This window comes from Carassius auratus, unplaced genomic scaffold, assembly GCF_003368295.1.
Source record: "Carassius auratus strain Wakin unplaced genomic scaffold, ASM336829v1 scaf_tig00215135, whole genome shotgun sequence".
Classification (NCBI taxonomy): domain Eukaryota; kingdom Metazoa; phylum Chordata; class Actinopteri; order Cypriniformes; family Cyprinidae; genus Carassius; species Carassius auratus.
The window spans coordinates 167,946-240,034 of record NW_020527948.1 but is presented as its reverse complement, the minus strand read 5'-3'; the positions used below and the strand labels follow the sequence as shown (position 1 = coordinate 240,034).

Below are 72,089 nucleotides of genomic sequence, written 5' to 3'. Positions count from 1 at the left end.
CTTCAACCACTGTCAGTACCTTCAAGACCCTGGTCCCACATCCCACTTGATTTTTATTACCGCCCTCTCAGGGCAAGACGGTCGTTTTGACCGTCGTGGACCAGGCCTCTAAGGCAGCTCATTTTATTCCCTTAGAAATTCCCTTCCCTATAGCCTATGAGATTCTTCTCCAGGTGGGGGCGCGCACCAAGCTCAGGCTGATCACCACTGGTCAAAGCCTCCCGTATACGTTGTGTGTAAAAAAGAGTGGTTTTCTACTAGGAACATTCCTCTCCGATCCGTATCTAACAAATTGGCTCCTAAATGTATTGGCCCCATCACTGTCACCAAGATCATTAGTCCAGTGGCAGTCCAACTCAAACTTCCTCCTGCGTACAGGAGAATTCATCCCGCCTTCCATGTGTCTAAAATAAAACCTGTGTTTCATGCACGCATTAACCCGCCGGTCCCGGTTAGAACCAACATGTTCGGTTAACCGTATTCTGAATTCGAGAAGGAGGGGATGCGGATTCCAATACTTGGTGGACTGAGAGGGTTACGGTCCGGAGGAGAGAAGTTGGGTTCCTGCTAGGGACATTCTGGATCACTCTCTGATCGGTGATTACAATCGACAGGTAAGTCCGTCGAGGAACGCATGGAGGTGTTCCTAGGGGTGGGAGTACTGTCACAGTTAATGAATCCACTGTCTCTCTCTCTCATCATGCGTATTGTGTCTGTGGGCGTGGTCTATGATCACTGCTGATCAGCAGCTCCAGCAGTTACCAATTTTTTGTGCCTTTGTCATGTTGTCAGGCACCCGTCACAAGGGATACAGCACTGGATCACGAGGACCATCACTGGTTTTCCACCAAGGTACTGCGTCACCCACCATCTGAGTTTTTGACCGTCTGACCTATCATCTGACTGTGTTTGCCTGAATGGCACTGTTATACACCTTCTTAATAAAGTGCTATCTTGCTATTGCATCCTGCTCATGTCTCTGTCACAATAAGCTCCATAAAAGTGTTGTTTCCACCTCTGAAGGAGTAATCATAAGAGTAGAGAAATGTGCCATATGCTTTTGGACAAGATTGATTTTAGTATGTTTAGATATATGAATGTTTGTAACTCTTCATTTGTTAAGACCAAGGCCAATTTTGTAAATGTTTTGTTACAATATGACATTGCTATGCTACAAGCTAACAAATCCATCATACAATGTCACAGCATGGATGCACATAAACATGTTTCACTAGTGCTTAGAGATAATGGCCAGTAGGAAAACAACCATGTCTGTACCAGTCATGATGATTTAATATGGAACAATTTTCAGCCTCACCGAGTGTTTATGTGACCACAGACAGTTAAAGAGCCACACAGATGGGAAATCAAAAATTACCTGTATTACAGTGTATGATGTAGCTGTCCATCAGTGTAAACATTGTGCAAAGTAATTAAACCAAAAAGTACACGATTTATAAAGTTATTGGCTTCTAAAGTAAGAAGTCGACTCTGAATCGCTGAAACGAGTCGTTATAGATTTCAAATCTTTTGCCCATCTCTATGTACGTCACTAGGAACAGTTTGCATAATAATCTCCGCCTACCGTCTTGGGAGAAACGGAACTCTGACCTGCCCCACCCCCCCACACAGACGCTCTGTTTGGTGTGATAGCATCATGTCGAGGACACAGTGTGTTTTCAAGTGTAAAGGCAAGTTTGTTTTATTTTCACTGCCAAAGAATGAAGATCAGAAGAACCAATGGCTAAAATTCATTTTCACCACAATACCAGAGCAGTACAACAAATCCATTTTGTTGTGTTCACAACAGTTCACTGATGACTGCTTTTCTAATTTCGGTGAGTACAGCGGGATTTTCAAAGCATTTGGCCATAAAAGATGGTTCATTACAAACTTTATTTAGAACAACGAGCATCTCCGAATCACAACGCGAAGTATGATTATGAAGTTATGTGTCTTTTTTTCTCCCGAGCGTCTTATCAGTATGTGTGCTGTCTGTAGCCTGATCTTCATTTACAACACGTGTAACTGACGTGAATACTCAACGAAGAGACATGAGAGAGATATCTATAAAAAGCTTGACATGTCTACTTTAAATCTAAACAAGTGCTGCCGAAAACAGATATTCTGTGATAAAGTAATCCATATGAAAACAACGCGATGTCTGTTTTTCATGTCTCCCTTCGTTATCTAATGTGACCAAGCCCCCGCGCTGAACGCGCTATTCAGATTCAAACTGAAGCACGCGGCTTGAATATGCACACAGAAGAAAAAGCAGCGAGACTGTTCAAGTTTTTTATTTTACTGTTTGCTTCGCGGTGAGAGGAATAAGACATAATTCACCCCAAACAGATGCTAACGCATAGTTTACCGTGGAGGTGTGTGCGGAACAACCAATCAAACCTGACTATGTTAGTTGACCAATCAGAACACAGTATGCTACTGAAAGGTGGGGTTTAATGAAACTGAATCTTTTGAACAGCTTCGCGCGAACAGTTTGGGGATCTCTGAGAATTGAGGTAATTTTAAAATGATATTTTGACAAAATGACAATGTTTTTTAACCTTGGATGGATTTAAACCTAATGTACAGGACTTATAAACAGTGATAGGAAGCTTAGAATTGTCATCTCACTGGCTCTTTAAGGGCTGTGCCATAGTGTGACCTCGCACCTATACACTGCAAAAAGAGATATTAAAAATGACATGTTGTGCAGAGTTGTATAACGTGTTGAGTGTACTCAGGGACAACACGTTGTGTCAAATTTGGCAAATTTAGATTTCCTTTGCTCTCACACAAAACTGCACGCTCAGATACACAATGTTCTTGCCCGGAGAGAGTGTGCACACTTAAAATGTATCCTCTCATTCAAACTGTGTCCTGTCTCTCTATGCCTATGTGCTATATATATATATATATATATATATATAAATCACACCTGAATTAAACGTTGTCAAAGGTTATCATTATGCACTTTTAAAAAGTAGTCTCAAAACAGATTTGTGCAGGGCATTTTCTTTTTTTTTTTTTGTTGTTGTATTTTTGCTTTAACAAACTAGTTATTGTAGCTATTGTGTTTCACACACACACATATATATATATGTGTGTCCAGTGTGTGTGTGTGTGTGTGTGTGTGTGTGTGTGTGTTTGTGTTCACTGCTCTGTGTGTGTGCATTTCGGATGGGTTAAATGCAGAGCACAAATTCTGAGTATGGGTCACCATACTTGGCTGAATGTCACTTCACAATTTTTTTTTTTTTTTTTTTTTTTTTTTTCACTATATCTGTATGTTTGTATTTTGATCTTTTCTGCAAATGCACATATGCATCTCTGTAAAGTAGGCTACTTTGTAAACATTGTTTTAAAAGGTAAATAAAGCTTTAACCATCAGACCTCCATAATTGACCATTGAAAATACTACATGAAATATGATTGGCTGAGTGAACTTAGCCTAGAATTGTTTTGACAATCAAAGATGGATCTTTAATTTCTTTTCAGTTTAATAATATTTTGCAACATTAATGAAATGTAGCCTATAGAAATGGCCAGGAATTAGGTGGATGATTTGTACATAACCTCTCTCTCAGACCGCCCTCTGTTCGTTGTTTTGGATGGCTGAGCTGGGAGCTGCTTTGCTTTATCACACTGAGTACAGAAGCGAACTGAGAGAGAGACTGACACACAGTGGTCAGCTGTCTTAACCGTCCGTGGTTTGTGTACTGCAAATATATACGAGCTCATTACTATGTCTGTCACGCGACTCTGTTCCCCTTTCAGGCTTACTGATGGTAAACTTAAGGACATTATTAAGTGTCTTTACATTTATTTTGAAAGATGAAGCTCGCAATTAAGGAAAGGGTCGTTACATTTTCAATGAGTACTTGCCGTGTTCGGCCAATCACAATGCAATGGGTCAATTGGCCAATTAGAGCAGAATGTGCTTGAGAGGCCGGGCATAGAGGACCTACAGTAATGTAGTAGTTATTATTATATGTTTTTTGAACATTAAAGCATGTCAACATATTCTGTTACACCAATTCACAAAATAATAAAGCATCATATGACCCCTTTAAGTGCGCGCACTCACTCCGGGTGAGAGTAGCCTGTATCTAAGTGTGTGTCCAGTTTTGTGTAAGAGCAAAAGAAATTTGCGCGAGTGAAGAGATCAGCAGTCGTGCATTGTATCAAATTAAAAATCTAAAAATCTATAGTATAAACCATTACAAATTATGTGATGCTTTACAAAAAAAATTTCATCAGATGATTTAAATGTATTATTGTATGAACTAAAATACTTGAAGTTTACATAAAAAGAACAGAATGCAAATTGTATACAAAAATGAAAAAATAAACCTGGAATATAGAAACCTGAAACAACAGAATTATTCAATTTGAGTATTAATTTGTCTCTTTTATGTTTGTGTGTCATTTCATACTTATCACCTTATAGGCTACTTCATTTACTCTTTTTTTTTCTAACTTAATAGCTCTCAAATGCAGCCCGTTGTAGAATCACTGCTGTCTCTTTATGAATCAATGGGATAATCATGCCAGAAACTGCAGAGTGATCAAAGAAACTCAAGAACTCAAAGAAAGAGGAGAAAACAGTTAGAAAAACATGCAGTTTTGCAAATCAGTTTTTCTGATTCAAAGACATTTTGTTCAGTTCATATTTTCAAAAGCTTCTTGAAAAAAAAATACAAGTAATTCTATATATATCCTCTGCTCAGCTTTTATTTGTTAGATATGCTGGAGAAAACAAGTCTGACCCCCAGAGGTCGCTAATGCGCACTGTGTTAAAAGCTTCGAGTATTTAACTTTTTTTTTTTTTTTTTGCACAATTTGATGAAAGCCTCAAACGGGCTCTAAATGAGACAGTACCTTTTTCTTATTGTAAAGAAGGGGCAAAGAAGGTACAGAAGTGTCCCTTTGAGAGTATTGCCCCACAGTGGCAAGCTGTTGTACCTCTAAAGATATTTTTTTTTGCTTTTTTCTCTTTTCATTTTTCCTCCATCAGCTCATATGCATATTAAGGGTGTGCCAGAGTGAGTAACTTCTCATATACCTGTTTTGTTTGTTTGTTTGGTTCATGTGTAAATGGTTTTGTTCTTAGTCTTTTGTTCAAGCACATTTTTTTCTGTCCATTCTAAACTTTTTTTCTCTCTCATTGTTGATATTTGAGCTGTTTTGTTTCACCATGAAAAGCCAGTAACCCCGGTTTATTTTTTTAATTCAAATCACACATTTTTATTAATTGCTTTTGTTTTTTATCTAATGAGCTCAAAATCACAAACAAGTATTCACGAGTTTCACATTTTACATACTAAAATATCAACGCCCAGTCTCATTGGAAATACATCTGCCTTCATTTTTGCAAAACCTGAAATACGTTAACTCGAGGCATGGTTCCCTGCACTTTTCAGGTAAAACGTCCAGTAGAGGTGCTAAGTTGCATAAATTTTTCTCCGTAGCAGATGCGTGTTTATTAATGGTTATAAAGGTGGAAATATCAGTAAATGAGGGTTCAATCTTTTTAGTCTAAACTCATTTTAATATAAATAATTAAAAACTATGCTTTTAAGGTGCCAAGAATGTGTGTCCAAGGATAAACGTCCGATCGATGACCATATTTTCAGGGTGGATTGTACTTCGCCAAGGTAAGTTAGATTGTTTAACGTTACTGAATTAGTAAGTTAGGTTATTGCTTTCCAAACAGAACAATTAATTATAAAAAAGAGTTTGTTTTAGCTTTATGTGTTTAACCTCTGTGCACTTTTTGTTTATTCAACTTTAGACCTATAACAAATGTTGAATTTGCAAAACCTACAATCAGATCTGAGATTTCTCAACGGCAATCGGGTGAAAGGGACAAATTTAGCCATCTAAAATTCGGTACAATAGGTCTTAATAGGGAGTGGGAAGGCTCTCCGTAGACGGGCTCTAGTTGCTTGGTACCAAGAATTTTGGGAAGAAGATGACTTGCCGGTGATGACTTGCCGCCTGTTGCTCTGTGTCTGTTTGTTTTGATTAATTTTCCATCTCCGAATTGTCATGCACTGCTGACCTATGATCGTCAAACCTTGCTGGATATTCATACCTCATGTCTGGCAAGCAAGAATGTTGGTGCTAAACAGTTTATTTTTTAAATGTGTGGATCCCTGCCATCGGATATATTAGGCTATATATGCCGTTGGCCTTTCACACCAACACAAAGGAAACACAGGAGGAAGCGCGGCAGACGCGCTGGGATCTCATCCAGATGGAAATCTCACTTACGGGATAGTTGCAAATCCAGCTTGATGCCCCTGGTCTGGAAGCCGGTGTTGTGCCCAATTTCGACCCCCTGCCAAATTCTTACCCCCCTAATATTGGTAGGTTTAGGAGTAGGTGTGGGGGAGGGGTTATGATTAGGCAATCAGGTAGCGACTTGAACAAGGGGGGTAATAATTTGGCAGGGGGTCGAAATTGGGCACAGCAGGTTCACCACTCCACTGTTGTCTGGTCCTCGTTGGATTTTTCCCTCACACTGGCTTCTCCCCATCTTTCCTGACTGCTCACCTGACCTTCGTCTCGCATCTCTTCACATCAGTTTCAGCACGCAGCAAACCGGGGCAAATCTTGGAAATCTCAGATCTCTGTGCAGAGTCAAGGCCACTTCCAGCGACATTAATCCACCGAAATTGGCTCTGATAAATGCTCGTTCGATGGCAAATAAGACCTCCTGCTGAACGATTTTTTCTCCTCTCATAAGTTAGATTTTATGTACATCACTGAATCTTGGACAGATGTAGGATATTTGAGTCCTTTTTCTGAACTGGTTCCAAATTATTTTTTAACTCTAAATGGTAGAGGGGGCTGCCTAGTGACTGTTTTAAATGCTTTTTTTATCTCGCTGTCAGAGAATTGTTGCAAAAGTTTTCTCTAGTTTTGAAGCTCAGCTATTAAGTTTTGAGTGGAACTGTCCTATTCTGTTAGTTGTGTTGTATCGTTGCATATCTTTACATTTGGGTAAAGATTGTATTATGGATCTTACAGAGTTAATGGGGTATATTACTACAAATTATGACCGTTTTATATTAATTGGTGATTTTAATATTCATGTTTGTTGCCCATCCAGTTCCCTTTCTAAGGAGCTTTTAAGTATTACTGAATCTTTTAACCTCACTCAGTGGATAAATGAGCCCACTCATATACAAGGGCACACTTTGGACCTAGTGCTCACTTATAGGCTTTCTGTCTCTGGACTTGAGCTTTCTGATGCAGTGATCTCTGACCACAAGCCTATTTTATTCTCTTTGTCACTGCCAAATCTACCTACTCCGTGTGATGTTGTCTCGGTCTTATTCTTCTTGGTTTCACCTGGATTTTAACATGCTTTTTAATTAACTGAGCTCACAATTGTCCTTGGACAATTCACCTGCTGATCTGAATGTCGACCAACATTTCGACATGCTAAATAATGTATGGAAATTTTAAATGAGACTGCTCCTCTCAAAGTTTTAAACCAAAACCTAAATCTGAAAGGTGGCTAACTCCCGAAATTCGTTATTTAAAACAGATGTGCAAGAACTAGACCGAAAAGGGGAAAAGGATAGATTTAAATCTTCACACAAGGTATTTAAGTCTGCTCTTTGGTCATTCCAGACTGCTGCCAAGGCTGCAAAAGCAGCATATTTCTCTAGTCTGATTCTAAACAATAATATTAACCAAAAGTTTTGTTTTCAGTCATAAAAGCTCTCTTAAATCCATCTGTCAATTGTATACCAAATTCTTCAAATGAATTATGTGAAAGATTCTTGAGTTTCTTTTCTGAAAAGATTGTTAAATTAAGATCCCAGGTGGTAACCATTTACATTGTTCCTGTTTCTGATGAGATTTTCCAGTCATCGTCTGTATGGGAGTCCTTTGATCCCATTTCTTTACAATTTCTCTCTGAAATTATTAACTCCCTCAAAACATCTCGGTTACGTATGCAACCATGGCTCCCTGAATAGGGAACGAGATGCTGCAGTGACGTCACCTGCTATTTGAACACCCCTCGGTGTGATGAATGTCTGAAGCCCTATACCATCCCGCCAATCCTATTGGCCAAATAGCGCATGGCACCACCTTTACGCATGCGCACGCATCATATACCTGGGTGTTGCGCGCCATTTCGCTCAGATTCATGACTGAAGAAGAAGAATGTTATCAAGATATGGCACGGCCAGGACTGCAGCATCTCGTTCCCTATTCAGGGAACCATGGTTACATACGTATCCGAGATGTTCCCTTTCATAGGACACTTCGATGCTGCGGTGACGTCACCTACTATGGGAATGCTATACCATAACGCCTGACCAGTGTTTGGAAAAATGATGTTTAAAAGAACGGCATTATGTAACGACGTTATTTTGTCAGTAACGGGGTAATCTAACTAATTACTTTTCCCGTCGTTACAACGTCGTTACCATTACTGAAAGTTAAATGCGGTGCGTTACTATGCATTGATTTAATAAACTATGCAATCGGAACGCACCCCTGGCTCACACACAGCGAGTGTGGAGGTGGGTTAAAAACGAGATATGCGATTATGATTGGCTAAGGCAGAGTCATGTGTTATATGGTAGCCAATCAGAGCCAGTGTTTTTACACGCATGCCGGCACACACGCCAGCGGGGCCAAACACACACACACACAAACAGCTACACAGATATTCGCATCAGCAGCAGAAATTGCGAGTCAATAAGGAGCAATCCGATGAAGGGTTGGCATTTTCAAGGTGGAGATATAAGCGCCACTTCAAATTCATTGTGGTCAAAGGCAAGAACGTGCATGCATGTAATGTGTGACACATGCATCTACAAAGCTAGTGGCCCAAAACACTTTTCTTACAAAGATAATACTTGAATTGCAGGATAAAACTCTTGCTGTCTTTTGACGTGCAATAAATATAGAAAGTTATGTACGAACACCTGTCTGTTCTACTCATTTCAACTGACTTGTGAAAACTGCTAAAAAAATAATAATAATTCTTTGGACATACAGCAACTTTTTTTTTTTTTTACAGTAACGCAAATCGTTACTTTCCCTGGTAACGAGTTACTTTTATTATAGAGTAATTTAGTTACTAACTCAGTTACTTTTTGGAACAATTAGTGAGTAACTATATCTAATTACTTTTTTAAAGTAACGTTCCGAGGGATCCGAGGAAGCATCTGCTCAAGCGGAGAGAACCCGGGAGCCAGGAGCCATCCTCACATCCAGACTGTAAGACTTGATAAAAGTGCTCGGTGAGGACCATCCTGCCGTAGCACAGATATCATCCATAGAAGATCCACTGAGAAAAGCTTGAGAAGAAGCCACAGCTCTCATGGAATGAGCTTTAACTCCTAAAGGCGAAGCGAGTCCGCGCGCCTCATAGGCTAAAGATATTGCCTCCACCAGCCAATGGGACATGCGCTGTTGTAACCGCATGGCCTTTATTCTTATGTCCAAAACAGACAAACAGCTGGTCAGACTCAAGCCATGGGGCTGTACGATCCATATAAGTTGTAGCCGCTCAGTCTAATACTGACAGCTGGGGTAGTTTCGCCCGGCTATGCCTGGCTGACGCGCTGTGTCCTTGTTGTTCTGTTACCTTACGGATTTGGTCTTGAGAATATATAGGCTTTGTTGTGTTGCTGATTATTCTTTTATTTGCTTTATCGTGCAGAGGTAAATATCCATTTATCCAGTTTCAACAGTAAATCATATCGGTATACATATACACACAGTCAACAATCAGTTTTCTAGCGCCTATGCGCCACAAGCGGTCAAAACCTTTTTGCCCTTCCGGGTCAAACCCCCCTGCCCTTTGGCAGTTTGATACTTCCTTTATAACTTTGACCTCAGGTAACATTAGAGTGACACCCGCTGTACAAACAAGAAACAACACCCAATATCTAAATACACTGACACCACATTTGGCTTCTATATAAGTCTTTAAAGCTCTCACAAGGCAAAGACCTAGATCTCCTGACCCCGCCTCAGCAGGGCGTAAAGCCTCCAGGACCACTTGCTGAAAGCGAAAGGGATTAGATGCAACCTTAGGAACATAATTAGGCCTCGGTGGCAACAGCACCTTCACAGAGCCCGGTGCAAATTCCATGCACGAGGGTGAGACAGAGAGAGCCTATAAATCCCCAACTCTCTTGAGGGAGGATAAAGCCATAAGAAGAAGTGTCTTCAGAGTCAGGATTTTATCCGGTACAGTTTCCAAGGGCTCAAACGGATGCCCTGATAAACCCTGCAACACAATGGATAAATCCCATGAAGGAACTCGCACGGGGCGGCAAGGCATTCTGTATGAAACGAGAAACCAGTGGAGGACGGCCCACTGAAGTACCATCTATATATGTGACCAATCACGGAAAGTAGGGACACAAGTCGGTTCTGGGGCATTTTGAGTTATTCAAAGATTCTGAAAGTGTAGTTTCCAAGCTTTCCAAAAATGTGTAACACATGGAAATCTGATAATATTTGGAGAAGTTGTGGCCGTTTGAAGGTAGTTACTCAAAAAAGCTCAAAAAGCAGAAAATAGCCTCTAAAGATTGTGCAGTTCTCACCTGTTCTCACTGCTGGGAGTGACAATAGGGCTCATTTACATCTAATTACATCTCATTTACATAAGCCATACCCCCTGTAAAGCTCCCCCCTGTAAAGCTGCATGTTTGCATAGCAAAGACAGACACAGTGGGAAAAATTTGACCGCATATTATTAATAATAATGGATAATGTGCATTGTAAATGTCAGTAATTTATCTTTTTTGACTTTTATAAAAATTATTTAGAGGCTCAAATATATAAGTTTAACATTTTTATAAAAACCTTTTTTGTCAAAACTCTATTTGAACTTGTGCATTGTAAATAACGTTGCAAGACACTCCTTTAAAATCTGGCCATCATTTTAAATCACATTTACATTACATTTACATTTAATCATTTAGCAGATGCTTTTATCCAAAGCGACTTACAAATGAGAACAATAGAAGCAGTCAGGTCAACAAGAGAACAACAACAGAATACAAGTGCCATGACAAGTCTCAGTCTAGTATAGAAAGCATAGCCAGGTGTATAATTTTTTTTTTTTTTTTTATTAAATGAAAAAGACAAGAAAAGGAAAAGTGCTGGTGTTAGTAGGTTAAGTGCAGGCGAAAAAGATGAGTCTTTAGATGTTTCTTGAAAATGAGTAAAGACTCAGCTGTACGAATTGAGATTGGGAGGTCATTCCACCAGCTGGGCACAGTCCAGGAAAAGGTCTGTGAGAGTGATTTTGAATTTCTTTGGGATGGCACCACAAGGCGTTGTTCACTTGCAGAGCGCAAACTTCTGGAGGGCACATAGGATTTAACCAGTGAGTTTAGGTAAGTTGGTGCCGTGCCAGTGGTCGTCTTGTAGGCAAGCATCAGTACCTTGAATTTGATGCGAGCGGCTACTGGTAGCCAGTGTAACCTGATGAGGAGAGGAGTAACATGAGCTTTTTTTGGCTCATTGAAGACAACCCTTGCTGCTGCATTCTGGATCATTTGCAGAGGCTTGACAGTACATGCAGGAAGGCCTGCCAGGAGAGCATTACAATAGTCCAGTCTGTAGAGAACAAGAGCTTGGACAAGAAGTTGGGTTGCTTGCTCTGACAGGAAGGGTCTAATCTTCCTAATGTTGTATAAGGCAAACCTGCAGGACCGGGTCGTTGTAGCAATGTGGTCAGTGAAGCTTAATTGATGATCCATCACAACTCCTAGGTTTCTGGCTGTCCTCGAAGGAGTTATGGTTGACGATTAATCAATGGGTTAGCTGGAATCACCAGTAGTTCAGTCTTTGTAAGGTTAAGCTGAAGGTGATGGTCATTCATCCAGCTAGAAATGTCACTCAGACAGGCTGAAATGCGAGCAGCTACCGTCGGGTCATCAGGCTGGAATGAGAAGTAGAGTTGGGTGTCATCAGCATAGCAGTGATAAGAAAAGCCATGCTTCTGAATGACAGATTCTAAAGATGTCATGTAGATGGAGAAGAGAAGTGGTCCAAGTACTGAGCCTTGAGGAACCCCAGTAGCAAGGTGGTGTGACTTAGAAACATCACCCCTCCAAGACACACTGAAGGATCTGTCAGAGAGGTAGGACTTAACCCACCCAATGTTATTATTTGAATGTTTACGTAAACAAAAAGTACATATTGATTCTAATTTTATTTGTTATTTGCTGGTTTTTACATTTTTTTTGGCATTTTTTTTTGGCCATATGACAGAGGTTTGATATTCTATTCATCATATTTCTGTTTTGCATAAAACTGAAGAATATTCGGTACATCCTATACTGCATTCTAAAATGATCAATCATTAACTTTTGCATGGATTTTATTGAAAAGAGCTTACAACAAAAAATTACCTCACGCAGTAAACACTTAACGTAACACGTAAATGCAAGTAACTAACGTAAGGTCTAAACATGGTCTAAACATGATATAATGTGTATGTGTTCTTAGAATGAACACAAAACGACAAACTTTGATGTTTATGGAAACTTGCAGATCTCGTTGCCTTCAATGAAATAAGTAACCATCTCCAAAGTTTGCACTGTGCGTCTGTTTGCCTCTAAATGTCCAATAATTTTCATGTCCTGCCACTCTTTTTCCGCAGCTAAAGAATCCAGCCATATGTTGTACATAATGTCTGGAAAAGCTTCTGGCTACCTTTCTCCTCGTTTAGCATTTACTGTCAAAGTCACTGATTTTCCCCATTTCTCTGTCTTTATCCCCATCAAATGTTGCTATCGATATAGCCTCTGATATCTTACGGTCCAACTTGTCTGACACCAGTCTGATACATTCTTCCTCGTCTTCATCTTCGTTCAGTTGTAGTTTAGGGATATTATACAGTCTTATTATGCCGCTTTCATCGTCGCTCAGATCGTCTTCAGAATCAGTGAGTTCTTGTTCGCTAGAGCCGGCCAGAGCGCTGCATAGTAAGTAGCCACGCTTCCCTCAGAGGACGGGGGCAATAACAAAAGAAACAAAAGCCGACTTATCTAGTATGGAAATACACACACGCCCCTACTGCGTGCTAGAATCTCCTAAAAACTGGCCGATTTCAACCTCAAAATGTACGCTTTTAAATATACAAATGCTGCTATCTCAAACATGGAGAGGCTTCTTCATGATCTCAACTAATAGATTCTGCAAAAAAACTAAAATCACCAATTTTGAAAAAAAAAACCCCGCTTCTTTCTCATTTTGCTCGAAAGTTGTGCTGCCGACTTGTATCACTGGTTTCCGTGACGGGTCACATATTTGTGGTAAGCTAAAAATGGCTGCCACGTAAACCTTTAGAGTGGCTGGTATCACTCCATCAGAAAAACGGTCCTGAAGGAACTCCAGCACTGAAGCCACTGGGCAGTAAACTGGATCCACATTACGATTTTCACACCAGGTTGTAAACAGTCTTCACTTGAAAGCATATAAGCGTCTCGTAGAAGCTGCTCTAGAATTCAGTATAGTCTCAGTGTTTTCAACCGAAAGACCGGGACATATTAATGCACTCCGCTCAGAGGCCACGCCCACAGTTTCCATAGATCTGGCCTCGGGTGCCACATCAATACCTGTGCTTGTGATAATAAATCCTGTCTGAGGGGAATCTCCCATGGAGAGCCCGCTAACAGACTGATCAGGTCCGCAAACCTCGGCTGCGTGTGCCACCGCGGAGCCACGAGCAGCAGCTGTTCCACTCTGTCCAGCCGTATTCTGGATAATACCGCTGGGATCAAATGAATTGGGGGAAAAGCATACAAACTGGTCCTGGGCCAACTGTGAGCTGACACATCAAAGCCCAGGGGCGATGGGGGGCATAGGGAGAACCGTAGCGGGCAATGCGTAGTCATGTTCGACGCAAATAAATCCACTCTCGCTTCTCAGAAAATCTGCCATAAGAGATTCACCGTTTGGGGGTGTAATTTCCATTCCCCTTGTTCCAGAACCTGCCTAGATAGCAAATCCGCTCCGAAGTTCAAACGTCCGGGGACATGAACAGCTTGGATCAACAGAAATATGTTCTGAGACCAAAGAAGAACATGTCTCGCCAGCCTGCACAGGTGGCGAGAGTTTAATCCTCCCTTATGATTCAGGTTTGACACAACCGCTGTGTTGTCTGATCTGAGCAGCACATGACGGCCGATCAGCAGATTCGAGACAGTGGAGAGCCAGAAAAATTGCCAGTAATTCAAACCTGTTTATGTGCCAGCTGCGTTGTGCCGCTGTCCACAGTCCGTGGGCTGGGCGCCCTTGACAAACAGCTCCCCAACCGGTCAAAGACGCATCCGTCGTGACAGTCTCTCAGAAATCCCCAGTCTCACAGATCCCCAGCCGAACCCCGGTCAGGAGAAATTCAGTTGACATCCATAGTTTTAACGACATCACACACCGCCGTGTCACCGAAATCGTCCGATGCGGAAGACAACGGGGTGAAATATTTCGTCTTTTCATCCACCACTGAAAAGGGCGCATGTGAAGTAATCCCAGACGAATTACGGGGAATGCCGCTGCCTAAAAGTCTGAGGCACAATCTCGCTGTCACTGTGCGACCCACTTTGAAGTGCCGCACGCATGACGCAATCGACTGAGCATGCGGGAGAGAAAGCTTCGCTGTCATCGCGCGAGAATCCAATTCTATTCCCAGAAAGGTTATCCGTTGAGAGGGGATTAAAACACTTTTCTGGAAATTCGTGCGTAAGCCCAGGCTGTTTAAATGATTCAGCACAAGATCCCGATGAGAGTGTGCTTGAGTTGCGATTGCGCTAACACCAGCCAATCGTCTAAGTAGTTTAAAACACGAACACCCTGGAGCCAAAACGGGGACAGAGCTGCGTCCATGCATTTTGAGAAAGTACAGGGAGCTAGAGCCAAACCAAAGGGAAGAACGTGGTACTGTGTCTCTTGATGATCTGAATATGAAAATATGCATCCTTCAGATCGATCATGACAAACTAATCGTTTGGTTGAATCTGAGAGAAAACAGACTTTACCGTCAACATCCTGAATTTTCTCGGCCTGAGTGCAAGATTCAGACGGCGTAAATCCAGAATGGGTCATAATCCGCTGTCTTTTTTTGGTACCACAAAGGGTTGCAGCACCGCTATTTCCATCGGTTTCACCACCGTGGAAAGAATTCCGCGGAAAGGAGGCAGGCCTTTTCGAAACTGAATGGTGTATCCGAGACAAATTGTGCATAACACCCATTGAGAAATGTCGGGCAAGCGTTCCCACGCTGCCTGAAACAATACAGAATGGGTCATGATCCGCTGTCTTTTTTTGGTACCACAAAGGGTTGCAGCACTGCTATTTCCATCGGTTTCACCACCGTGGAAAGAATTCCGCGGAAAGGAGGCAGGCCTTTTTCGAAACTGAATGGTGTATCCGTGACAAATTGTGCGTAACACCCATTGAGAAATGTCGGGCAAGTGTTCCCACGCTGCCTGAAACAATACTAGCGGTCTCAAAATTTCCGCTTCCTGCAACGCTGTCATACACGTTAAAACGTCCGGGCACGAAAATGCGGCATTTGTGCACAGGGGAAGTGTATGCATAAGAGCTGTTGCGTCCCGTTGTGTATAATACTGAAACGTGTCCACGGCAGGAATTAGGCCAACAGATTGAACATCGGGCTCTGCCGATTTTGTGCTGGTAGTAGGCTAGTGCTGGCACCTTGATAAATAATGATTACAATAAAACCGCCAGTAGGTGACAGCAAATCCATGGCTTAAGTATTTATTGAATTGTTCCAATCTAACTTTTCGTTCAAAACGGCTGATTCCATCCCCCCGTACCCCCCTCCCCACTCTTACCCCCATAAAACAATTATATATATATATATATATATATATATATATATATATATATATACCTTTATATATGAGGGACCTTCCTACACTCAGTTTAAAAGCCATCTGAAAACATATTTTTTATGAAAGCGTTCGATCAAGATAAGTGTGGAGGGTGCTAGTGTCATTTATATCCTTTTTATAATATATGTTTTTTGACTGTTTTATGATGTTTATACTACCTATTTATTACTACTTATACTACCTATTTATTACTACTTATTACTATTTCTGTGAGAATGCATGTGAGAGAATGTGTTTGTGATAGTGTGTGAGTGTGAGGATGCTTGTGTGAGTCTCTCTGTGTGAGGATGTGTGTGTGACAATGTGTAAGTGAGAATGTGCGAGTGTGATTGTGTGTGTGTGACTGTGTGTATGTAACTTCCTAGGGGCCATACTGTACAAGACATAATACATAATGGGAGGCCATCTGAGACGAAACCCATTGAAACACTTGCAAAAAGATATTGAAAACTTGTTATGCACATACTTTTGTACCTGCACAAAGACTGCACTTTCAAACATTCTCCCGTGTGAGAGAGCATATAAACAGGCTACTTTCAATGTGTCCGGAAGTCATTTCATTGCAAACAGAAGTTTAGTTCATTTGGAAACAGAAGCGCGGTTTATGCAAAGAGTTTCTATGTAACCACATGTCTTTCATTGCACAAATAGGTGCAATAGTTCAAAGAAAGGAAGTCACTCTCAGACCTGGAAATTAATGTGCAAGACTTGTTCAGCTCTTCCTCACAATTTTACAGTTATGCTATTCAAAGTCATCCTGTTCTCTTTTCAAGTACATGTTTTAAGTTTTTAACTTTAACATATAATTATGTAACCTACATGTTCTACAGATATGTGTACAAGTGTTAAGACACTAACTCGATTTCAGTTAAGGATGTACTGATCAGGAATGTATCAGGATCCCCATACTCATTGCCAATTTTTTTTTCTTTTTTTTACATTCATTAAAATTTTCATTTTGCCCTGTTACTGGCCAAACTAACCTTGAACAGAAAAACAAACAAACAAAAATACATGCAACATGAAGCAAGTGCACAAAACAAAAACATCAGATGGGCTGAATGTATATTTTATTATTACTATTTATTATTATCAGTTTTATTACCTTAATTATATGTATGTCTGCACAATTCTTGCACTTTGTGTACTGGAAGCTCCTGACATCAAGACAAAATTTGTAAAATTTGTAGCGATTTATCTTTGGCAAAGTTGTGTGCGTGACTAAAAAGTCAGTAACAGTCTGCTCATCCATTGCTTTCTATATTCTTTGTGAATGTTGAACAGCTTTGAGTGTTTATAAATTAATGCATGCGATTGACAAAGACGAACTAACTGGTAAAGATGTTCCTGCGTATTTACATACTAGTTATCTCACATATATTACCGCTATGTTTAAAGGACATAATCTGTGTGCTATTTAATCATTATATGGTTTATTTAATATATATTTAATATGTATCGCTCATTTCTAAGAGTTAAAGAACTCTTTTGGTGCATGTGCACTAATGTTCTAGACAGAGCGGCTCCATCTCTGTCCTCAGCGCTGAGAGGTGTCAGATTTCAACTGTGCATTATTAGTCATTTCTAACAGCGCATCTTCCCATATAACAGCACATGTTTCTTATTTGACTGTTAAATCACTGTATTTAATATACTCTCTGTGTAGATACTGTGTTGTTATTATACTTATTGTGACCACTGTTGTTATTTGTATTTATATATATATTTTTATTTTTATTTGTAGAAAACCACACATACACATGCAATTTCTGTGGTGACAATAAATGGGTTAATCCCGTATAAGTCTCTAACTGGACGCTCCATTGTGGATCTGTTGCCAACCGGCAAATACACTTTAAAAGAGAAGAGCTACATGTAGCCACTCAGTTTTACATGGTCCTTCGAGCCGGATTCCCAGATTTACTACGGAGAGATGTCAAATGCAGCAGCTACAGATTCAAATGGAGCAGCGACAGCCTGCAGAACAGTTTTCTCCACCTGTCACTCCTACGCGACCTGTACCTGCACCACGCCGTTTGTTGAGAACCCGACAGAGTGATAAGAGCTTTGCACCAGTGTCAGCCCCACGATTCAGGTCTGGTGAGTCAGATCAGCCTGAGCACAGTTTTGAGACATTCTTAGCTCCAACCGCTGTCCCCAGCGCTAAGCCTACCGTGCCTTACCATACATCACATTCTGAAAATGTTAAGTGGGATGAATCAAGGGTGGAAAAAACCTATTATTCCAGGGCTGAGATGCCTGACAGGCTGAGTTGTACATCATATAAGCCAGAGTCAGCAGTGCCTCCATCCTTCGGGTCTCCCCGACGCTCTCACCTGCCATGCAGAAAATCCAGTCTGGTTCAGCATGAGCTAGGGCAGATGTACCGAGGTCCAACCCCCACAATTCCAGACTTCGTATGTCCAAACCTTAGAGAATTCTCGTGGCTCAAGATAAAATATTCTGCCAGCTACAGCCACAGAAAGATTCAAATTCCAAATATTTACTGATCACCTCAAACTATAGGAGGCCCAGCTTATCGCCGATTCATACAGCCATTCACAACATCCTTTCACAAAGACCATGGCAGTACTGGATCAGCAATACGGACAGCTGCATCAACTCGCATTGCAATGTATAGCAGAGCTCATGGATGGTCCAAACATAGCCAGTGGGGACATTAAAGCATTCTGACTCTTCGCCCTCAAAGTTCGTTCCCTCGTCGGCATGTTAGAGCAACTAGGAAAGAAGGGCACCTTTGAGTTGCAGTGCGGCTCTCATGTCTCCCGGGTCCTAGGGAAGCTGCCGACTGACCTCAGGTCAAGTTTTCAGCGCTTTGCACATCCCTACCAAGTGCCAATCCCCCCCTTCTTGATCTGTCAGAGTGGCTAAAGTATGAAATTCAAGTGCAGGAGGACACAACAAGGTTTGCAGGAGCCAGTCGTCGTGGATATCCAGCACGGACACAAGAAGTGATCAGAGACTCCAAGCAATTTACTAAAAGTGCCACCATTCTGCTTGCCACAGAGAAAGCACCTCCATTGACAAAGATGATACCTACGGCCAACAAGCCTGTTTTAAACCCTTACTGCCCTTACTGTGACCACCTCAAACACTCCCTCAACAACTGCAACAATTTTAAGCAGCTTACCATAGACCAGAAATGGAACTAGATCAAAGACTGCAACAGATGCTGCCGCTGTGGAAGGAATCATCAAGGTTCAGAGTGCAATCTGAGAATGGGCTGCAAACAGTGTAATAGCCGTCACCTTCTGGTCCTTTATGACATCAATCTCAGGAGTGAAGACCTCCCAAACACTACCCCACTTGAAGGTACTTCTGCCTCCTCAATACTATGAACGAGATACTTCTCATTTGTAAGCTTCCTGCCAGTCGAAAGGTTCTTCTGAAGATTGTCAAGGTCTCTCTTTGAAACGGGGCACACAAGATAAAAGCTTATGCCATCTTAGATGATGGATCAGAGAGGACCATCCTTTTGCACAATGCTGCTCAACAGTTGGGCCTAAAAGATCAGCCAGAAGATCTTCCACTTTGCACAGTTAAGCAGGAATTACAAATGCTCACTGGTGCATCAGTGTCATTTCACATCTCCCCCTGTCTCAGCCCAGAAAACTGTATCGCATAAAGGGTGCATTCACAGCCCAGCAGCTAAGTCTTGCTGAACACACACATCTGGTTAAGACTTTGAGGGAGAAATACCACCACCTCAGAGGGCTTCCTTTGAGCCATTTAGAGTAATTTCGCCCTGTCCTGCTCATCGGATCAGACTATCCCCACCTCATTACAGCAGTGGAGCCAATCCATCTAGGCCCTACAGGGGGGCCAGCAGCTATCAAGACTCATCTCGGCTGGACTTTGCAAGGTCCTGTACAACACCTGCAACATGAGGTCACTGAACAACAGTGTCTTTTAACCTCAGTAGCACCACCTGAAACTGATCTTCTCAGACAAGTGGATATACTCTGGCAGCTGGACGTGCTTCCCTGGCAAAGTGAAAAAATGAGCACAAGATCCAGACAAGATCAGGAAGCAGTGAAAATTCTGGAGAGCAAGACAGTGAGAGTAGAGGTGGATGGCGTCAAGCGCTATGCAACCCCACTTTTGCATTTTAAGAACATGCCAGACCTTAAGGCTCCCAAAAATGCTGTTCTCCCACATCTGCAAGCCATGGAGAGAAGGCTGGCCAAAGATCCAGAGCAAGCAGCTGCCTACACAGCAGAAATTCAGAAACTAGAGCGGTCAGGTTATGCAGTCAAGGTGGAACTAAGTGTTGAAGAATGCCCAACCAACACCTGGTACATTCCCCATCTTCTGGTCCAACACAACGGGAAGAACAGGGTTGTGTTTAATTTGTATTTTATCTAAATCCACAGGATCCACCTAACATTTATGAATGGCAGGTTCTCCCCTTTGGCTCCACATGTAGCCCTTGCTGTGCCATCTTTGCATTACAAAAACACATTGTTGACCATAGCCAACCTGGGGAAGACATCCGCCATGCTGTACTGAAGTCTTTCTATGTAGATAACTCTCTGCAGAGTTTCATCTCAGTAGAGGCAGACACGAGTCTTGTTGACAAACTCTGGAGCTTATTGGCAGGAGGGGGTTTCGACCTGAGGCAGTGGTCCAGTAAACCAACTCTCAACCATAAGCCATTTACCTCCTGAGGCCAGATCTGACAGCACTGAACTTTGGATTTCACAAGGGCAGAGCAACACCCAATAATCTTCCCTGGGACTCCTCTGGAATCACTAAACAGACACACTTCATATAAGTACTGTCCCATACAAAACACTGAGACCACCATGCACAGCATTTACAGAATCATAGCAAGTTCAAATTGAAATTTCAAATTGAAATTTATTTATAAAGCACTGAATAAAACAACAAAGTTGACCATAGTGCTGTACAAGCAATAAAACAATGAACAGAGGAAAAAAATAAATAAATAAAAGAAACTGCATATCCATAAATCTAAATAGGTAGTATAAACATCATAAAACAGTCAAAAAAACATATATTATAAAAAGGAAATAAATGACACTAGCACCCTTCACACTTATCTTGATTGAACGCTTTCATAAAAAATATGTTTTCAGATGGCTTTTAAACTGACTGAGTGTAGGAAGGTCCCTCATATATAAAGGTAAACTGTTCCATAATTTAGGGGTGGCGACCACAAATGCGCGATCCCCTCTAGACTTCATCTTAGACCGAGGAACAACAAGACGTTTCTGAAATTGTGATCGTAGTGATCTCATTGACTTTTGTTCCTGGATTAGATCAGCAATATAAGATGGGGCTAAACCACGCAGAGCTTTAAATACAAATAACAAGATTTTAAAATGAATCCTAAAAGTGACGGAGTAATATGATCGAATTTGCAAGTGCTTGTAAGCAATCTTGCAGCCGCAATCTGTAGTCTATCTAAAACTTTATTTTGGGCACCATAATATAACGAGTTGCAATAGTCTAATCTCGAAGTGATCAATGCATGAATTATTTTTTCCAGATCTTTCGGGGATAAAAAAGGCTTAATTTTGGAAATCATCCTCAATTTAAAGAAACTCGTTCTAACGAATTAATTTATCTGTTTGTCAAATTTCAGTGCACTATCACAAATCATCCCCACATTTTTTACATGATGCTTTCTAAACAGGCTCAGACGATCCAGCTCAGTTTTAACTGCATTATCAAGGTTGGAGAGACCAAAAATAATCAAATCTGTTTTCGATTCATTAAGGCTCAAGAAAATTGTAGACATCCATGCCTTTAATTCATTTAAACATCCCAACAATCTTTCTATGGCAGTGGAGTCATTTGACTTAAGTGGTATATACAGCTGTGTATTGTCTGCATAGCAGTGGAAAGACGCATTGTATTGACGCAAGATTGAACCCAAAGGAAGCATATAAGAAGAAAAGAGAAGTGGTGGTAAAACAGCCCCTTGTGGAAGGCCACATGATTAAGGTGATGAAGCTGATGTGCAATCACCCATACAAACAGAGAATCGTCTATTTAAGAGATAGGACTTAAACCAATTTAAGGCATTTCCAGAAATGCCTATACATGTTTCAAGCCGGGAAATAAGAATATTGTGGTCAACCGTGTCGAACGCTGCTGTGAGATCCAACAGCAGAAGAACAGTCACATTCCCTTGATTGGTTGCCAAAAAGATGTCATTAAAAACCTTCAATAGCACTGTTAATATGCTATGGTGCCTCTTAAAGCCGGAATGAAGTACTTCACCGACATGATTTTCATCAGTAAATGACTCCAATTGAATCAGAACACATTTCTCTAAGACCTTTGCCAGAAATGGAAGTTTTGAGATAGGTCTTTAATTGCAAAGAACACTCTTATCCAGATTTTCTTTTTTCAGCAAAGGCTGGACTACAGCATGTTTACAATACTCGGGAACAATCCCTGAAATAAGCTTTTATTTATTATAGAAACCATATATAGGCCAACCGATTCAATGGTTTGCTTTAACAGAGGTGTCGGAACAATGTCTTGAGGAGCAGATGTAGACTTCAGCTTAGAAACAATATTGTTAAAAGCAGAGATAGAAATAGGCTCAAATTGCGATAAATTAACAATGATTTCTAGTGAATTCGAAGGCACAAATGTAATTCTGGAAAAATTGCAACAGCAACTGGCAAGCCAGCTGTTACAGCCACTGCTATAACACAAAAGAGGGATGACACAAAGGCTCGATCAAAAGGGGAATTTATTAATAAAACGGAATATAACAACAAGTGGGAGAAATAAGACAGGAAAAATAAGAGGGATAAACACAGAAGAGAGCTCAGCTACGACTCGGGACGGCCGCTCAAGTTCCGCCCCCGAAGTATGGGAACTTGACTTCCTTTAAGCTCACGTAAATAGTCCACAGCTGTAGAGGATCTGCTAAATCAGAACAATGGTAAATCACGCTTTTCCTGCCCCTAGAGGGCAGGCAAATACATAAATATACATGCATGTAACACCTTCATCCCCCAAAAGTGAACCGTCACCACAAGAAAGTACATCTACTAAGAGACACCTTTCTCAAAAACATACGTTACCACAGGCGTATCCAATCCGGGATAGGGCGTCAGCGACCACGTTGTCCCGACCTCTGACATGTTTAATGTCAAGGTCGTATGGCTGCAATTATAAACTCCAGCGCATAAGACGCTGATTAAAATTGCGCATGGAGTTCAAAAAGATAAGCGGATTATGATCACAATACACAAGGATCGAATAACAGCTGGACAAATACACCTCGAAATGTTGAATCGCAAGAACTAATGCTAATGCCTCCTTTTCAATAGTAGAATACTTTAACTGTGCAGCATTAAACTTTTTAGAAAAGTAACACACTGGGTGTTCCACATCATCAGCACCCATCTGCTGGAGGACAGCTCCCGCCCCAACATCACTAGCATCCACCACGATACTGAACTGTTGTGAATGGTCAGGTGCGGCCAACACATTAAACGATTTGCGAGGAAACACAACAGGTGGATCAACAGGAGCTTTATCTCGTGGTTTTTAAACATCTTTGAACGTGACTTTATGCGTTAAAACGAAGTCATCGGCCAGAGTAGCAGCCTTGTAGAGCGTGTCTACTTTTTGTTCGTTTACATAAGTAGCAAGGGCGACAGGTACACAACTCTTAAATTCCTCTATAAGGATTAACTGTCTAACCTGCTCTCTACTCTCGGCTTTTTGAGACGCGCACCAACGATCAAACAAAATTTCCTTTTCACGCGCAAACTCAACATAAGTCTGATTCGAAAGTTTCGTGTATTGTCTAAATCGCTGTCTATATGCTTCTGGGACTAACTCGTAGGCTTTTAATATAGCAGCTTTAACAATCGCATAATCCGCAGAATCTTCAATGGACAACGAAGCATAAACCTCCTGCGCCTTACCGGTTATCACGCATTGCAAAAGCAAAGACCAAACATTTTCAGGCCACTTTAATGAAGCTGCAACCCTCTCGAAATGACAAAAATACTTCTCAACGTCCTTCTCACAAAAAGGAGGGACCATCCTCCGATTTCGGCCGACATCAAAACCATCAGAGGCAGCGTGAGCAGCCTTAGAGCTCATCTCTAACTCCATTCGTTTCAAAGCAAACTGATGATCAAGTTCACGCTTTCGCAGCTCTAATTTGGCATTCTCTAACTCCAATTCTTTTTCTTTAAATGCCAACTCTCTCAATCGAATAGCATTCTCACTTACCGAAGGATCAGCCACTTCCTCCACAACACTAACGGTTTCTAATGGCCTTTGTAAAACGCCTAACTCCACCAGACAGCCTTTAAGGACGTTTCGCAAAGTTTCCTTCAAAGTCTTATACCTAGGAGCGATTTCGACTTTATAAGACTCTGCAATTTGCAATAACTGCTCTTTTGTGTACGATAAAAGCAGTTCTTCAGAAGGAGACTCCCGAAATACATCAACTACCGAAGTCATTTCAACACACGTAGGCTATTCACCAAAAATAACGAAAATAATGGTTTCAACACAATTCAGAAAAATACTCAAATGAAACCACTAAATCGTTTTCACAAATCCTAAATTTTACCTGTCAAAACTAAAGAAAACAAAGTGATTTTGGCCGCTACACGAAATTATCACGCATGATACGAATTAAGAATAAACTTCACTTACCGATTTAAATTTACAAAGTGAATAACCAAAAGCGATCTCATAACACACGCGTATTTACCCCATTTAACATTAAATTAATTCCCTAGTCTTCAGTGGCGTTAGGGGCTCGAGGCCACTTTAAACGCTAAAATCATGAACACCTGCACACCGATCCCATTAACAAGATCAGCTGCCGGTGAACTGAAGCGTGCCTCCACTCCGAATAACCACTAAAAATAAAAAAGGCAAAATAACAAAGTGGCAGGTTCAAACCTACCCGACGACTACTGACTAAATCGGGCAAACACTCACCTGGGACGCTCGTAGTTACTCACAACCGAAAAGTAAATCGAACAAACACGACGAAAACACGGCCATACACATTTTCTTCCCTCCCACACGAAACAGCTGAGAAAAGAAAAAAAAAAGAAAAACGACGGACGAGCCCCCAATTATGTTACAGCCACTGCTATAACACAAAAGAGGGATGACACAAAGGCTCGATCAAAAGGGGAATTTATTAATAAAACGGAATATAACAACAAGTGGGAGAAATAAGACAGGAAAAATAAGAGGGATAAACAAAGAAGAGAGCTCAGCTACGACTCGGGACGGCCGCTCAAGTTCCGCCCCCGAAGTATGGGAACTTGACTTCCTTTAAGCTCACGTAAATAGTCCACAGGTGTAGAGGATCTGCTAAATCAGAACAATGGTAAATCACGCTTTTCCTGCCCCTAGAGGGCAGGCAAATACATAAATATACATGCATGTAACACCAGCAAATACAATTCCACTTCAATCCCCCTAATTCTCCACATTTTGGTGGCAGCTGGGAAAGAGAGATTCGCTCCCTTAAACAGGCCTTGATGACGACACTTGGTGCCCAGTCTGTCACCTTCAAAGTAATGTACACTGTGCTGGTGGAGATTGAAGGGATCTTAAATTCCAAGCCACTAGGCTACAGTTCATCTGACATTTCTGATCTCGACCCTATCACACCAAATTCCCTTCTCATGGGGCAGTCAGATTCATCACTTCCTCCTGTAATATACCCTGAATCTGAACTGATCAGTCGACGCATATGGCGCCATAGTCAAGTCCTTGCTGACCAGTTCTGGAGGCGCTTCATCAGGTTCTACCTTCCCAGCCTTCAGACCCACCAGAAGTGGCAAGATGAGGCATCTGACCTCCAGGTTGGCACCATCGTCCTGATTGTTGATCCTCAGCTGCCCAGAGCACTCTGGCCGGTGGGCCAGGTGTCGAAGGTATTCCCTGGAGTAGACCGCAGAGTAAGAGCAGCAGAAATTAAGGTTGGAAAGTCATACACATGCCCAGTGGCACGCCTCATCCAATTACCTGCCATACACTACAGTCAACGCACATGCAGCATCCATCCTGCGAGCCAATCAGCACTACATGCAGGATGCGAAGGTCAGCGGTCCCACCCTCAGAACGGAGTTAGACCGATCGGGAAAGCGGACAGATGCTAGCTGTACTGTAGTGATTTATCTTTGCCAAAGTCGTATGCGTGCCTAAAAAGCGAGTAACAGTCTGCTCATCCATTGCTTTCTATATTGTTTGTGAATGTTGAACTGCTTTGAGTATTTATAAAGTAATGCATGCAATTGACAAAGACGAACTAACTGGTAAAGATGTTCGTGTGTATTTATATACTAGTTTTCTCACATATATTACCGCTATGTTTAAAGGTCATAATCTGTGTGCTATTTAATCATTATATGGTTTATTTAATATATATTTAATATGTATCTCTCATATCTAAGAGTTAAAGCACTCTTTTGGCGCATGCACACTAATGTTCTAGACAGAGCGGCTCCATCTCTGTCCTCAGCGCTGAGAGGTGTCAGATTTTAACTGTGCATTATTAATCATTTCTAAAAGCACATCTTCCCATATAATAGCACGTTCCTTATTTGACTGTTAAATCACTGTATTTAATATATTCTCTGTGTAGATACTGTGTTGTTATTATACTTATCCTCCCCATTCAGGCGGACGGCAGCAGGCTCCGGCTCTCTGGCGAACGGCGCCGACTCCTCCGCTCCCTCAAGGACGGCAACCGCCCCACCACATCACGGGCGGCCAGCAGCGAGCTTACCCATCCCCGGCAACTCACTCCAGCCCACCGCCTCGAGCGTCCATGGTGGCACACTCCTCGCCTGCTCGATGGCACCGCGGATTCACCACAGCGGCGAGGGATCTTCAGCAGCGCGTCCCTCCTTCTCCCGGGCTTCGGCACCACTGTAATAATTAAATCTCCATAACTACGGGAAGAAGGAGGCGGGAACCGGCGGACAATCAAACGAAACTTTAATAATACAAAATAAACACAAAACAGGGCATCAGCCCCTCACGAACGACTGATGCACGCAAATAAAAAGCAAACATAAAATAAAAGCCCAGGCCTGGTCCTCTCTCGTCCTTCACGGTCGTCGCTCCAGTTTTATATCCTTCCATCTCCTACATGGGACTCGAGAATGGCGGTGGGTCGCAGGTGTCGCTGATTTCCCAATCATTCCACCGGCCTCACTCCTCGTTCCCACATCCCTCGGCCCCGCCCCACTCGTCACAGCCATCGAAACTTTTCTGAAGACAGTCCTCAGTTCTCCACAGAAATACATCCATATTCACCCCACCCTAATTCCATAATAATGGTTTTCTTTCAGTATTTCAATTAATTTGTTCTGTCTAGTAAAGTTTTGCTCTGCTTGTGCGATTTCTCTCCTCTTTGTGTCCGTCTTCAGTGCATCTGTATTAAAGGGATCCCAGGGTATTAAGACTTTATGTATTATGTATAGCTTAATATAACAAATCATGTCTCTTATTGAAATATGTAATAGAAAACCCACGAAAGATGTATGTTATTTAAAAAAAAATCTACATCATTTTTACACTATGGGGGCGCCATTATTTTATGTGCACAGTATATTCTGTGTTGATGATGTCAAATGGTTGCATTCGGCAAGCTTCTGGTGCTTTTTACTGTGACACAACTCAAAAAAATTATATACTGATATGATACCATATTGTGTGGCATTGGGTTGTAATTTTCAGTTGAAGGGCAACAGGAGAAGCAATTCATTGATTTCCTAGAGATAAGAAGAGGAGAAAAGAAAGGGAAGATCAGCCCAGATGCCTTTGACGTTTTTAGTGGACCACAGAAATATTCCACTACATATTTTTAGTAAGGACATAATTTATGTTATATTAAGCTATACAAGTCTTCATACCCAAGGATCCCTTTAAAGATAATATATCATGATGATCACTACATTAGTGTTAACAAATTGTATCCTGTCTGGAAAAACCTGCCCGTGCTGTTTTGAACCTGGTCTTTTGTTTTTATTACTATTGACAGATATGCTGGCCTAACCAGATATAAAAAAAAAAAAAATCTTCAAATAATGAAACCACAATTAGTCAAAATCTTGAGTTATTGAAATATAAAAATATATATATATATATATATCGGTGACCCTGACTTTCAACCTCATACTTAATTCACTTCCTAAATCAAGTAAAAATAAATAAATAAAACAGACGCTTCTAATATGTGTATCTGGCAAAACGACTGAGGCGGAGCACGCGTCAACAATCACAACTCGCTCAAGGGACGAGGCCATGTAAACATTTCACGATGATAATATTTTTTTTAAACCCAGGTAGCTTTCTGAAATACTTCTGTGGCTGCCTCATCTACCCCAGTTATGCTGATCAAGACCTAACCCAGTGACCCTGATAGAATCTAACCTGCCTTCCGTTTCCACTATACTCTCTCTCACATACATACTGTATATATTACAGCAACTATTAAATAGTTTTCCCTCTTTGAATAATTCTGTTTCTGATGGTTAGTAACTTGACTTGGAAAAGGTCCCTGCAGAGACTCATACTCTGACGCAGAAGATAACTGCCGATGACAGTAAACATGATTTTAAATGCATTTTAATTTCTGTACCATAACTTGCAACATGCTAATAATGTGTGTCATTAGCCCTTCATGTTGTTGTGGTTGTTACAGAATACCACAGGAGGATAACAGAGACAGTTTATTTAGGCACAAGCAGAGGAGCAGGTAGTGCTGGGTAAAGTGATGGAGCAGGAGGCAGTGAAGAATGGATCCGTTGAAGAGGGTTAGAGACGATGGAGGAGGAGGAGGGTGTGCCACACACACACACACACACACACACACACACAGGATGAAGACGGAGAGCTTCTGGAGATCGCTGGAGAGAGGTAAATAGAGAGAGTAAGTCCTTAGGGTTAGCAAACAGGAAAGACCTTATTGTGAACAAGACCGGACGCTTACGGAGTATGTGTTTGGTATTTGTAATGCATATGTGATTGCTGGTGGATGAGGGACAGGTGGGAGTGATTAGTATTCAGGGGAGGGCACACTGTGATTGGAAGGAGGTGGAACATGGCATGTCTGTAACAGTACCCCCCTCCCCACGGCCTGCTCCTGAGGGCCGAGGACCCCAATGACATGGTCCTCTTCTTGAGCTGGTCTGTTGGGATGAATGGAGTGGAAGGTGTCTAGTAGGTTCGGATCCAGGAGGTCGTTGCGTGGGACCCATGAGCATTCTTCTGGACCATATCCTTCCGTGTCCACTAGGTACTCAAGTTGTCCACCACGCGCCGGGAGTCCAGGATGTCTCGAACTACATAGGCAGCACAGTCTTCAAGGAGGAGCGGATGGGGGGGGGGGGGGGTTGCCGGCTTTGCCAGGTTCTGTGGAGGGAGAAACAGAGGGATGGTGAGGCTTAAGGAGGGACACATGGAAAGTGGGGTGAATCCGGTACTCTGGAAGTAGTTGAAGTATGAAAGTGACCGGATTTATCTGCTCTAGGATGATGAATGGGCCAATGAACCTGGGACTCCGCTTGTGGCAGGGCAGGGGAAGGCGGATGTCCCGGGTGGACAGCCAGACCTTCTGAAAGGGCTGGTATTCAGGGGCCTCGGATCGGCGAAGGTCGAGGGTCATCCTCCCCCTGCGTAGGGCCCGTTGGAGTTGGTGGAACCAGTAGTCAATGGAGGGGACGTCCTAGGGTTCTCCTGAGCATGGAAAGAGTGGAGGCTGGTAGCAGAGCATGCACTGGAGTCCAGTGGTAGGTTGTTGCAGGGAGTTGGGTTAAGTGATAGAGTAGGAGGCAGTGAAGAATGGATCCGTTGAAGAGGGATAGAGATGCTGGAGGAGGAGGGTGTACCACACACACGCACAATGAAGACTGGGAGCTTCTGGAGATCACTGGAGAGAGGTAAGTAGCGATAGAGTTAGTCCTTAGAGTTAGCATACAGGTAAGACCTTGTTACGAACTAGACCGGACACTGACTGAGTGCGTGTTTGTGGTATTTGTAGTGCAGGGGTTATTGCTGGTGGATGAGGGTCAAGTGGGAGTGATTAGTATTCAGGTGAGGGCGTGCGCTGTGATTGGAAGGAGGTGGAACCTGGCACGTCTGTAACAGTTGTAACCTTTTAGAGATTTTACAGAAACCTCACAACTATTACAAGTGTAATCTGTGAACATCTTTGCATTGTGCAACTCTCAACATTTCACACTGACCTTAGTTGTATATGCTCACAGTACTTATCTGTAAGAAATCTTCAAAAATACCAAGAAATATATTGAAAAAAGTATTATATCTATAGTTTTGAACCCTATCTGTGTCACCTGTGAATCCCTATCAGAGAGTCCTTATCAATGCTTCAACAGGATTTTAATTTAGAAGGGTGATTAAAACTGTCATGAAACAGAAGATGTGAAACTTTTTTTCCCTAGGTGTAGATTACAAGATTACAGGGATACATGAATTCTCAAATGACACACTCCAGACACTATTTTTTCATGCACCATTTTAAGGTCTAACATGTCAATGGGTTTAGTCACCAGCTTTTAAAATACTTTTAACATATTAAATATTTGCTTAACCATACACAGATATGAAGGGTAACCAACAGAAATAATTTATTAAAAAGTGATTAAATATGTGATTTAGATACAGGGTTTTAATGAAGGATAATAAGCTGACCAACGATTATGTATATAACAACTGATTAAAAACACTGCACACTGAGTCGAAGTTCAGTAAAGTTGGTAAGTTAATCAAACTTACCTGAGCTAAACTCCTGAGTTCATTAACCACAAATGACACATCTTTCTAATAAAAGTATCGTAGACAACCATCTAACGAGTTAATTTACCTCAAAGCCCGTTTTTCCCTCAGCGACAAAATAGCAGTTAGCCTAACTTACATGATACCAAAACCTACAGCTACAAAATGATGTGGTAAGATACTAGCAAAAACAACAACAACAACAACAACAGCAAAAAATATACAATACCATCAAATGGAACCTAAATTCGAAACTTTTGGATTATTTTAAATGACTAACGGCACTGGTTTGAAATGCTAGTTTAACGATTAAAAAAACTCAAATATAGTAGAAATAACGTTGGTAATGACCAAAATTTGAAAACATGACTATTTATTTACCTGCTTATTTTCGCCTCACATCTGTTGTGTTCTTGTATTACTGATTCACCAGAATAAAGCTAAATAGTTGGTACCTATAAAAGGTATAGAAGAACAACTCAATATGAGTAACCAGGTGGCATGCAGGCTGTGTTTGTTGCTGGCCTATGATGCTAATAAATCTTTTATTTGTAACTTCTGGAATCTGACTCTTCATGCTTACCTGGACTTGAAACACTACAACATCTGAAAATTGACCATAAAACTGAAGGTCGAGTGATTCCTTCTGCACGCGCAGCAGCTCAACTCAGTGGCATGTCCACAAGGGTAACACGGGGTGGCAGCTGCCATCCTAAAAATGAGCTTGCCACCCCAAGGAATCAGTGGCGTAGCCAGGAGAGGGGCCATGAAAACCCTCCTGAAAACTGATTGGCCCCCCAGTGTGCCCCCACCCTTCTACTTGTCTGTCACTCACAAATTCAAATTATAATCTTTCAGTTTAGTAAATAACTCATGATTGCGTCGCGATGCTTCTCAACGAGGACCAAGAATAGCGAGCTGCTGTTTTCCAACGAAAAAAGCACCTATTTTAAATAGCTTATGTTTTTCGATTAGCGAGTTGTTGCAGTGCAAGAAGTGTTTGGTACTAACGTTAACTTCTTTCGGTGTTAGACAGACCAGGTTCGATGACGATGTTATCTCCTAGAGCAGACCAAGATGCTAATCGTTATATTTACTATGCTCCTCTGATGATGAATGTAAAAGGGGTTTACTGCGTTACGATTTACTTTTTTTTTCCGTCCGAACGCGCCGATATAGGCAACAACGCAATCTAAAGCAATGGTTTAAAAAAAACTATAATAGCAATTCTAATAAAGTCATTATTGAATCATGCAGTCGATTAGCGACTTTTTTCACTCAAGTGAGGTGATGAAACAAATCGTGTAATGTTTATCTAACGCTCCACACTTGAGACTTTTTTTTTAGAAGTCTATATGGGTGAGACACATGCAAAAACATCGTTTTTTTTTTACTGGTCAGTTTTGAGATTTGGGGCTGTTTGTCTTCAGTAACATGTCTTCTTTCAGACTTGTGGTGAAAAAAGTCCAAAATACACATATAGGTCTTTATTTTTCTACACCTTTAGTCTATTTGCGTCTGTAGATTCCTAATAAATTCAGTTTCGTTCTAAATCACCATGGTGCTCCGCGATTGCTGTCTGCACCCTGGAAAGCTCTCTCTCTAGCTCTCTCTCCCTCCCTTCACAGAAGTTATTGACAAAACGTCATTTGATGACACCCAGAAACATTCTCAAAAAAATACATAATTATTTAATGCATGATTAAATAGCAAAATAAATAACTAATGCTAAAATAACACTGGACTAATTAAGCTATTCTAAACTGTTTTATAGGATCCACATATTTTACATGTTAAATTAAAGCTACCTTTTTGAACAAGTATCTTTCTAACAAAGTATGGATATATGATATTTTTAAATCAGTATGCTCAAGATGAATTAGCCTTGACATAAGTTGATTTTGTTTATTCATCAATGCAAATTTACTGCAACTGCTGCTATGCAAATTGAATGGGATGTGGATAATAAACAAAAACATATAATGAAATTATATTAAATTTATATTAGTTATATTAATTAATTAATTGTATATTTATTTCTATGAATTATTAATGTTATTCTGCATTTATATAAATAAGGCTATTATATATATATACATACATATATATATATATATATATATACATACATATATATATATATATATATATATATATATATATATATATATATATATATATATATATATATTATATAAGGCTATTATAAATATATACATTGGATTATTTTATTTATTACAGTTTTTCTTTCACTTTTGTAAAGTGAAAAGTTAATACAAATTGTATTTGATTTTTTTTTATTATTTAGAGCAGTGAATAACTGCTATTAAAATATAATAGGGTATCACTGTTTATTACTGATTTTAAAGGTTACTGAACTCTTGAAATGATTTGGATATACAGTTCAAACAACACAAGATTGGCCCCTCTGTATTAATCGTGGCCCCTCTTGTGCCCCCCAGTTGAAAAAATCCTAGAATCGCCCCTGCAAGGAATAGGCTACATAAATGTTTATTCAAATTAACATATAAATGTTTGTAAACATTCACCTGTAAATCATGACATGTTCATGTTGTGGGTCAAGACAGAAACCGCACACACAATGCGGGATGAGAATTACCAAAACCTTCATTAAGCCAAACATAATGTCAAATACACAGTCAATATCGATGTAGAAAAATAAACTGGTGGAGTTTGCAGAAAACAATTGAATTTAACCTTTTTTATGGATTTTCTAAATGTATTTACACTGAGGAAGAAGATAGCACTTTTCATGATTTGGTAAGCAATTATTAAACAATTATACAGTTAAGTAAGATGAAAATCACCACAGTCTTACTGGGGAAGACGTAGAACAAGAATCTAATGGAGTTTGCAGAAAACAATTTGATTACAATTTTTAGAATGATTGCAATTATTTAAGAATGATACAGTACCATAAAATGAAAATCACATCAGTGGTACTTGGGTTACATGTAGAATAAGCGTGTGGTGGAGTTTGTAGAAAACAATTTGATTTAAATATTTTATGAATTTAAAATATGAGTGTATGATGAAAAATATAAAAATTTTCATGATTTTGGCATGCAATTATTATAGAATGATACAGTAAAATGATATGAAAATCACCACAGTGGTACTTGGGCACATGTAGAACAAGAGACTGGTGAGGTTCAGCAAAAGATCCACATGTATGTGATGTTTGTTCTTTGGTGACTAGCGTGACTTGATATGTATTGAGTTACAATTACTCAATCTCAACATGCTTGATTAGCCTACATGTATTGATTACTACAAGTTACTAAAACTTTTACAGTAAGTAATTGCATAACTCAATAGGCCTACATAGATACTTTGATACTTTATCTAACAATGCCGTGGGGAGGAAAAAAACAGTTACTTTAAGCATATGTACAGTATAAACCCAAATAGGAAATAAAACAATTATTGAATAAGCATGCATCTTATTCTGTGTACCAAACTCATGAAACATTGGTGCCTCATGTTTTTGTGTTCTTAAACAAGCAATTAAGAAATAAATCCGTTAAATGTATGTGCGTGTTTGTGTGAAAAAAAATAAAAAAATAACACGTTTGTAATTGTTTTCACAACATTTAAGAACAGGGATTTGGGATTTTCCTTAGTTTTCAGTTATAATAATCAAAATTAAAAGAAATAAACATTGGAACTATAACAGTCTGTGTGTAATGAATGAATAAAATATAGCATTTCAGCGTCAGTTCAGGCAGGCCACATAGTCAAGCTCTGCTGTCAGCTGATACCCAGATTTAACAGCTGATCTGATCGCTAAAGCACTCAATTGGTCCGTTCAAACAGGGCGCCCTATTTAAGTGCATTTGCAGTCTACTGCTTGGCTGCTTCCACTGCATTCCTTGCAACCCACCTCCTCCCCGATCGCCTCCTTAACTTTGTTTAACTTAATCAATGTCATACTGTTTTCATTGATGCATGCTCTGTTCTCAATGGGGGAATTTTATTTGCTGCTCTCCCAGTTTTAAATGGGAGATTGTCCCCAGAAGCTGCTGCTGTTACCTGACTAGCTTTCATGGAGCTCATGAAAAGTATGGGTAACTTAGAACAGAGCCATACCGCCAATGTAACTTTAACAATTATGCAAATAAAAGCTATACAAAATTTTGACTAAAGAATTGTCTATGGTATTTTTGACTCAAGTGGTCCTGACTGAAATATACAAGTTTCACTTTTTGAATGGAATTAGTGAAATAAATAAACTTTTGATGATATTCTATTTATATGACCAGCACCTGTAAAGCACACTGATTTCGTGTCTTATGTGAAAAACATCAAATATCAAAGTTTTTGATATTTCTTAAATATTTTTGTGGTGTTATGCACATTGACATGTTTTTCATGTGATTTTACATGGGATATGTACATTTACAGTCTCATTTTACAATTTTAAACTCTATTTCTAAATTACATGAAAAAAAATTAAATGTCCCGTTCTTCGTGATCCCATGTTTTAAACTTCAGTTAGTGTGTAATGTTGTTGTTAGAGTATAAATAATATCTGTAAAATTCTAAAGCTCAAAGTTCAATGCCAGGCGAGATATTTTATTTAACAGAATTCGACGAAACGACCCGTTTGGACTACATCCCTCTAGTTCCTGCAGTAATGACATCACTAAAACAGTTTTTTGACTAACCTCCGCCCACAGGAATACACAAAAAAGTGGGCGTGGTCTTGTTGCGCTCCGACGGAGAAGAGGAAGAGTTGCGTTTGTGTTTGTCGCCATGTCGTCAAAATGCTGTTATTTTCATTTCGGAGTCCAATCACCTTTGTTTGGCCTTCCCAGGGACGCTGTACTTAGAGATCAATGGTTACAATTTATGTTTAACTCGGTTACCGAAAATTATAATAAATAAATTATAACATGTAAAACTATGTGCAGCACATTTTGCTGAGGACAGCTTCCTCAATCTCAATCAGTTTAATGCCGATTCGCACAAAGATTAATCTTGAAAGATGGAGCAGTTCCCTCTTTGTCTGGAGAAGGCGTTGTTTACGGACCACAAAAGTGTATTTTATTATTTAAGTTTGTGCGTTTAACATTTTCTGTAACTTATTACACAAAGGGCAACGCTGTTTAGCTTTGTTAACTAGATGGTAGGGCTGTGCAAAAAAACGAATGTGATTTTTCATGCGCATCTCATCAGTAAAAACGCTCCTGTGATTATAAGTACATCTCCAGCAGTTTTCAAAACAAATCCTGGTGTCGACAACACGACACAGGAACCGCTGGCAAAATCAGAACTCGTCACGTGTTTCTGAAGGAGGGACTTCATAGAACAAGGAAGTCATCAGCCCGTTTTTATGACAGTGAAAACAGCGGTATACAGATAAGTGAATTGTGTGAAAAATACTGTGTTTTTTACACTCAAAACATGAACACGTTATATTGCACACTGTAAACACAATCAAAGCTTCAAAAAAGCACAAAAAACGGGACCTTTAAAATTCCGTAAAATAACAGTTTTCGTGCCAAAAGTTTAAGTGCGGAAAAACGGAAATCAGAAGAATGCAGATCATATTTATTTTGCTTTAGCATGAAGCTGCAGTTTCAAAACTTGAATTACACTTATGAGTAACAGTAAAATGCTGCATGCCTTTATATCAGGGATAGGCAACTTCGGTTCTGGAGGGCCACTGTCCTGCAGAGTTTAGCTCCAGCCCTAATTAAACACACCTAAACAAGGCAATCAGTGTTTTCCGGATTACTAGATAGATACAGGCAGATGAGTTTTTATGAGGGCTGAAGCTAAACTCTGCAGGATAGTGGCCATCCAGGACCGGAGTTGCCTATCCCTGCTTTACATGCTTACATCCTAAAATGTTTACAAACCTTTACAAAGCTTCTCTTGCACATGCAAAGTTAATTTACGCTTACAGTCTTTTGTACACTTCCACAACTCTTACCCTTGCTAGTGCAAATCTTTTTGCCATTAAATTAACTTAATACCATTCATCACCCAAATGAAGATGGAATAAATGGCTGCTCATATTCCAGCATACGGCATCACTGAACAAGACTGAATAGTTTGTCCAGATTTTTTTTTCTCTCATGCGCATTTATTAACAGAAATATATATTAGCAGAACCCTGTTTGTTTTACATGTAATTTATGACAAACCATACTACAGATGTCAGATTTAAGTTGAACCATGGTCCCAGTGTGTGGAGAACCGAACAGTTTGATTTTTTTCAGCAAACCATCCCACCCCTACTCCCTACAGTTCTTATTTTAGTTATTTTAACTCTTGTGTAACTATAACTAACCATTTGTCAGTACAACATACTATTCCCATTTCACTTTACTTAGATTTTTTTTAAGCCAATCGGTTCAAGAAAGCCTAACTAATTAGATTTTACAGTGTACCTGTTTACAGATTCACAGATTCATAATGTCTTACGGGAGGCCTGTGAGAACACACCAGTGTAGCTGAATACTGGTTGCTATGGATTTGGACGAACTTCAGCGTAGTTTTTAGCTACATTAGAGAAGCGAATTACTTTTATTTGGTCTGCTTTTTCATTGATGTCCCTCCACATATATTCAGGAGAGAGCAGTTTACTAGGTTTGTTCAAAAGGAAATACTTGTTCAAGTGAGACTCCTCTTGCCATACTGCCTCAATGGAGTTTGCAGCATCAATGAGCAGCTTCTCCCTGCAGGTTTTGGTGAGTTGATGTACATCTTCTAATAAGCCACCAAATGCAGCACCAGCATAATAAAAATCACCTTCCCCAGCTGGAATGTATGCTTGAGACTCTGGTCTACGCTCATATGTGAATCGATCCCTTGGAGCATCAAAGAACCAAGGATGAATCACACCTACCAGACGACCCAAAGACTCCACACCCCAACGGCCATAGAACTTTGTATCTATGTCAAGGCAGAAAATATAGTCAGCTTTGTTGGCCAGTTCATTCTCTATTAGTTTTTCCAGTTTTTCCATCCTGCTCATACTGATGTCCTGCCATCTTTTCAAACTCTGAACCTTTAGAACTGTCAAATTACGTTTTTCACCAATCTTCACCTCAGGAATTGATTCTGGTTGATCTGTAAACAAGTAGTAATGCACTCGAAATCCAACAAAGTAATGCTGTTCTGCTGACTCCAGAAAATCTTTAACAAAACGCGTGTATCTAACAAACAGAGGAAACAAACACAGGAAGAAATATTATGGTTCATTTATGCTTTAATCATTACTATTTCCAGAATAAAGGAAAAAACAGAGGAGGGGAAATAAATGAGGATTATTAATAAGATGAGAGATATCATGAAGACTTACTTTCCCAAAGCGAAGACTGTGGTTGCTATGGTGAGATTGTGTTGTTTGTAGATAGAGTCGATCAGTATGGGGTCAAAGGTTCCCTCCCAAATGATTGGAGCTGACCATGGTGTCACAGAAGCAACATCCGTCCGACTTCTTTAAAAACACACATCCAGCGCTGTAATCATTTCATTCATGATTGGAAATGGTCTATAACTGGTTAATACTAAAAACATAATACTCACCCTACCAACACACTCGCCTGGTTGTACAACAAGCTGTAATAAAAATGAATAAGCAGAAAGAACAAAATACACATATAAAACATGGGTTTCCAAGTGTTTTTTTTTTTATGTCCATCTATGAACCAAAGAGATCATCATTTAACTCTCACGGGTCATCTGATCAGAACCTCAAAAACAATCATGAACCAAAAGTGTTCTTGTCTAGAGCAGTAGTCCTCATTAACTATGGATCAGCTTAAAAATAAAGTCACTTTTAAGAAGAGGAAATTTACCCACCCTGGCAATGAGCGCAATCCAAAGGTCTTTTGCTTCCATTTTGGCCTGATATTAACAGAGTCAAACTCTTACTGATTTGAATTTGATTATGTTGTGTCACATTGCTTGTGTGTATATTGATGACTATGAGCAAATATGTGTGTGCTAATATTTTTTTTGTGTGTGTGGAAGAGTGATGTATGTGTATACACACTCACTTGATGACGACTTGTTCTATTTTCTGCTGTTTGCAGCTTGAAACAGTAAAATATTAAATAATTAATTAATGCAAACTTCTCAAACCAAAAGATCAACATATACACTACATCTGCAACAAGTTTTTCTAACTGCACTAAACTCACCTGTTCTGGATATTATTCAGAAAAATGACCCTGTAAAGAAATATATATTACTTTAGGAGAGATCTCTGTAAGTGCTAATCTTCTTTTTAGAGTTTTATATCTTATGCTTGTCATGTTTAAAAGAAAATCCAAAGTCAAGAATTGCTTGATACTGTAGGGTTGAAAATCAACCAAGATTTTTTGCTTTTCTGGTCATTCAGCAATCCTACAACCAGACTACTACAGTATAGAAACCACCCTTAGCCCCCGATCAAACAGAATATATATATATATATATATATATATATATATATATATATATATATATATATATATATATATATTTTTTTTTTTTTTTTTTTTTTTTTTTGCAGTGAGACGTACCTTTAAAAAAAAAAAATTCTATATGCGATTTGTCTAATTGGGGCCTTAATATGATATCTTGAGAATAAATTTGTTAATTTTTTTTCTCTCTCATTTTTAAAGGGGTCATACAATGTAGTTCCAAAAATGTATATGTAAAAATAAATGCTTTAAATTAGAAGCAGAATAGAGTGGAAATATAAATACTTCATTTACTCCTCATGACCACATATCAAGCACAAGTTACCAACCTCTGAGAAATAATAATGCATTATTTTCACAAACCAGACACAAATGTAAACCATCTAATATTACTGAAGAATAATTACATACCCACTCAATACCATCCCAAAGAACAAAATAATGATGAAAAAATTCTGCCGGAGCTGCATTATTCCTGAAATACTCATGTACACATTGATATGAAGTTCAAGACTGAAGTGTTAGTGAGAGGAATAAAGCAAGTGAGATGTAGATCAGGGGAGGAGCTTACAATTGACTCACTTTATTATTTGAACTTCCTTTTACTGCTGTATATTTTAGTATGTGCAAAATGTGAAACTCATGAATACTTATTTGTGATTTTAAACTCATTAGATGTAAACAAACCAATAAATAAATAAATAAATAAATGTGTGATTTGAATTGAAAATAAACCTGGCTTACTGGCTTTTGACAGTGAAACAACCCTTAGCTCAAATATCAACAATTGGAGGGAAAAAAAAGTTTAGAATAAATGGAAAAAAATGTGCCTGAAGGACAAAGAACAAAACCATTTACATATGAAAAACAAAAAAAATTTATGCTGGCCCTAAGATGGTCATGTGCTGGTCTTAAAATGGTCAGTATATTTTTTATATTGGTCCCCCCATCCTGCCAAAAAAAAAAAAAAAACAACAACAACAAAATAATAATACATATTTGTATATATTTATTTCATATAATAATATAATTTAATTTACTTGTGAATTTCATTTAATTTGTGTGTTTAACCTGTTAACTGTAACTCACGTTTTTGAAGATAGACTTGAATGTGCATGATACAAACCTAAATTTTTATAATTCATGACTGAAAACATTTTGTAACATGATTTTGATGTGCCATTTACATGGTAATGCAATGTCTGATTTTAAAATGGGTTTTGAAGGATTCATTTTGAGATTTTATGTTTTCAAGTGATATATAACTTCTGATGATTTCTAAAATGTGATAGAGAAAAAGGCAACGAGGAAGTCTTTTTTTTAAACAAAGGTCAAAGCTCCTTTTGTAATGTAGATTTCTGAGGGTGCACTCTTGTCATAAATTCATCTTTTACTTTTCCTACATAAAGATTAACAAAAAATATTGGTAAAATATATATTTGGGAGTCTTAGACCTTTCCAACGATATATAGTTTGTCAAGATTAGATTAGATTTGATTGTAATATAGTATAGTCAACGTAGGCGTCCCGTATATGGGACGGGGTGACATTTATGTTTTTGCAGCTGAGCATTTACTATATGTAAAATTAATCTATATACTTTGAACAGTGCACATGTATGCATTTTATTTCATTAAAAAAACTAACTTATCTTGAATGTAGTTACATAACCCTTTCATATTTTCTATAGCGGAAGTTGTCATAGTTGGGTAAACTTCCATAGTGGCGAATGAGAGACTACATTAAATATATGTTTTGTCACAACAGTGTTTCTACAAGAGGGAAAAAAAAATAGAAAGAATATTATAGATTACAATGCTGATGACCATTAATCAATTTCGATCTCTTGATTCACTATCAATTCACATGAACAGGCCTACTGTACTTACTTTTCTTTGGTTAAATTCAGTATTTTCTTGCATGAATAGGGCTTGGGTGTCGTGACGTCATAACTTGGCGTGGCCGCCACATTGATAGCCTCCTTTGCTGCTACTCGGACTACTGCGCAGTGTTTAGACATACTCCCTCTCATCCGTGTGTCTTAATTTGATTAGTTAAAAATCTATTTCAACCATGGTAAACCTTTGCTGTATTGTGGGGTGTAATAGCGCAACACATAATCGCCATGGGGAAAATAAAATGAAAATGGATTAACTTTACATCGCTTTCCCGTTTGGAGGCGCGACCACGGAGACCATAACATCTGAATATTAATTTATATAGCTTTAAGTCAACATTGAAAATAAGGGAAATTTCTTGGGTTACTGATCCAAAATACGGGAAATTTCAACATTAATCTTTTTGTTGCTATCCCTCTGCTGACAGCAAAAAATCGTACTACAAAACTGCTGCATTAAGTAACGTTAAGAGATTTGTGAAGCTAGGTCTAACTTGACTTTAGTTACAGATTGGCGTGAAATCGTGCTCTCACAACAACCACGCTACCTTAAAAAGCCCAACATCACGCTAAGGTTGCTTTCAAGTAAGCAAAACGATACTTTGAAAACATCTGTTTCGCTGGAAAGGCAAGGAGTAGAAACAGGACAACAACACAGAGACTTGACAGGTCCGATTGAAAGGCTAACAGGATATTTTACAATAAAATATTAAAATGGAAAGACAGCGGGAAAAGAGTTCAAATAAGTGAGAACCCCGGAATAAAACGGGAGGGTTGACAGCTACTAACTACACTTTTGAAACACATTGTTAAAAGTCCATGTGTGAAGGGTTGTTAGCACTAACGGTTACTAAACTAGCAGCTAGGTAGAGCGCAGCTTACCGGATTACTGTATACTGTTTGCCGCTGTTCCGGTTCCATGATTTGCAGCTCCTGAACCCATCCATTTGTGAACTGTACATGAGATTTTAATGACTTGTAGCTAAAAAAAATAGATAAGACTATCTCAAATATTGTTTCTATTTTAGTTTTAATGAAAAACCAGGGGACCCCCCAAGGTCGTTTTTTGGGACTTATGGGGGGTCCCTTGATGCTTATGGGGGGTCCCGGACACCAAATTCACTCAATTCGAACACTGCCTGCCATGTTTGAGGCACCATCATAACTCTGCCCACATAAAGCAGTCATGGGCAGAATAAGCCTCAACAGCACAACAGTTACCATCTTAGCAAGGCACTGGCCTGTTGTCTCTGATAAAATAGTATAAGACAGTTTTTCCTTCCTGCCACTGACTTGTTTTTCTATACACTGAGGATGTGGTTGGTATGGTTTTCTGCAGTGAGTCACTGAGATCTAAACTAAAAACTGTGCTCCTCTCCCCCATGCTGGTGCTGGCAATATCATCTCCCCGTGCTGCAGATTCTGGCTCTCTCGCTGGTTCTGACCCTTCCTCTACTCTCACTGTTTTAGAACAGTCTGAATCCTAGAACAGAAAACAAAACAAAATAAAGACTTTTAAATTAACTATTTAGACTGATCATGTGGCTGATTATACAGTAAATTGGTGATCCAGTTGTGCTCATCTGATGAAAAGTCACACACACCTCCAAAACCATTGACAAAAGCTTGACACCACCATGAAGCTGTACATCTGACTGACCCTGGTGGTCTCCCTGTCCCTCAGTACTTCCTGTCTCCTTTGTCTGTGGCACCATTACATTATTTCCATAAGCACCCATTCTTATAAAGATGCTTTACATTAATTAAGCCCAAATTCTGATGCAAATAACTTTAAATTGTTTACAAACTTTTTGTACTTACTTGTTATTTGTTGCACTGAAAAAAAAATATATTATGTCCTTTTTTCTTTTTTCTGACCAACAACACAAAGCCAAAGTTGTTTAAATGTGACCCTAGACCACGAAACGATTCTTAAAGGGATAGTTCACTTTCAAATTAAATTTTGGTATATTTTAGTTTACCTCAGGGACAAGCAAGATGTAGGTGTCTTTGTTTCCGCAGTAGTTTCCATTTTAATATTTTTAGGTCAAACCGTTCTTGTCTGTGACTCATATAATGGAGGTCTATGGTCACCACCTCAAAGAGCATACACACAGAAGTCCAAATTAAACAATTCCCCATCGTACACATTGATGTGGCCTTTTATTCCTAGAAATTCTTCTGCTGATTTAGCTATTATTTTGATTTTTTCTGTCTTTCTGTCCGTCTGTGCCAAGCAGTTTATCACCTCAACCATAAACAACACAAATTCATTTTTTCCCATAACTAACAAATCGTCCTTTGCCTCAATTGTCTCATACTTCCCACAAGACCAATAATTTTCTTATTTTCTTTGAGATCTGGTTTATAGGCTTCCTTTTCCTTAGACACTTTCTTTACAGCTTCTCCGTAAGTTATTCCTTGCAGCGATCTCACTCGCTGCACCTCCATTGCCCTCTTGCTTGCTTCACATCCTGGGTAGACTGAACTGTGCTCCCCTCCACAGTTACAGCATTTCAGCTTTACTCCTTCTCCACATTCCCCATACTCATGCTCGTCTGAACATCTACCACGTCTTTGTTTACCCTTACACACTGCTCCTACATGGTCATATCTTTGGCACTTAAAACATCTCAGTGGGGGAAAGGGATGTATGGCCTGAACTCATAGCTCATCTAGCCTATATATAACTTATTTGGAAGTTTTGCTTCATCAAACTTAATCATTACAGGCTGGCTATTGCATTTCTCCCCATTTCTGTTTGTTCTAAAGCGTTTTACCTCCAGCACTTTTGCCCCAGTTAGAATGTCTCTGATTTGGTCTTCTGTGACATTTACCGGTATTCTTGTGATAACCCCTTGAATCAACGCTGTGTTTCCAGTCAAGATTCACTTTATTCTCTTGCCATCTATTCTGTTCAGTTCTATGGCTTTCTATTGTTGCGTTTTATTCCTACAAAAAAAAAAAAAAAAAAAAAAAAATCAGCAGCACTCCACTTAATATAGCTGAAGATCTTTGCCTGAACCTGACGGGACTCGATGGGACCCGATGGGTTCGGGCTTAATATTATTTTATGTGGGCTTGGGCGTATAAATGACTTATTCTTGACAAAAGGCTGTGTGTGTGCGCACATTTGAATAAATGTCGGGCTATAAACGGGTTCGGGGTTTTAAAAAACTGTCAATCAAAATGTACCTGTCGGGCTCAGGTCCTGTCGAACCTAGCTTTTAAGGCCCGATTACAGCTCTACTTCTTAATACTTTTGCATTTTTAACCTCACCTAACAATTTATTTATCGACTTTGTTAACTGAATCAGATTCCACTCATGATGACCCCTCAGTTTCATGATCACTTTATATTCTTCATCTTGTTGTTTATTTGCTATTGTCATACTTTGTTCACTATCTGTTTCATCTATATTAGATGCTGCTTTACATATATCTTAACTGCATTACATTCCAAACACTCCAATCTCTCCTGCCTTTTTCTTCAAATCCCATCTCACTTCCTGTACCCTCACTTCCTTCCACCATCTCCTGCCCAGTCACAGGCTGAATCAGAAAACTAAAAAATGCTGCCTTCGGAGGTTGCATTCCAAGGTAGGAAGGCATCAAGGCTCGTCCGAAATCAATGTCAGCTTCATTTCCTGTCTCCTGAGATGCCTTCATCTGGCCGGTTTTTGAAGGCAGCATAGATATATCCTTCACTGCCTTTGATATCCCACAATCCTATGCGTTCCATTCTGTGACAGTTAAGCCAAAAAATGGGTGGGAACCCAGGGCAGAACCAGGATCGTGAGCGGACACCGCCACCTCTGTGAACAGTGGACTCGACAGCGGCACCCGCCGTCACCTCGGGTGATTCGACAGCGGCACCCGCCGTTGCCTCGGGGGACTCATGAGCGGCACCCGCCGCCGCCTCCTCGAGGACTAGTCAGCAGCAACCGTGGACGAGTGAGTGGGGAACTCATGAGCGGACTCATGAGCGGCACCCACCGCCTCCTTGGGGGACTCGTGAGTGGCACCCGCCGCCTCCTCGGGGGGCTTGTGAGTGGCACCCACCCCGCCTTGGGGGACTCGACAGCGGCATCCACCACCTTGCGGGGAATATCCTGGGTCGGCACCCCCACCCTGATGGCTGAGCCAGGTTCACGTAGTCCTCCAGCATCTCGTTGGGGTGCCAGTATGGCATGAAAGATTTAAAGGGCTTGGCCAGTCCTCCCCAGAAGAAGACCATAATACAGGTCTTCTCTGTCGCCGACAACTGAGCCGCCCCCACGAAGTCCCAGGCATAGTCTTCGATGCATCGATGTCCCTGGCGGACATCGAGGAACCTCCCTGCTGGACCCATGTTTGCTGCATGGATTCTGTCATGGCGCCGTGGAAAGAAACAAGGTCAGGGTCCAGATGTAGGGAAGATTCACTTTAATAAGAATGAAACAAAAAGGCCAACACGGCAAAAACAAAACAGTATCTTGAAGCCACGAGTTACTTGAGGCCACGAGTTAGTATCTTGAGGCCACGAGTTAGTATCTTGAGGCCACGAGTTAGTATCTGGAGGCTACGAGTTAGTATCTTGAGGCCACGAGTTAGTATCTTGAGGCCACGAGTTAGTATCTGGAGGCTACGAGTTAGTATCTGGAGGCTACGAGTTAGTATCTGGAGGCCACGAGTTAGTATCTGGAGGCTACGAGTTAGTATCTTGAGGCCACGAGTTAGTATCTTGAGGCCACGAGTTAGTATCTGGAGGCTACGAGTTAGTATCTGGAGGCTACGAGTTAGTATCTGGAGGCCACGAGTTAGTATCTGGAGGCTACGAGTTAGTATCTGGAGGCCACGAGTTAGTATCTGGAGGCCACGAGTTAGTATCTGGAGGTCACAAGGTAGTAACTTGAGGCCACGAGATATATATATATTTTTTTTTGACAAAGTGGGACCAGAGGGGCTCCATATCAATGTCAGTTAATAAAACAAAAAAACTACAGTATAAACCATTACAAATTATGTGATGCTTTCAATGTGTTTTTTTTAATGTTTTTTTTTTTCAAAAGATGATTGAAATAAATGTATTATTATATGAACTAAATTACTTGAAGTCTACATAAAAAGAACATAATGCAAATTGTATACAACAATGAAAAAAATAAACCTAGTATATAGAAACCTGAAATAACCTGATGTAGGCAACCTGAACTGTTCGCTTTTTTTTCCCGTTTAGCTTATCCCAACTGCCTTTATCTTCTTGTCTTTAGCTAAATTTTGGTACTTCTACAACAGGAACGATTCTACAATGGGTTGCATTTGAGAGCTATTCAGTTAGAAAAAAAGAGTAAATGAAGTAGTAGCCTATAAGGTGATATATGATATGACACACAGACATTTAAAACATGGGTTTCTCAGTTTTTTTGTTTCAATCTATGAACTGAAGACATCCTAATTTAACTCTCACTAGTCATCTGATCAGAACCTCAAAGACAACCATGTATTCAACCATGAATACTTCATTTCCAAGTCAAGAAACTTTCAGTCAAAAACGTAGTATCCAATAAGTACACGCCACTGCTAGCCCCGCCCCCCCTGAGAGATTAACTATAACTTAATTACCTTAAATGTAAACTCTGGAACTGCATTTGTAAGTCCAGATCAGCGAAAGAAAGAGGAGGAAACAGTTAGCAAAACATGCAGTCTATTGATTAATGTCAATGATTAAGGAATATTTTTTTCTGATTCAAATACATTTTATTCAGTTTATATTTTCAAAAGCTTCTTGGAAAAAAAAAATACATTCATTTTTATAGGCACAAAAGTAATTCCAAATATATATCCTCTGCTCTGCTTTTATTTGTTAGATATACTGGAGAAAACAAGTCTGACCACCAGATGTCGCTAATGCGCACTGTGTTAAAAGCTTCGAGTATTTAATCTTTTTTTTTTTTTTTTTCTTTTTTTTGGCACAATTTGATGAAAGCCTCAAACGGTTCAGAAAGCCTCAGTTTCCTATCACTACCAAAAACAGGAAAAAAGATATTACTAAATTTAAACAGACACCCACTTCCCTACAACATCCTGACCTGCACGTTTGAATGTGAAGTTAGCAACAACAATGAGAACTGATGGCAAAGCTCTGTTGCTATAATACACAACTATGGAACGTAACAGTACATAAATGATACAATATATGGGATCAGGAAAAAATATTTTTAAAGATCCCTGTGCCGCATTCTATATTCACACACACATTACCCAAAACTGTGTTAAATACTTAATTTAATCTAGCAAATTTAAAGAATACTGACGTATATAAACACGGTAAAGCAGAGAACACAAAGAGCTCGCTAACATTACAGCAGCACTGTTTGCAAAAGAAAAAAACAGAGACTCACACACACACACACACACACACACAAAACGTTTTACAATCACACAGGACAATGCGATACGAATTGTGATGTTAAAAATGAAACCGTGGTTCAGAACAACACGCACAAATCATGGAAAGATAAAAAGAAAACATTTTCATTCTGCTACAACTAAGGCTCAAGCTAATTTTTGTTTGGTCTGGTTTCAGAGTTGGACTACTACACTGAAAAACGCTTTAGACAGTACATGTCTTCACAATGGAGTAATGCGGTGTTAAACATGTGGAAAAGAAACAAACACTATTCAACATAGACTAGAACCCAAAACTCTAATGTAACTGTGAGCTAGTTTCACATCATGTAGATTATCTCAGTAACCAAATCTCGGCTCACTTGCATTTTCTGGTGAAATGAAATATGGTGACAGCTGAAATGGGGGCCGATGCTAACCCTATTTTTCAGGCCTCAAGGTTTGGTGAAATATATGTTTTTTAAACCTTCAAATTTAAAAAACGATAAACTAGTGTGAATGAATACTGGTAAAGTGGGACACTTTCTGATAATTTATATTCTGCATACTTTTTTATTATGATCCAAATGTCTTAGCCACTCATATGATACTATTCTAAATAGCTTAGGAGCTCCACTATACTATAGACAATAAAAAAGAAAGAAACATTAAACACAGGATGGATGACTCTTCCTCAAACACACAATGACCCCAAACCACATTTTTCAAGGCGCTACTGTCAAACTGGGACACCTTTATTGGAAAACTGGGACACTTAAAACACATTCAGTTGTTATTCAAGTGTAGGCCTTATAAATTAAATACACAATAACAATATAAACAACAATATAAACAACAACAATAATATAAACATCACATTTTTTAAGAAGGGGTGCAGGTAAAGCAAATTCAACCCACCCCCTCCCTCGCCAACCCACAAGATTTTATATTGGGTTAAATTTATTTCATACAAATAAAAAAAAAAATAATAATAACCTTCATTAACAGAGAGAGCTGAGATTTTTTTTTATAAAAGTAACCCGCTCTGTCTAGTCTGTCGGTCTCTGTGTCCTCTATGCTTCGTGATTTTTCTGTGCGTGAGAAAATGGATGTGTGGCGTGAAAGTGTGTGAAAAGTGTTAATTGCATGTGTCTCACGTTGAATGCGTGAGAGCTGGCATAGTTTAAGTCAGTCTTTGTTGAAATATCTAGCTAAATAACTAAATGTATGAGGTTTTTACATATAAAAAGGTAACTCAATTCCTCCATTAGAATGACTTGAATGGCTGTCCCAGTTTGCCAGTAATACCCTGTCCCAATTTAACAATATGCTATTGGCAAACTGGGACAGTGTCAAAATCGCATAAAAAACCCCAAGAAGATTAATGTGAATGTGATTTTTAAAAATTCTGATTCACCATTACATCCTATAACAAATATGTAACAATTATAAATGATCCATGAGTTGTTTTACTTTTATAACCTTAACATTATTTACCGCAGAATGATATGTCATTTTACTTACCATCACGATTCACTGCAGGTTGTTGAATATGATGTGCCACACCCCGGAAGTGATGTCATAGCCACATAATTTTTTTTATTTTTTATCACATACTTGCTACTGATGAGCTCAGTGTTGATTTTTAGTAAAAAAAAAAAAAAAAACATATCCATGTAAAGATATAAATTATTAAGCTTAACTGTCCCACTTTACCCATTGTCCCACTTTACCAGTATTCACACTATATCAAATGTTCTTAAAAATTAAAACGTCGGACATGACAACTTTGTAAACATGTAATAACTAATATTTTAAACTAGATAAATGTTTAGATATTTTGTGAAAACAATAAAGATATACTACTATTTCATGGGGGCCCATGCTGTCGAAGACCGTAATTTCACACTGTGTTGTTTTAATAAAAGTAGATAAATTATAAAGACAGTCATGACAACATGCAGTTCGTCGTTTGTGTTTCCTGAATCAAACCTTTTAGTCTGACGAATACCTAAAACGTCTAAAACGTGTGCTTGTGCAGACCATCTAAAACGGAGTAAAACATGTCCCTTTCAATTAATTCTTTCTACATGTCATCTCTGGTTTATTTAACAGTGTTATGTTTAGAGACACAGGGAAAGGGAATAGTTCCTGTGGCATCCTTGACTTTTAATGTCTAACTTTAAGTGTAATAGACGGGTTTGTATTGTATGGCAGAACTCATTTTCAAGTTGAGGTAGTGGCTATTATGTGTCTTTGTGACACAGGTAGACCAGAAAAGGCTCTAAAGTGCTTCACAATCTCAGTTTAAACACTCTCTTGACAATCATTTAATCATCTTGTACTCTATTTTGTTCATGTTTTTGCCTGTTTGACCAAACTCTGAGAATAGTCTTTATCTAAAAAACAATGAAAACGTTACACGGCTGGTGGGCCAGATCAACATTAAAAGTTTTCACAATAGTTTAGAAGAGAGGATTTCACTATTAGGTATTTGTTATTCTGATACATATTTCTGTTGTGGAAACATATTTCCTGTATAAAAGTGTATGTCTATAACCTATTCAAGGGCGTTTAGTGCAATCTTATGGATCTTAAACATAATCACATTACAACAAGGTGACATAGTCCCTCTAGCAAATCTGCCAAAAAATGGACAAAGCAGAAAAATCTTAGCACACAGTAGATGCTAATGCTTCTGACCGAAGGGGAGTACACATAAGCCTACTCTTTAATGTCAAGCGGAAATGTTTAAACAAATGAGTACGACAAATAAAAATGTGAACATCGTCATCAGCTATATGAACAAGAGTTCTAGATGTAGGGGCGATATTTTTATGCTGTAGTTATGCTGTAAAAATTCCTATTAACAGGCACTGTATGTTTGACCACAGTCAGAGAAAACTCTTCATCAGAAAAATCGAGCATTGCGTTAGTTCAGTCAGGTCACGTGAGTCACGCTTGCATCAGCTGACAGTCAGCTGTTCCTGACGTGTACCAATCCAGTCTTGACGCCTATCTCCTGCGGTCTATTTAAATTCCCATTATTCAGTGTCTCTCCATCGCATTGCTGCTTGCAATTAACTCCCTCCTCCAACCCCAACTCCACCAACTGAACCTGTAATCTGATCTAATTTGTTCTTTCTTTACAGTGTCTTCATTGGAAGCAGTCTCCATGACATTTTGTTTACAACTCATGTAATTGAGAATTGTAATTTATGTATGCTTATGGTTCTGTTCTGTACCCCAGGGGGGTTTGTCTTGCTGCTTTCCCCGCTCTGTCCAAGCATGGCTGCATGGACAGGCGTGTGGAGTGTTGCCCAGAACATAACCATACCGCCAACACTAACTGTATGCAATTATAATTGTCATTAAATAAACTTGACGGAAGTGGTCCTGATTGAACTGCAAAACAACGTGTAAACAGATCAGTCAACTATCTCTAATTTTTCTTAAATGAATAGGATGTGCTCACCCTGCTCTCTTTCCCATGAAAGAATTAGCATGAATTTACAGGAGTCTTAAAACAAAAACGGCCAAACAAACAAAATGTGAATGGTTTCATCTGCTATCTGAACAAGATGACTTAATTTAGTGGACTAATAAAAAATACCATTTACAAATCAACATAAAACAATTTTTAACAATTGTATTCAGAATTTTATATGCATTGTAAACATTTGTTTTCTTGCTATACTCTCTTTCTTAGTGATTTGGTCACTTGAAAACGCTAAAGGTTATGGATCAAATGTATCTACACAAGAGTGTGGGAACTTTAACATGCTCCAACTTAAACAAGTTTGCAGCTTTCAGTGGAACCGTTTGATTTGTTTTGGTTGTAATAGTTTTAAGTGTAAAACAGCTAGACTTCATTTTTGTGTTGATGCTTCATGTGATCACACTTTTTGGACAGACACAAAGTTGCACTAAAAGAAATATCTTGAATAGAAAAACTGTAACTTAATATCTTAATGTTAATTTATTCCTATTATGATACCACACAAAGATCACCTAAAAACGTACAGTCCAACAAACAAATTGTGAACGGCCATCCAAAATCTTGGTATGGGTATATCTAGTTGCGTAAGAAAAATGTCATTTACAAAACATTGTGATTTTTAGATCTGAAACACCCTTGACATAATCTTTTGACAAGCAAAAATAGTCAAATAGTCATAGAGTTTTCTACTCGTTTGAGAAAAGCACTTGGGTGCATAAATTATATGAAGAAACAATGCTGGTCATCAGGTTATTTTAAAAAAAATGGAAGACAATAGACAGTATGCCTTGCTTTAGTGACACACAATGTGTAATGTTTGGTTATTTAAACATTTTTTAAGACAATAGACAATATGCCTTGCTTTAGTGACACACAATGTGCAATCTTTTAAACATGTTTAAAATGGTAAGTGTAATTATTTTACTGAGTTTAAGCTAAATGTATATTTGTTCATTTACAGTACACACACTATCTACAGGCTATATTAAAATGAAAACATTTCTTAAAAAACAACAAAAAGTAAAAACTTTTTTAAATCACTGCTTGTGGTTTTGTCTTGTCATGTCATGTACTTTGATTTATTTTAAGCAATATTGTTCAGCAATATTCATGTTACGGATCACTAAGGAGACAGAGGAGTAACAGATGAAGGTGTTTTATTTAAAGAAACAAGCAGAGGAGCAGGCAGTGAGGAGTGGATGGGCGTTGGGATCCGTGCCGGGAAGGTAGTGACATCGAGAAGGGTAGGTGAACCACACACACGCACTTGAGGGGAATCGGTATCTTTGGAGGCAATCCTTAGAGAGAAGGTAGAAGAGGAGTTGGTCCTTATAGTAAGCATACAGGAATGATCTTGTCGCTAACGTGACCGGACGATGACTGGGTTTGTGGCTTATATGGTGCAGCGCTGATGAGTGGATGATGAGAAGCAGGAGGTGATGACTAGTACTCAGGTGAGGGTGTGCGCTGTGATTGTGTGGAGGTGGAACCTGGCGTGTTTGTAACAGTACCACCCTCCCCAGGGCCCGCTCCTGAGGGCCGGGGACCCCGACGACGTGGTGGGCGTCCTCTTCCCCTGGGAGCTGGTCGTTTGGGGTGAATGGAGTGGAAGGTATCCAGCAAGGCGGGATCCAAGATGTCGTTGCATGGGACCCAGGAACGTTCCTCTGGACCGTATCCTTCCCAGTCCACTAGGTATTCCATCTGCCCACCACGCTGCCGGGAGTCCAGGATGTCCTTGACCGAATAGGCTGCGCCGTCATCTAGAAGGAGAGGAGGGGGGGCTTCTGTCTCGCCAGGTTCTGTGGAGGGAGAAACAGAGGGATGGTGAGGTTTCAGGAGTGATAGATGAAATGTGGGGTGAATCCGGTACTCAGGGGGAAGCTGGAGTTTATAGGTGACCGGATTGATCAGCTGGGTGAACGGGCCAATGGATCTGGGACTAAGCTTGCGGCAGGGTAGACGCAGGTGGATGTCCCGGGTAGACAGCCAGACCTTCTGATAATTGTAATTGATGATGAGCCGCGTCTCAGACCCTCTCGCTCTCCCGGAACCAGTAGTCGACTGCAGGAACATCAGAGGGCTCTCCTGACCAGGGGAATAGAGGTGGCTGGTAGCCGAGTATGCACTGGAAGGGTGTTAGTCCATTGGTGGATTGACGGAGGGAGTTCTGTGCGTACTCGGCCCACCCCAGGAATTGGTTCCAGGAGTCCTGGTGGCCATGACAGAAGGTACGGAGGAAGCGTCCGATCTCCTGGACCTTCCTCTCCATCTGCCCGTTTGACTGTGGGTGAAAGCCGGAGGACAGGCTGATGGCCACACCTAGGAAGGAGTGAAACGCTCTCCATACCCGGGAGATGAACTGGGGGCCCCGATCCGACACGATGTCTTCTGGGATGCCGAAGTACCTGAAGACATGGTTAAACATCAGTTCTGCCGTTTCCATGGCAGTGGGGAGGCCCTTCAGAGGAAGAAGACGACAAGCTTTAGAAAATCTATCCACAATTACTAGAATACATGTGTTATTGTCAGAGGGTGGAAGGTCCGTGATGAAATCCACCCCTAGGTGTGACCACGGGCGATTGGGACGGACAGAGGATGGAGTTTGCCAGATGGTAGATGGCGAGGACTCTTGGACATGGCGCAGCTGGTACATCCACTCACGTACCTTCTGACATCCGAGGCCATGTTGGGCCACCAGAAGCGTTCCCGTAGCAACGAGAGGGTTTCATTGACCCCCGGGTGACCAGTGCCAAGTGATGTATGGGTCGAGTGGATGAGTGGAGTGCGCCATGTCCTGGGGATATACTGGTGTCCTGGTGGGCAACCCGGCGGGGTGTTGTTAGGAGCTTCGGCAGGAGGAAGAGTCTCGACTGACCAGGTGATAGGGGCGACTATGACTTTGTCCTGGAGGATGGGTTCAGGGTTTTCTGACCTTTCTTCGGGTGTGTAACATCTGGATAGAGCATCGGCCTTTACGTTTTTTGTCCCTGGGCGGTAGGAGATTGAGAATTGGAAGCGGGTGAAGAATGACACCCAGCGGGCCTGTCTGGGGATGAGTCTCTTGGCTGCTCTAAGGTACTCCAGGTTCTTGTGGTCAGTGAGAACTTGAAACGGATGTTTGGCTCCCTCCAGCCAAATGTCTCCACTCCTCCAGGGCAAGCTTGATGGCGAGTAGCTCCCTATTCCCGATGTCATAGTTAACCTCCGCTGGGTTGAGTTTCCTGGAGAAAAAGGCAAATGGATGGAGGCGGATGGGAGTCCCCTGCTGCTGTGAAAGGACCGCTCCCACTCTGGTGGTTGAGGCGTCCACTTCCACTATGAATGGCAGTTCGGGGTTTGGATACACGAGGAGTGGGGCGGTCGTGAAGGCTTGCTTTAGAGCCTGGAAGGCTTCGGTGGCGGCAGGAGTCCAAGACAGGGATTTGGGCTTCTGGCGAAGGAGGTTGGTTAGAGGGCTGGTGATAGTACTAAAATTCTGAATGAATCGTCTATAAAAGTTGGCGAAGCCAAAGAATCGCTGCAGATGACTGGGTGCGTGTGTGTGGCTTATATGGTGCAGCGCTGATGAGTGGTTGATGAGGAGAAGGTGGTGATGACTAGTACTCAGGTGAGGGTGTGCGCTGTGATTGTGTGGAGGTGGAACCTGGCGTGTTTGTAACACATCATGGCCAACCATTATGGTTTTATTGTGCTTCATGAACTGAACTAAAGCATGATTCTGTGCATATAATATGAGGTGGATGTTGTAAAGCCATTAACACATGCACATAGATGATACTCGCATCCACTATCAGTTAGACCCCACAACCTCCTTCAAAGTCAGAAGTAAATTCAAGCAGAACTGAACCGTTTAGAGGCTTGAGATGGTCACGTGTCTGGATATCATCCCACCACCAAATAAACCACATTACCGTTAACAAACATACTAAAACATTATACTGGACACAGACTACATCACAGGAGGAAAACAAACAGGGGGAGAAGCTTTGGTCTCTGGTGTCTAGAAACCAATCCACCGAAGGTGTTGACATAAAACACAAACATGAAAGCCAAAGGCCCAGACAACCTCCTTTTCAGAGGTGGATGTAGACCAGTCATAGCCACACTGTAGGTGTCTAGGTATCAACATATACCATATAGATCAAACAAACATTGATCCTGTCAAGGTGTCAATACAGTCACTTTTACTCAGCCATTTTTTTTCCCAGGAAGAACCCAAACACATCATGATTGGAAGTGAGTAACAGGCCAGGAAGGAACTCCACAGAAACCCCCACAGCTCTGGTTACAGATGCAACCATCATATAACCAGTAATAAACACAACACAAGTCAAATCTGAGACATGTTTGATCTTTTGATTTACACACACCTCTGTCATATCAATCAAGGGTGACAGGACCCAGTGACATGGCAACCGCTGTGACAGACAGGCCATATAGTCATAAATCAATCCAAAATTACCATGTACACTTTTGATATATGACTACCTGTCAGTCAAAACTGACTGTACGCACATAAATCAGGCCATAAATCAGGGTCATAAATCATCAGATTGGAGACTAAGGATATGATAGTACTACTGACAGTTAACAGAAACTAATATTTGACATTCAACGGTAAAGTAAACTTCTAGACACCACACGTTTACATTAGTAACTGGCTATGTTAGTTTAAGTGAGGGCTAACAAGGGATTAAAAGTTAGATTATTGGTCAAAATTAAAGCCAATTGAAGTAGCCTTGAAGCACATAGAGGCATAAGTACAGCACTTATTAACTTATACACAATCTTTTTTGTTGTTGTTATTCAAAGTGCTATATAAATAAAGGTGACTTGACTTATTTAATGTCATATTAATCATATTAACTCATATTAATAGTCAATTAATAACAGATTTTTGGTCGAAAAAAAAAAACCTAAAACTATTTCTAACCTATTACTTAAATATTTTACATTTACCACTTTTTTTTAAACTTACTCTAACATGCATATTTCTTGGTCTTTAGGTAACCAAGCGCTTTTGTTACCTGGGGTCTTCAAACTTCACATACAGGTAAGAAAAACTTCAGAATAGATACAATTACATCTATAATTATTCCCAGGTAAGTAAAACATAGGTAAAATTGCAAACAGTAGTGTGGGCTCAATACAATTACATTTCTGATGAAGGTTTTTTGTACCGAACACCAATACAAGGCAGATATGATCAGCTTTCTGTCTCCTTCTCCTACTACTGTACTAATAGAAGCTTGATTCATATTGATGAATACAGCCTATTGGACAGTTAAATCTGAGATGTTGTGAGATGCTGGTGATAGTGTGAGATTTTGTACAGTACAGTGGTGTATGTATAGTAGGATCTTTTACAGCAATTGAATGGTTGAAATACAGAGGTTCTCAGATTTGTGCTACTGTCATCTGGCAGTGAATTTTGATCAGATTTTGCTTGTTGACAGGATCCGTCTGCCTATGTGGAGGAAAGGAGAGAAGTGGAACTGAGATGCCTGATTGAGTACATGGGGGAGAGAAAGGCAGACCTCATCAGTGTCCACCACGTATGTATTGGGTTTAAAGCTACTTGTCTATTTTTCTGTCTACATGTATTAATATTGTGATGATATGGTGTAATAAGTTTGTAATAATGTATCCTTTGAACCAGAAAAGACAACACTCATGCTACAGTAAATTATGATAGGATAAGAACCCACACTCTATGGCATTGTCATGGTAGACTTAGCTCTTTTTTTATCTTTTCTTTTTTATTATTACTGACTGTTAACATTATGCTGTTGTTGGCAGATATTAAAATAGATAAATACACAAGCCCTTCCCTCAGCTTACCTTGACTTACTAGACTCTGCATTTGACACTGAAGAAGATGGGGATGAACTTTTTGCCAAATTCTTAAACACCCTACAAGATTCTGGTTAGAAGCCATCATTATACTTACAGCGGTTGCAGACAGTCCTTACAAAGGGAATAAAGCGAGGCGGTGTTTCTTCTAAAGAAGCTGAAAAGCAGCTGCTTAAACAGTTTTGTTGAGGTTGCTGGGACAATGTGTTGATTACAGGCCTCGAACTTAATCACGGAACTGCAGAGCCAATTCACAAAAATAATGTGAAACAGAATCGTCAAGGAAGTGCTAATGGAATGAAGAATGAATCTTCCCACAAACCCTTTTCAAAGGGTCCACCTCACACAGCATCTAAGAGGGCACTGGACAGACCAAGGCCTGGCTATTGTTTCCATTGTGGTGAGGATGGTCACATTGCTTTGGCATATAATGACGAGGCGAACCCTTCACTTGTAGCAAGCAAGAGGAGGCAGTTAAGGGAAAGACAACAATTATGGGACAGCCAGTACAGTTCTGATTCTTTAAACGAGAAGTTTAAATACAAAGTCCTGCTTTGTTCATATACCGAAAGGGCTGATTGGTGTCAAGTACACAGCACAAGTGTGTGTTGAGGGAAAAAGGTTGCCACTGTCTTCTTGATACTGGGTCTCAAGTGACCACAATTTCTCAGTCTTTCCATGAACAGAATTTCCCAGACTTGAGCATAAGTTCCCTGGACAATCTTCTGGAAGTGGAGGCTGCAAAAGGCCTAACCGTTCCGTACTTGGGATATGTGGAGGTGAACATATCCTTTCCTAAAGACTTTCTGGGATCAGAAGTTGAGGTGACAACTCTTGCATTAGTTATTCCAGACACAATCACCACTACTCAACCCAGTGTATTAATAGGCACACATACTCTGGATTAGGCCTATTAGAAATACTTTGACTCCAACCTTTCAAATTCTGAACCACTGCTGTATGGGTATAGAGCAGATTTAAAGACAATTGAACACCAACATAAGCAGAAAGGGAATAGTAACATTGGATGTGTGAGGCTGCTCGGGGACATTAGAGCTGTCGTTCCTGCCGGACAGAGTATTGTCATTGAAGGAGCTGTAAATGTCAAAAGCCAATGGTCACCAGCCGTGTGCTTGCCTTTCCTCAAATACCATCGCGAAAAGTACCAGTGGTAATGAGAAATGAGACAGAGCATGACATCATTATACCAAGGTAGAGTATCATTGCAGAAATCCATGCTCTTAAGCAAGTTGTGTTAAATGATCATACACAAGCAAAAACGGTACCACCAGATCAGATTTCAAACAAGTAAGATTTGCATTTTGATTTTGGGAATTCTCCAGTCCCAAAGAATGGGAGAAGAGAATTGTTAAGAAGCTGTCTGCAATGCCTGAAGTATTCGCATTACACAACCTTGATTTTGGCCAAACAAACAAAGTAAAGCATTGCATAAAACTCCACAATGAGACTCCTTTCAAGCCAAAAGCAAGACCTATACACCCAAATTACTTGGAGACTGTCCAAAGACATTTGGAGAAGTTACTTGAAACTGGGGTAATCCGTGAATCTGAATCTTCATTTTCCACGGCCATTGTGGTAGTTAGGAAGAAGAATGGGGACGTCAGGCTCTGTATTGACTACAGAAAGCTGAATCTACAGACAATAAAAGATGCCTATGCCTTACCAAACCTAGAAGAAAGCTTCTCAGCACTCAGAGGCTCCAAATGGTTTTCTGTTTTAGATCTCAAGTCTGGCTATTATCAAATAGAGATGGAGGAATCAGACAAACATAAGACAGCCTTTTTGTGCCCACTAGGATTTTTTTAGTTCAATTTGATTGACTGCAAGAACTGATGGACTGTCAAAAAGCCTTCGAGACACTGATCAACAAGCTGACAATTGCCCCAGTGCTGGGTTTTGCTGACCCAGGCCTAACGTATGTAATACATACAGATGCAAGCACCACTCTATTGGGAGCGGCACTCTACCAAAAGCAGGATGGTAACATGAGTGTAATCGCCTTTGCAAGTTGTGCCTTAACAAAGAGTGAAGCTCGTTATCCTGCTCACAAGCTTGAATTTTAAGCCCTCAAGTGGGCTGTCACAGAAAATTTTGGTCACTGTCTCTATGGCAATACTTTCACTGTGGTCACGGATAGCAATCCTTTAACATACCTGTTAACATCCGCCAAACTTGATGCAACAGGCTATCGATGGTCATCTGCCCTTGCAACTTTTTCTCTTAAGCTCCAGTATCGACCAGGAAAGTGTAACCTGGATGCTGATGGTCTTTTCAAGGCATCCTCATGATGGCCTGATGAATGACTATGTATCTTTGAAGGAGCAGGAACTTATTCACCAGTTTGCTTTGCACCACCTGCCTGAGGTTGAGAACTCTGATTTTGTTTCCCAAGATGTAATTCTAGCCATTTGTGACAAACATCTGGTATGCCAAACTTTGGATGGTGAAAGTGTTCCTCTGGTTGAGTCCCTGTCAATGTTTTCAGAAGCTGTACCAGACAGTTTTGAATATTGTGATGGGTTTCCTGTTGTTCCTAGTGTGTCTGAAGATGAGCTTAAGGAAAAATAGAGAGCAGACCCTGCAATACGAGAAGTTATACATCCGTTAGAATCTGTTGACTCTTCGCCTCCAACAGTGAGAAAAGAGTTACCAGAGTTACCATTTCTGTTGCGTGAATGGAAGAAGTTAGAGCTGAAAAATGGGATTCTTTATAGAAAGAAAACCATTGGTGAAGAAATTCTGTATCTGTATCAGATGGTCCTTCCAGATGAGTTCAGAAATGTGGTTCTGAATAGTCTACATGATGGTATGGGACATCTAGGATTAGATCAAACCCTGGATCTTGCCAGAACTTGGTTCTATTGGCCCAAAATGGCAAATGACATTGGACACAAGATAAATACTTGCAGTTGATGTGTGTGTGTCACAAAGTTTTGCCAGAAAGAGCTGCTCCATTAGTTAACATCCAAGTCTCCAGACCACTCTAATTAGTCTGTATGGACTTCCTTTCGTTGGAGCCTGATTCAAGCAAAACACAAAGGCCATCCTGGTGATTAATGATTTCTTCACAAAATATGCGGTAGCCATTCCTACTCAAAACCAGAAAGCCAGGACTGTAGCAAAGTTTCTCTGGGAAAATTTCATTGTTCACTATGGTATTCCTGAAAGATTGCACAGTGATCAAGGCCCAGATTTTGAATCCAAAACTATTAAAGAGCTTTGTGAAATTTCTGGGATTCATAAGTTTTGAACTACACCATATCACCCTAGAGGAAATCCTGTTGAACAGTTTAACCGTACACTCTTAAGCATGCTTGGCACCCTTAAGGACCATGAAAAGAGACCTTAGCGTGATTTTGTCATGCCAGTTGTACATGCCTACACTTGTACAAAGCAGGAAACAACTGGATTTACATCATATGAATTGATGTTTGGGCATCAGCCTAGATTGCCAGTAGACCTTGCCTTCAATGTACCTGTGAGACAGAGTCATCAAAAATCTCATTCTGAGTATGTCCAAACTCTCAAAACACATCTTCAGGAGAGTTACCAGTTAGTTAGTAGGAATGCTGCCAAAACACCTGACAGAAACAAGCAGAGATATCACAAAAGAGTATCAGAATCTGTTTTGGAGATTGGTGATTGTGTCCTGGTCAGAAATGTGAAGTTGAGAGGTAAACACAAACTGGCAGATACGTGGGAGTCTGTGGTGTATATCGTTGTAAGTCGTACTGGGGAACTCCCTGTCTACTCTGTCAAACCGGAAAACAAAGACGGTCCCTTATGAACTTTACACAGAGACCTCCTGTTGCCCTGTGGGTTTTTTTTTTGTCACCTGTTGAAGAGAGTCACCCTCAGTCTAAAATTTGCAAACGGCCAGCAACGCAACAAAACCCAGAGGTAAACAACCAAGGAGATTAAGAGAGTTATCTGAGCAATGATGACGATGAGGAATGGTTGACACACATTGCTGGACAACCTCAAATGACAGACACCATGAAATTCCTACAGAAGTTGTCACGCTGTCTAGTCTCTGTTTCCCTGGGTGTCCACTAGTGGGCTCACTTCCCCTTAGGCACTTCACCGTAGGCACTAGAATTCCTCTTGTCTTGTCCTGTGATCACAGTAATTGCAGTAAGTGCAGTCACTTTATTGTCATTAGCCTCCCTATAAATACCAGTCTTTTCCTGTTGTTTGTATGGAGTCCTTACCCTTCGTGTATCCAGCATTCTCGTTCCCCAATATTCTTCCTGTTCTGCCCGTCCTCCGAGTCCTCTCGTTGAGATTCTTCCTGTTCTGCTCGTCCTCCGAGTCCTCTCGTTTTCCGAATTCCCTTTCCTGTCCCTTTCCTTTGTTTGTTTATTTTGGACTGTCTATTTGGCTTTGACCTTGGATTGTTTTTGACTACGATTTGGATTAACCATCAATAAAGACCATGATGCCGCAGGTCCAGCAACACTGCACAAGATGGCCATCAGCCCAGCGCCACGAAACAAAATGGACGCCAGCACAGCGCCACAGCACAAAGTGGTCATCAGCCTAGTGCCACGATGCAAGATGGCCGCCAGCTCAGCGCCGCTGCGCAGAATGGCCGCCGACCCAGTGCCATTGCACAGTATGGCCACCAACCCAGCACCACGAGGCAAGATGGGAGCCAGCCCAACAGCACAGGATGGCCACCAGCCCAGCGCCACTAGGCAAGATGGATGCCAGCCCAGCGCCACAGCAGAAGATGGCCTCCAGCCCAGAGCCACTGCGCAGAATGGCCGCCGGCCCCGCACCACTGCCCATGATGGCCGCAGGTCCAGCGACACTGCACAAGATGGCCGTCAGCCCAGTGCCACAAGGCAAGATGGACGCCAGCACAGCGCCACAGCACAAAGTGGTCATCAGCCCAGCGCCGCGATGCAAGATGGCCGCCAGATCAGCGCCAAAGCCCAAGATGGCCGCTGAGACATTTTTGGATTATTTCTCCATGCTGTCAAAAATCCTAGAGATTCCCAGGAGTGTTCACGTCATGTCTGCTGATCCAGAGACTGTTCACATCACGTCTGCTGAGCCAGCACCACAGTACAAGATGGTCACCAACCCAGCCCCAATGCACAAGGTGGCTGCCAGCCCGGCCACTACAGAGGATGTCAGCTATAGTGGGCATTCCTGAGTTGAGTCAGGTTCTCATTGACCCTCCAGAGTTGAGTCATGTTCCAGTTGACTATCCAGAGTCAAGTCAGGTTCCAGTTGACCATCCAGAGTCAGGGCTAGTCACCATTGACCTTCCAGAGTCAGGTGCTCGTGGACCTTCCAGAGTCAAGTCAGGTGCTCATGGACCCTACAGAGTCGAGTCATGTGCTCGTGGACCCTCCAGAGTCAGGGTTAGTCACCGTTGACCTTCCAGAGTCAGGGTTAGTCACCGTTGACCTTCCAGAATCAGGGCTAGTCACCATTGACCTTCCAGAGTCAGGACTAGTCACGATTGACCTTCCAGAATCAGGGCTAGTTACCTTGGAATTTCCAGAGTCAAGGCTAGTCACTGTTGACCTTCCAGAGTCAAGTCAAGTCACTGGTGATCATCAAGGACAGAGCCAAGTCACTGGTGATCTTCAAGGACAGAGTCAAGTCACTGGTGATCTTCAAGGACAGAGTCAAGTCACCGGTGATCTTCAAGGACAGAGTCAAGTCACCGGTGATCTTCAGGGACAGAGTCCAGTCAACGGTGATCTTCAAGGACCGAGTCAAGTCACCGGGGTTCTTCATGGGAAAATTCAAGTCACCAGTGATCTTTATGAGCAAAGGCAAGTCACCATTGATCTTCATGAACAAGGAAACACCATGGAACTACCAGAGCCTCTCCATGTCTCTGATGAAATACCAGAGCCTCCCCACTTTTCTGCTGAACTATCATAGCCTCTCCACGTCTCTGATGAGCTACCAGAGTCTCTCCACATATCTGCTGATCTATCAGAGTCTCTCCTCACCTCTGCGGAACTTCCAGAGCCTCGTCACGTCTCAGTTGAACTCTCTGAGCACCCGACTGATCCTGTTGTGGCCACAGAGGCTACCCTTAATTTGTTCATGTTTTTTGTTTCAGACTTGCCCAATCAGACTTGTCCTCCTGTTTATTCGGCTACATGGATGTGGTGGTCTTCTGCTCCGCCCTGGTGGGCATCACGTTATGTCCTTCTTGGACTTGTGTTTTTGTGTTTTTTTTTTTTTTTTGTTCTTCTGTCTGTTTTCCTCCTATGGACCTGGCCCTCTGTCCCTCCCCCTGATCCTCCGCCGGTCCACCTTCCTCCTGGACTCATTGTTTTGTGTTGTACTTCTCTTGTCTCTGTTTCCCCATTTTACCTGGTCGTCTTGTCTCTGTTTGCCCAATTAACCTGGTCCTCTTGTCTCTGTTTTTCCCATTTTACTTGGCCCTCCGTCCCTCCCCCTGGTCCTCCGCCGCTCCACCTCCCTCCTGGTCTCTTTGTGTCTTTGGTCTTTCCTTGGGTTCGGGTGGAGCATCTGGCAGCTGCTCCGTGGAGAAGGTGGTAATGTCATGCTGTCTAGTCTCTGTTTCCCTGGGTGTCCACTAGTGGGCTCACTTCCCCTTAGGCGCTTCACTGTAGGCACTAGAATTCCTCTAGTCTTGTCCTGTCATCACAGTAATTGCACTCCTGTTAATTGCACCAGGTGCAGTCACTTTATTGTCATTAGCCTCCCTATCCCAGTCAACACGTGAGATCATGCGATGATCACAGTGACATCACACAATCCTCATACTGTGATCCTCAGCATGTGTTTAAAGCGTGAGCTCAAGGTGAGTTCATCTGATCCTCATACTGTGATCCTCAGCATGTGTGTAAAGCGTGAGCTCAAGGTGAGTTCATCTGATCCTCATACTGTGATCCTCAGCATGTGTGTAATGCGTGAGCTCAAGGCGAGTTCATCTGATCTTCATACTGTGTTCCTCAGCATGTGTGTAAAGCGTGAGCTCAAGGTGAGTTCATCTGATCCTCATACTGTTATCCTCAGCATGTGTGTAAAGCGTGAGCTCAAGGTGAGTTCATCTGATCCTCATACTGTGATCCTCAGCATGTGTGTAAAGCATGAGCTCAAGGTGAGTTCATCTGATCCTCATACTGTGATCCTCAGCATGTGTGTAAAGCGTGAGCTCATTGTGAATGCTTCACACTCCGGTCCAGTTGGTGGTGGTAAATGCACCATCTAAGCTGGTCTTCCAACCACCATAAAACATGTAAAGAAGAAGAAAAAGTTGTGCATGGTATTGTTACACCGCATAAATGGTGAGTGGCCTATTTACATACTTTTAGATGTGCAATGTGGTCTGGTCTTTTTTTTTTTTTTAGCAGAGTACTACTCACACATGCTACATGTGCACCAGCCATTTTACCTTCAGTAATCACACCAAAATTGCTAGCTGCAGCTAGTTTGCATATCAGTATTTGTGAATTGTTAGGCCTGTTATGTCAGATCATTACAACATTACTAACTTTATATTTCAATATATTAATTCTTTTTTATTTATACTTATATTTAAATAATTAACAAGCACTGTAAAACAACAGTAAGCAAGAATGCTGCACTGGTGGAATAGCGTAAACTATCATTGCTCTTTGGATAAAAAGATGAAGTACGCCTACTCTTAGACACTCATATTAAAGATAAAAAGCCTTATTTCACCACGCTATATGACTAGTTTTTTAACAACAACTTCTATCTGCGGAACTGTAGCTGTTTTATGTTAAAAGCTTCAATGTCACTTCCCATTTACCAAAACTCAAAGTGACTGAGATTCATCCTCTTATTAACATAACAAGCAACTTTACCCAGACATCAGATGCAACACTACATCATTAAGAATGTAAAGTGTAGATCTACAAAAGTCTAGTTTAAAGTACTTTATGATACACACTTTCTTTAGGATACACAACAATTGTCCAAAGAAGACTTCTTAAACAATTATCAAATACAGTAATCAGTGAAAGTGGCTAAGGTTGTCTTCTCAAACTAAAAAAAATTGTAAAAGATTTATGTGTTTCATATAATGTTTTACTAATACAGAAGTTCTTTTTGGCCTGTTAGGATTTGGAAACAAAAATTAAGGCATTGAAAAGACAGCAAAAAAAGGCTCGTAGAAAATCAAAAAAGATCATTTTGGCTGTTCAGAAAAAAAAATGAAAACACTTCTGATAGTGAACACTCCTCCAGAGAACTTGAATCAGACTACTCATCAGACGACTCAGGAAATATGCTGAATGTTGTGGAGCAGCATCAAAATGAAGACTTGCAAGAACAGTATGATTCAGAATCACAACAGAATACCATAATTAATATGCAAGATCAAGTGCTATGGTATGAAATTGATAGACTAAATGATTCCATGGATGTTACCAGTGAAAGTAACTCAGAGCTAGCTTTGTCTCTGGAGAAAAAGCTGTCTGAGTGGGCAATAAAATTCAACATCTCCATGACCTCTCTCACTCATTTGCTTAAGATTTTGAAGGAACATGACATTGATGTTCCAACAGACGGACGAACACTATTGAAAACACCTCGTTCTGGCAGTTTGAGAATAACAGAAAAATCAGGTACATTTTAACTTTGAAAATTCTCATTGCACTCATTTGGCAATATTATTCAGAAATTTCACTGAACTGTAAAATCTTGTTTTTGATAGGTGGCAAATACACATATTTTGGATTAAAGGAAGGTCTTACACATACTCTGTCTGAGCAAGACACTTCAAAATACGACCACTTTGAGATTTCTTTGAATATTGATAGCCTACCCATTTTCAAGTCCAAAAACCTCACAATGTGGCCGCTTCAGTATGCTGTCATCAACGGTGATGAAGTGAAAAACAGTCCTTTCGTTGTTGCTCTGTTTTCTGGAGCAAAGAAACCAAGTGATTTGGAGTTTTTGAGGGATTTATGGAGGAGCTGCAAGAACTGATGGAAAAAGGCTTTAAAGGGAAGAGAATTGTCCTCAAAAACATCAAATGTGATGCACCAGCACGAGCCCTCATCAAAGGAATAGTTCAGTTTAATGGCCGCTATGGCTGTGACTTTTGTGATGTAAAGGGAGTTCATGAGAGCAAAATGCTTTTTTTGTATAAAGGAAATCTCAGAACCAATGAGTCATTTAGACAGAAGACAAATCCTGAACATCACAAAACAGATAGCATTCTTTTGAATCTGGACATTGATATGATCAGGCAGTTCCCAATAGATCCCATGCATTGTGTAGATCTAGGAGTGACTGAGCGAATGTTGATGCTGTGGAAAGAAGGACCTTTGGCCCATAGATTATCAGCTGGACATTTTAGCACCATTACTTATTTTCATCAAGCTGTCCGACATCACATACCTCCTGAATTCAATAGGAAACCAAGGGGGTTAGATGAACTGAAGCACTGGAAAGCAACTGAATTCGGAACATTTTTGCTTTATACTGGACCAGTGATTTTGAAATATGTTCTCGATAAGGAGAAGTATATTCACTTCCTTTCACTTAGTATTGGAATGCGCATCTTGTACAGTGAAAACCTAATGGAGCATCGTGATTATGCAGATGAGCTGTTAACATATTTTGTTGAAAAAGGTAGCAGCCTGTATAGCATGAGTTTCATCTCATATAATGTGCATTGCTTGCTACATCTCACTGATGTTGCAAATTACAACAGATCATTACACTATTGTTCAGCGTACAAGTTTGAGAACAATATGGGTCAAATCAAGAGGTTTATCCGCGGTTCAAGTGATCCACTGATTCAAGTAGCTAACAGATTGGCAGAGAGGCAAGCAATATCAAGTTCTAAGAAATCAAATGTTACCTCTGGTACGCCAAAGACAAAAGAATGTTACAGAATGACCAATGATAGCTACTGCCTTATACATGGAGTTCAAGAAAATCTGATTTTTTGTGAGGTTTTTTGCAGAATGGAACCTTTGTACACTAAGCCATGTGACTCCAGAATAATTGGCATATTCAAAGGATTTCGGAATCACACTAAAATGTTACATACTGACACCACTCAACTGAGACATAAAGCAATCATGATACCTTTGTCATTGTTTGATAAAGATGAATACAATGCGGTAGCGCTTATACCGCTCATGCATTCAGTTTGATTAGTTAGTCAAGTAAGTCAGTAAGGCAGGGTTTTTGCCTTTTTTATTGCATGTTATCCTGATTTTGATCCAAAGACTATGAATTGTGTGTGTGTGTGTGTGTGTGTGTGTGTGTGTGTGTGTGTGTGTGTGTGTGCGTGCGTGCGTGTGTGTGTTTTTTTTTTTTTTACATTGTACCAAATGTCCCCACAATTAAAGTGAACCACCTATGTATGTAATTTTGATAACAGGGAAGGAACCAAAGGAAACAAAATGCAAAGTCACCATGGAGAAATTGTTTGGTATGTGATATATCAATTAGACATTATTTATTTATACAGACATAACATCCTTTGCTATATAACAATCTAACTTTACAATTTTTCAGAAATGAATACTAAGATACTCCAACAAATTCAAATGCTGGAACAGAGACAAGCTGTCATCATGAATGACTTGGCCAAAGTTAAGTCTGTTCTCATGAAGCGGGCAGAAGAAGATGCCCATGAGGAACTTTTTAAACAACAACAGTGCTCCAGCTTTGAAATGTTTGAAGCCTTCTGTCAGAGGCTTGAAGAAGACAAAAATTATCGAGAGCTTTATGTTAGTACTACTATATAAATTTTGCGTTTATTTTTACAACAAAGCCACTGTTTTATTTTTTTGCAGCAGATACCATGTAAAAGAAATGTTGAAGCCTGGTATATTTTAATCATGACAATATTATGTATGTTTTTGTCAGGTACACTATCTCATCCATACTCACGGCAGCTCCAATATAGGTGAGATGGTGAGACAGGCTTTAAAAAGCATAGCGTCAGACAATGTTCTCTGTCTGTATAACAGAACGGGGAAAGATGGGAAGAAGGTGTTGCCACCTGTGCTCCTGACATGTTTGAAAAGTAAGTGTTTAAGTTTTGGTTTGTGCATCTGGATGCTGCTATAGAAATTGTAATGTTAACACCTTGCTCTTTGTGTTTTTAGAATGTGTCAGGTCTTTTCACAAACAAAATGAAATAGAGGTGAAGAAGCTAAAAGTAACCACCAGAACAACACCAGACGCGGAATGTATTCGCCAAGTAGAAATTTTTTTGTCCAACACCAACACCAGGCTGAAAAGGAAACCAAATAAAGGAAAAATCTGACTTTTTGTTTGATTGTTTTGATTGATGGAAATAAAGAATGTGGGTGTAAAAGTTTGAGTTAACTGAGTCATTTTAGATATCAGTGAACTAACAGAATTATTGCATAGTGGTGTTATATGGTGATCTCACAGTATGAGCACACAGTGACCACAGTATGAGCATACAGTGTTCACAGTATGAGCACACGGTGACTACAGTATGAGCACACGGTGAGTGCACAGTGACATCACAGTGACCAGAGTATGAGCGCACAGTGATCACAGTATGAGCACACAGTGACCAGAGTATGAGCACACAGTGATCACAGTATGAGCACACAGTGACCACAGTATGAGCACACAGTGATCACAGTATGAGCACACAGTGACCACAGTATGAGCACACAGTGACTACAGTATGAGCACACGGTGAGTGCGCGGGACATCACAGTGACCACAGTATGAGCACACAGTGATCACAGTATGAGCACACAGTGACCAGAGTATGAGCACACAGTGATCACAGTATGAGCACACAGTGACCAGAGTATGAGCACACAGTGATCACAGTATGAGCACACAGTGATCACAGTATGAGCACACAGTGACCACAGTATGAGCACACAGTGACTACAGTATGAGCACACGGTGAGTGCGCGGGACATCACAGTGACCACAGTATGAGCACACAGTGATCACAGTATGAGCACACAGTGACCAGAGTATGAGCACACAGTGATCACAGTATGAGCACACAGTGACCAGAGTATGAGCACACAGTGATCACAGTATGAGCACACAGTGATCACAGTATGAGCACACAGTGACCAGAGTATGAGCACACAGTGATCACAGTATGAGCACACAGTGACCAGAGTATGAGCACACAGTGATCACAGTATGAGCACACAGTGAGTGTGTTGTGACCTCATATTTCCACCACAGTATGAGTGCACTGTGATCACAGTATGAGCACACAGTGACCAGAGTATGAGCACACAGTGATCACAGTATGAGCACACAGTGAGTGTGTTGTGACCTCATATTTCCACCACAGTATGAGTGCACTGTGATTGTGCAGTGACCTCATGTTGTGAACAAAGTATGAGCACACAGTGAGAGCTCTGTGTGGTTACACTTTTAGTTCACTGTGACACTCACATTATGACCGCACCATGAGAATATTGTGAGCTCATAGTGACATCATTGTGAGATCAAATTGTTGACTGGGATAAATACCAGTCTTTTCCTGTTGTTTGTATGGAGTCCTTACCCTTCGTGTATCCAGAATTCTCTTCCCCCGAGATTCTTCCTGTTCTGCTCGTCCTCAGAGTCCTCTCGTTTTCCGAGTTCCCTTTCCTGTCCCTTTCCTTTGTTTGTTTATTTTGGACTGTCTTTTTGGTTTTGACTTTGGATTGTTTTTGACTACGATTTGGATTACCCATCAATAAAGAAATCTGCGATTGGATCTCTCTCTCTCCCTGTGTCTCATTGGTACACGTTCGTCACAGTAGTATGATGTGATGAGACATCCAAAGGACCCACCTCTTGCACCTATTGACTCTGCAGAATCAATTACTATCCATCTAGGAGATAATCTTAATGACACATCTTGTAATGCGCAATCTGACAATTTACCTGAGGTAGCAAATGTACAACAAAGAGAATACTTACCTGCTGAGCAACCTGAAAAGAAAAATGTAAAAAAAAGTTAGTAATTTACCTGAACTGAGTCCAGAACAACAACAGCAACTTTCATCTGAAATCTGTATGGAGACACAATCATTGCAAACATAACTGATCCTCTGGTCAACACCAGTGCAGTTCAACCCAATGAATCAAATGAACCCTGAGGAAGAAATAAAGATGAAAATCAGATACATTTTCCAAGAAGATCTCAAAGAGTTAAAGAGAAAGAAAAATGTTTACTTACCCTGAGTTGGGAAATCCTTTAGTTACAATCATTCAATCCTTATTCCAAGGTTTGAATCTGGCCTTCACAAACTCTCTCACCGAGCAGATTAGTGACCCTGAGTTCCCTCAATCTATAACAGTACAGCCAGTTAGTATCATGCAAAGGGACTTGCATGGGTTTAACAGGGGAGGCTGTAACCCAGGTTAGAAATATAAATACACAACCTCAAAAAATATTACATTTTGAAAATTACATTTTATTACAATTTAAATGTTTAAAACACTGTTTAATGTGAGCAGGAAAGAAAGAACCACTGAGGAGAACAGAGACTGTTGCTATATATCAGCCACATGCAAAGGAAAGTAAATTCACCTGGGTATTCTCCATCCTGGTAGGACTGTAAAGACTGCTATATTTTCCTTCCTGCAGACAGCAGTTGGACTGAGTGACTGACTGTAACCAGAATTGTGTGTACAGAATTGTGAAACCAACTTTTTAAACCAAGAATTTTAAACCTATTCATTAGTGTTAGAACAAAGAAAAAGGTTACTTTGAAGCAGTCTTAGTAATACTGCATAGCAGAAACCACTGAATAAATAAGAAAAGAACCGAACTTAAATTGATTAGGCCTAAAAAAATTTGATCTGAACTATATAATATAAAACAACTAGGTGAACAAACTAGTTAAATTAGCACTAATAGAAGGAAACCTATAGGACAAAAGGGTAAACATTCATTTGATATATTGCTTTTTCAGAGGCCAAGCGCCAAAGGTGCAAGGCACCTATTGTATCCGTTTGCGTCATTTTTTTCTTCCGCCGCAAGTCTATTGCAGCCCATTGAACCGATTGCGGGAAAGTTGTATAATTTGGCACACTGATAGAGGACAGTCCCAACATTAACTACAGCAAATTTGAAGTCCCTATCTCCAACTCTCTAGCGCCACCACTTGTCCAAAGTTTCAATATTTTTATGCTAATAACTTTTGAACTTTTGTAAGCCAGAAAATGATCATTTTTTTCTTCTGAATCCGTGGCTCATGCCAAGTCGATTTAACCCCAAAATTCAACCCCATATTTTTCTATTTTCAATTTTTCGAAAAACCTACTTTTTCTAACTCTTCCTAGACGGTTAGTTCGCTTTTCAGAAAAATTGACTCAGATCATCTTCAGACCATGCTGGTGAAAAGTTGTAGAATTCAAGTTGATTTGTCCAACTGTTCTCGAACGACACATGAACAAATTTGACGAAAAGCAAGCAAAAATGCATGTGAGGCTATATCTCTGCAACGGTTTGGCATATTAAGACCAAACTTGGTGTGTGTTATAAAAACCTTAACCTGAGACTACCTACAGTGTTTCGACGCAGCGCCACCTAGTGGTCAGGAAATATGAAAAATGAATATTTTTAAATACAAGGATGCCAAAATGCATTTGCGGCTGTATCTCAACAAAGCTTTGGCATATTTGCACCAAACTTTGTATTTGTTATTGTCACCTCACACTGACCATGCCACATCAAGTTTGTAACAGCGCTACCTATTGGCCAAGAGTAATTAACCATTCATTAACCTTCAATTATGAAATGTACAAAAATGCTAATAACTTTTGATTGCATTAGGCTATTGTAATGAAACTAATCTCAAAATATTCCTTGGGTTGTGCCGACAATAGCCATACCATTTTTTTTTAGTAGGACATCTGAACGCCCTGTCCATCATTCTGATTAATGTTGAAAATCTACTTTTTCGAACTCCTCCTAGACCGTTAGTCCGTTTTTCACTAAATTTGACGCAGATCATCTTCAGACCCCAGAGGCCAAAAGTTATGGATTTCATGTCGATATACAAAATGGTTCTCATTTAGCGCATTAACGAATTTGCTGGACCGATGCCAAAATGCATTTGAGGCTGTATCTCTGCTAAGCTTTGATATATTTGCACCAAACTTTGTATCTGTTATTGTCACCTCAAACTGAACATGCAACATAAATTAGATAACAGTTTGGATAAACCATTAACCATCAATAATTACACTTTTAAAAATGCTAATAACTTTTTTATGCATTAGCTTATTGCAATGAAACTGGACTCAAAATATTCCCTGGTTTATGCCGACAACATAGATACCAAATATGCCAGAGTAAG

The 72,089-nt window shown here is 40.4% G+C and overlaps 2 protein-coding genes across 3 annotated transcripts; one reads left to right on the top strand and one right to left on the bottom strand.

Moving 5' to 3' along the window:
* Nucleotides 1-36,502: 36,502 nt before the first annotated feature.
* Nucleotides 36,503-39,672, bottom strand: LOC113093789 (globoside alpha-1,3-N-acetylgalactosaminyltransferase 1-like). Its single transcript, XM_026259355.1, has 7 exons — nucleotides 39,563-39,672; nucleotides 38,888-38,917; nucleotides 38,744-38,779; nucleotides 38,547-38,591; nucleotides 38,271-38,303; nucleotides 38,044-38,181; nucleotides 36,503-37,897 (listed from the first exon to the last, which is right to left on the bottom strand). Exons 1-7 carry the CDS (start codon nucleotides 39,637-39,639, stop codon nucleotides 37,207-37,209), a joined length of 1,050 nt encoding a protein of 349 aa, XP_026115140.1. The 5' UTR covers nucleotides 39,640-39,672; the 3' UTR covers nucleotides 36,503-37,206.
* Nucleotides 39,673-67,104: 27,432 nt separating this feature from the next.
* LOC113093770 (uncharacterized) lies at nucleotides 67,105-68,197 on the top strand. Of its 2 annotated transcripts, none has more exons than XM_026259334.1 (4): nucleotides 67,105-67,207; nucleotides 67,294-67,508; nucleotides 67,648-67,687; nucleotides 67,890-68,197. In XM_026259334.1, exons 1-4 carry the CDS (start codon nucleotides 67,135-67,137, stop codon nucleotides 68,048-68,050), a joined length of 489 nt encoding a protein of 162 aa, XP_026115119.1. In that variant the 5' UTR covers nucleotides 67,105-67,134; the 3' UTR covers nucleotides 68,051-68,197. The 2 variants fall into 2 exon arrangements, with proteins under 2 accessions (XP_026115119.1, XP_026115118.1); XM_026259333.1 differs by having other exon boundaries at nucleotides 67,112-67,207; nucleotides 67,648-67,807; nucleotides 67,890-68,195.
* Nucleotides 68,198-72,089: the final 3,892 nt, after the last annotated feature.

Bases quoted from the DNA above. Each gene is read 5' to 3' on its own strand.
- LOC113093789 (XM_026259355.1), bottom strand. From the start codon at position 39,639: ATGAGTATTTCAGGAATAATGCAGCTCCGGCAGAATTTTTTCATCATT. The intron at 38,918-39,562 runs GTATGTAATTAT...ATTTCTTTACAG, and splicing joins TTTGGGATGGTATTGAGTGG to GGTCATTTTTCTGAATAATA. The intron at 38,592-38,743 runs GTGAGTGTGTAT...TGTTAATATCAG, and splicing joins ATAGAACAAGTCGTCATCAA to GCCAAAATGGAAGCAAAAGA.
- LOC113093770 (XM_026259333.1), top strand. From the start codon at position 67,135: ATGTATGTAATTTTGATAACAGGGAAGGAACCAAAGGAAACAAAATGC. The intron at 67,208-67,293 runs GTATGTGATATA...ACAATTTTTCAG, and splicing joins CACCATGGAGAAATTGTTTG to AAATGAATACTAAGATACTC. The intron at 67,509-67,647 runs GTTAGTACTACT...TGTTTTTGTCAG, and splicing joins AAAATTATCGAGAGCTTTAT to GTACACTATCTCATCCATAC.